Consider the following 72,089-nt stretch of genomic DNA (forward strand, 5'->3'; position numbering starts at 1 on the left):
GACAGGTGTTTGTACAAAATTACCGATAGGAAGCATACATAATTACAGATTGAGTTCCAAAAAGACACACGATGAAGAGCATTATCACGGTTATGTTTTCAATGACAGAGCATGTTGTCTGTTGGAAAAAAGTGATATATCAGATATACGAATGATAACCAGTCAGGCGATTTGTTCGGCGGTAGTAATTAATATGCTTGAAGAAACAACAAACATGTCCAATACTCCTAAAAATTTAGGTACACAGTCTTATAGAAGTAAAGTGATTGACCTTTTTTGTAGCCTAGAGCTGTTTTCAGAGGAAAAAAAGTATGTATGACAAGAAATGTGTGTCTACGAAACCACGTTATTCCACACATTTCATTAACAATACATTGAATTGTGATACCCCGGGTCTTGATCACTGCATTATTATTGACAGTCAGGAAGTATCTCCACTCCAGGGGCACTCAAATGAACAACTCGAAGCTAAAGACGCTTTAAATCGAGATTCACATTAACATGCTTTAGATAGAGAATTACAACATGTACATTTAAATCCATCAACATGTTATACTCCTGGAATTGATGGAGTTATAATTGTTGAAAGCCAACACAGGTCTCTTCTCACTCATCAAATGAACAAAAGAATCACATTTATAATCCAGAAAAGTGAGATTTGACAAACGATTGCAAAGGGTTAGCTCATGTCATCTTATTGAGATAAAGATGAATTTTAACATGAGTCCTTCAATACAAGAAAAAACTACGAAATCATGTTTAAGGAAAACCAATGAAAAAGACCTCTTGAAAACAAGGAAGTTACCAACAACAATTTGTTTACAAGAGAGTGACCACACTGCTGGCGTATTACAACATGTAACTGAAGTCACTGAACTGAGTTCAATGAACGCTTTTGATAATGGCAATACATGTGCAAGTAACAATCTGCATGAACATAATTCGTGAGACATGTTTTGCTTTTTCGACCTCGGCTTATCAGCACAAAGCATTGGCTACACTAGCTTTTTCAAAGAAAAGGGGAAATGTTAATTAAAATATTCTTCCTTGTGTAATGAAAGAAAAGTAAAAGAGAGATAGATGTGATACATTCTGTCGGCACAGAAGTAAGTAGGTGTGATTACAATGACCTTATCAGCCGATTTGTTTCGGGACAGTTTTATCGATAATCCCGATGACCTCTCTTCAAAGAAACAGCAAAATGACACTCATGATGCAAAAGTTACTGAACAAAACAGTGTTAGAATTGAGCTTCAAGTATTTAAACCTTTAATAAGTAATTTACAGACTTCTAGTAAAAGTGAGAAGTGTGCCTATTTGTCGCCAGATGTAAATTGACGATAGCCCTTTGTTGGCTAGAAAAACAGGAGACAGAGGTTTTATATTGAAACGTGACCCACATGTTGCTACAACAATATATGGCAGAAAATTGTTCATGTAAAAATAGAATAAATTTGTATAATTATTCCTAACTGCAAATCTAAGTGTGGCCTTGAAGACAACTTGATATAAATGTTTTATTTATTTCGGTGCTTTTCTTTTCTAGTCATACTTTTCACAAAACTTTGATGTCATTATTTCATATATGTTTACTGTTGGCTTTTATTCGCAATCTTATTTTTGATAAAAGTATAAATGGATGTCATTAAAAAACGCTTGGTGTTTGCCTGTATTCCACAATTCCAAATAAATTTCAGAAAAGGTTCGCAATAATCGCAATACAAAACAAAACATTAGGCCCGCGACCCCACCACGCTGTTAAAATGAATACATGTTTTCCATCTTAATAAATAACATATTATTTTGCAAATAACTGTCAAATAAATAAAGTAAATTTAAAAACCTTAATTGAAATGTGACTAAATAAATCCAGTACCGGGGTAGTTAATTAAATTTGTAGGAAAGATCATTGAACAGGTACATTCGTCTTTAAATCCTGCTCCTTTATGCAAAACAAAGTTATTTGTTATTTTTTGCACTCAATGCTTATGCACTTCACATTTGTTTTCTGCAATTTAAAGCATATTGTTTATGTAACCTTACTTGCATAATTTCAATGTGTAAAACCTAACATTTAATGCATAATATTTGCATGCCGAAACGTAAGATTCTGTGTAGACTCGGTACTGAGAGCTGCTCGTGTTTGTTACATTCACCTCTCCGTTTTTAGACTTAAGTACTTATTACATGTTTACTTTAGTATAATGAAGAATTATACACTTTGGTTCCCAAATTGCTGCTACCGATTATGTCAGTTTTAAAATGTGTTGAATAAGAATAATAATCGTATCATGAGCGTTGGGTGAAAACCATGTAAGAACGAGATTAATATAGACATCTGAGATCCGGATAGTTTTAAGACAATTCGTGGCTACATATAAACGGTATGTTCGTGAAATGTACGAAAGCTTATAAACCACTATACGTATATTAAGTGCCCATAATCAACAAATGCAGAAATTTTATTTTGAAAAATTTTGCTCGTTGATATGACATTAATTTTAGGAGTACGACGTTCGACCAACACGAACACTAACTAAAAAGACGAATGCTTCGGTTATTGTAGGAAAATATGTCTGAAATATTTTTGTCACAATCGGCTCGGGGCGCTAATTTGTCTTTGCTGCATTTTATGAAATTCGTATTCAATGTATAATTTTTCTTGCCTATTTTTTTTCAAAGCAGGTTTTGAACTCATAAATGCCTTGTGTTTGAAAGGTTGAATATGGTGGATCACTTGTATAGACATTTTCGTTATTGGATGTGCTATTTGATTGAAACGCGGAAGCGAATATCACCGTTTCAAGTCTATTGGGAATAGTTTTGGATTTAGTACAATCATTGTGTTAGGTTTATATGCTTCGGTGTAACAGCGGTTAAAAAACCTTAGATTAGCCTTTTTGTACTGCTGTATTGTTAAAATAGACAATCTGCAAGCTACAACTTGGACATAGACATGAATACAAAACATATGTTAACGTTATGGAGGCTCTCATTTGTGATGGGACTTGTATTTGCTTCGGGGTTTGGAGAAGTTAACGAATGTGACAAGCAATCGTGCTTAAGCATGGGACCTCTGGCTGTTAACTCGTCTGTGTCAGAAGTGAAGATCTATCTTCTTTGTAGAGCGTTCTTTTCTTCAACGTGTACAATGCCTTCAAGCACTACGCGTCTGACATTTGTTGGAGGCCCGAATTTTCAAGATGCTGACGTTTTGAGTCTTGGCGGAGGATGTTTTGACTGGGCTGAATCGCTTGAAGAACTTCATTTTCATGGAATACGTGCAGTGTTGTTGTCACGTAGTACATTCAGGGGGTTAACGAATCTTCGCGTCCTGAATATGAGCTTATGTTTCCGTCTATGGTATTCATACTTTTTACTAGCATTCCAAGGAGTTATCGCACCCCTTCCGAAATTAGAGGTTCTGCTATTGAGTACATCAGGCAACCTAGAACCTTCCGATCATTTTATGCTTGACAACTCGATGTGGGCGGCCTTAGCTCATACAAAGCTTAGGTATCTAGATGTTTCTAATACGGTCATAGGAAAATATAATTTTTCCGAATTATTCCACTATTTACCGTATCTGCAATTTTTTAACATGTCAGGTTTTCAGCTTGTTAATAGGACCGTAAGCGATCATCAATTTAGTGATAAGTACATATCTAGTCTAGAAATTCTCGACTTAAGTAGCATTTATGCTGATAAATCCCGTATTCAACATATAATATGGTGCCTCGTTTCATCGATACGAATTGATCAGCCAAAATCATTCAATTTAAGTACAACGCCGTTATCGAAGTCTCTAAAGACATTGCTTTTAAACAATTTGTGTGGAGATAAAAATGGCCGAAATATTGAAAATGTAAGACATATAATTCTCCGAGGACAATCTGTCTTACAGAACCTTTATTTGCGCGAAAATCATTGGCCCATTATGGATATAGAAGCCAATTTAGAAGCTTTAACTCACCTCGAACTGCTAGATCTCTCACGAGACGGAATTGAATTTTTGAACGAAAAAGCGTTTTCAAGTTTAGTTGGATTGAAAACATTTTTGCTATCCGAGAACAAGCTTGGAAAAATGGCGACAACTCATACTGAAATGTTTGCTCGGTTGTTTTCAAGCTATAATTACCTTTCATTCTTGGATCTTTCGCATAACGATATTAAAACAATTCCACATGAAATATTTATTAGCAATCCTCTCCTAGTTCACGTTGACCTTTCTCAAAACAGGCTCACTGAAATTACATTTAAGTGTAAGCACCTAACGGCACTTGAAGTCTTAAATTTACGTGGAAATATGTTGACAGTGTTAGATGCGACAACTCAAGCTACATTAGATAACTTACCATATACTACGTTCGTTCAAATTAGTGAAAACACTTTTTCATGCTCTGCATGTAAGGATTATGTTACTATTGAATGGATGATAAAACATGAACACGTTCTTGATTATGATCATCTAAACTGCCGAAATGGAAACGAGAACCTTGTAAACGTCAATCAACCTCTCTTCAAAGAAACAGCAAAATGAGACTCGTGATGCAAAAGTTACTGTACAAAACAGTGTTACAACTGAGCGTCAAGTATTTAAACCTTTAATAAGTAATTTACAGACTACAAGTAAAAGTGATAAGTGTGCCTATTTGTCGCCAGATGTAATTGACGATAGCCCTTTGTTGGCTGGAAAAAAAGGAGACTTCGGTTTTATATTGAAAAGTGTCCCACATGTTGCTACAACAATATTTGGCAGAAAATTATTCATGTAAAAATAAAATATAATTATTGCTGATTTCAAATCTAAGTGTGGCCTTGAAGACAACTTGATATAAATGTTTTATTTATATCGGTGCTTTGCTTTTTTATTCATGATGTTTGCCTGTTTTCCATAGTTCCTAATGTATTTCAAAAGAAGGATCCATCGCAATAAATTCGACCCTGCGACTCCGCCAATCTGTTTAAATATAAACATTTCAATCTTTACAAATAACATATTATTTTTCAAATATTAATTGTCAAATAAGTGAAGCACAATTAAAAACCTTAAAGGGATCTTTTCACGCTTTGGTAAATTGACAAAATTGAAAAAAGTTGTTTCAGATTCGCAAATTTTCGTTTTAGTTTTGATATTTGTGAGGAAACAGTAATACTGAACATTTACCATGGTCTAATATAGCCATTATATGCATCTTTTGACGATTTTAAAACCTAAAAATTATAAAGCGTTGCAACGCGAAACGATTGAATAATTTGGAGAGTTCTGTTTTTGTCGTTAAATTTTGTGAAACTACGAAGATTGCTTATATAAGGTATAAAATACTAATAGTATATGTACTCGGCGGAATAGCTCAGTAGGCTAGAGCGTTTTTACTTCAGGACTCTGGCAGGACTCCAGGGGTCACTGGTTCGAAACCTGGTCCGGGCAATGTTCTTTTCCTTTTTTTAATTTTATTCTTGATTTTTTACTGGAGCTTTTACGATCCAATGTTTACATTTATCGATATAAAGCATTTAATGAATAAGTTAAAAAATGCCAAAATCTGTGAAAAGGCCCCTTTAATTTTAATGTGACTATTGAGCCACATTTGTAGGAAAGGTCAATGAACTGGTCCATTCGTCTTTAAGCAAAACATGTTTCATTTTATACTCTTACTCAATGCTACGAATTTGTTTTCTGCAATTTAAAACATATTATGTAACCTTATTTGCATAATGAAAATGTGAAAAACCTAACATTTAATTGCATACTATGTGGTTGCCGAAACGGAAGATCCTGTGTAGACTCGGTACTGAGAGCTGCTCGTGTTTGTTGTGTTCACCTCTCCGTTTTTTGACTGAAGAACTAATTACACCTTTATTTTATTTTACTCAAGAAGTAAACTCTTTGGTTCCCATATTGCTGCTACCGATTATTTAATGTTAAACATGTGTTGAATAAGAAAACTAATTGTATCACAAGAATTGTGTGAAAACCATTTACGAACCAGATCAATATAGACATCTGAGATCTGAATAGTTTTAAGACAATCCGTGCATATTTACGGTATGTTCGTGATATGTACGGAAGCTTATATACCACGTTCGTATTAATTTACCCATAAACATCAAATGCAGAACGTTTATTTGGAAAAATACATTTCGTTTAATGGACATTTATTTTAGCATTAAGACTTTCGACCAACAATATTCGGTAAACACAAGCGACGGGAAAGTCTTTCATATATTTTACTGTAAGTACTGTAGTATAAAATAATAATAAATTATACAACAATACAACATACTTTGATTTACTTGCGTTACACATCACGCACATTTAGCTGAGCGTATGTGAATTTACTTAAGTGACATTTATCCTTGTAATGTATAACCGTGACTTAGTGGATATGGTGTCCGCCTAGCTACTTAATACCCGGACTGATTTTAAAAGAAACACACTGATTAACCTACCCTCCAAAACAAGTAAAAACAAACAATGCGTCTGACTTAAGTGGTGTGTACTTTTAATTTTAAATGACAAACCTGAAAATCGTGCTGTGTAAATTTGACTTTATATGACAACCCTGAAAAATTGTGTCTTCATGACACATTAGCTGCTTTTATTTAAAGCGAGTATGCACGATTTTGTCAAATATTTATGAATGTATGATGCATGCATTTCAATATAAATTAAAATAAAAGTTAAGAAGAACATGTGTCGAAAAATGCGAAATAAGCCAGATATTTAATTCTGAAATCGAAAATGTCCGTACAGTTGAATTAGCCAGCATGTATATCATGCATGTACGATGTGAATCTAAATTTAGTTTTACGGATCATTTTAACTCCGATCCTAATAAAAACATGTATGCTTCGGTTATTGTAGTACGAACTATTTTCATCACAATCGGCTCGGGCGCTAATTTGTCTTAGCTGCATTAATGAAATTCGTCTTCAATGTATACTTTTTCTTGCCAATATGTGTTATTGAAACATATTTTTATCAATATATTACAACTTCACACATCTAAAAATCGCATAGTCTCACTTTAATTCTTTTCTGTGGTTTGTTTGGAATTAACAGAGATTAAAAAGAAATAATTCACTGTTTCGAAGAGTGAAAAATATCATTGGCAATTATCGGTTACATTAAAAAAAACTTTTACCCTGAATTGAGGTGCTGAAGTCATAATCCAGGAAAGTTCTCTAATGAAACTCATTTAAATGAAAATTAACGGTGGAAAAAGCATTAAATAAAAAAGATACGTATATAAATTTGGTATTTTTAAACGGATGTAGTTATAATTTCAAATCGCCAGATACATGTATAATTTTTAATGTCATGGACAGAAATACCTACAAGCTACTTAGATACAAACTACAGTTTATACGATGAACAACCTAAATGCGGTCGTTTCAAGTCATTGAAAGGTATTTTTATTATTTCATATATCAAATATAGAAATTGAATGGATTAAAGTCTTGACACTTTTTGCAACACACCGATACCGAAAAGGTATCGAATTTGTCGCAGAACCAAAAATTGTGGCGATGTGTCATACGAACATAAATATCTGCACATAATGGTGGGACATTTCCTCATATAATGAATGCCAATTTAAAATGCACGACTTCAAGACTTTACAAACATATACAATTGCATAAACTATTATTTCGTTGATGTTCAGGTAACACATTTTCTGAACTTTCATGTTAGTTTTTTATTCATCAACGTTTAAAATGTTCGTTACGGTTAAACGGAAATATATATTTTAAGTAAATTGTTGCTTTCAATAAATAAAACAATTTTTGCGTTTAAAGAGACGTGTCACAGATTTTGGCATGCTATGAAATGTGTCATTAAAAGCTTTAACTTGATAAATGTAATCATCGGAATTAAAAAGCCCCAGTACTAAACAAGAAAAAACACTGAACAAGGTAAAGTTATTCAAACCTGGGCTCGAACCACTGACCTGTTGAGTAAATGTCTTACTTTTAACCACTCGGCCATCTGTGCTGATACACATTATGTGGAATTTTATACTTTATATATGCCATCCAGGTAGCGTCACAAAATATTGCGATAAGTGAGGAAACTCTCCAACTTATTTAATCGTTTCGCGTTTGTAATGCTTTACAATTTGCAGTTTTTTAAATCGTCAGAAGATGAAAATAATGGATATTTTAGAGCATGTTTTATGTTCAGTATACAAATACCTAAAACAAAAATTTGCAAATCGGAAACTTGTTTATTAGTTTTTGTCAATGCTTTCACGAGGCAGTTATCAATGCAGACAAATCGGTTGAGTACAAAGAACTCGTGTGATATTATGTTTTTGAACGACGCGCCTAAACCAAATTTAATATTTATTTTAACCACTCGTAAATAGGAACCATTCCCGAAATTTATAGACCAGGTTTTAGTATACTAAATAGTTTTGGTGTTCAGTGCTATACCCTCCAAACATAAACATCATTTATTTGAAGATACGATTCTCTGTAGGGTCACATGCAGTGGCTTTATTTTAGAATATTTCTTTGTGCATGTGGTACAGAAAAAATGTTGTTTACTAGATCGCTCGTAAATGTTCGGATATCGTCGCGGTAAATTCACATGGTATATATTGTTTAAAAAAAACACAATCATTTGTATCTCGTTAAATCTATGTTACTATACCACATCTAGCGTTGAAATATTGGCTATTGCTATAAAGAACGTTAATTGCTTATGGGTTAACTTTATTTTACGAATTATTTTACAAAATTTCGTGGATTTTTTGTGTTCATGGGGCTTTAAGAAATTCGTAATATATTTAGATATTCAGTGTTATGAGTCTTGCCATTCTGGTTTTAATTTAGAATTGTTCTACAAAATGGATGGAACTTTAATGCTCTTGCGTAAACAAACAGAAACTTATTTATGTGTTCGGGTTATTATGTGAAGTCACTGAACAAGTTTCATATCTTTGAAATGTAATTCAGCAGAATTATGTTCCTTTTTTTGTACGTACTAAGCATATTGGTTATGGTAAACTTGCAAGTTTTTCATATCACGGTTTCTACAACGATAGAAACTTCACACTTGTGATCGGGGTAATGGTGTGAGGTCACTTCCCAAGTTCCATTACTGATCTGCATTTTTCGAAAATAATTTCCCTTTTATGTTTAGATTTTGTTAAGGTAAACGTGCATCAAAGTTGAAAACATTTTGGTGTTTTTGATATACGCTGATGCCGTGGGGGAAGCCTTGTATAATTTATGTCTTAGTCCAAAAACGGAGTCAATGACAAGGTAAAACTGAGGTCTCATGGTGTTAAGCGCGCTGAGTGTTGAAAAGAAGTTTCAAAGCTTTACCAGACAAAGTGGGTAATTCAAATAGTATGTCAATGCAAGGTGAAAATGAGGTTAAGGTGATGTTGATGTATTGATATTAATCATGAAAACGATCCGTGCGAGTATCAAACTTTAAAAAAAGAACCATTTATATTATAAGAAACGCGTCATTTTGGGCTAAACTCGTAAGGACGGAAAAACTAACGGACGGGCCAATCAAAACATGGCGGTACGATAAAATTATAATTAGCCTGCTTTAATTACTGTTGAAATTGACAAAAACAATTAATTTCATGTATGTGTTTCGTCTTTTCATTCAATTTATAACGTTTATTACAAAACAGTTTTCAAAATTACACAAATCAGCCAACAATGGTCACTTCGCCGTGTGCGTAAAGGAGGAAGCCAGCAAAAGACGACTTGAAATAACCGTAAATTGAGTATCTAAAGTTAGTATTCTTTACTGTTACTTCGTCGCCAGATTTAAGACGAAACACCAGCGTCTGGGACGACTGTACTTTCACCATCAATTCGCTCATGGCTGCGTCATTGACATAGACATACGCATAAAGTGACCCTTCTGTATTGGATCTGCACGTTAAAGTAACATGCAATACGTACGTGCCATCTACCGGAACCTGAAAGAAACCATGTCTACTATTGTACGCGTTTCCTAGGTTATACTGCACGTTGTCAAAGACGACGATCTGATTGCTGCCAAGATGGGAAATATATTCGTTTTTCAAAGTCGCAAAGAAGGCGATTTCTTGCACTGGGGGATTTCGTTTCGTTCTGCCTGAAATACTTGAAACAATGTCCATTTTTAATACACAATGCTTGTGACATTTTAATGTCTCTGTCGAACGTGTACGTTATGATAAACATTGTCGCATAACGTTGTGACATGAAAGATAGTACAGACATGAGATGTTCACTAAAAGCAATACAGCATCTTTGTACATTTTGTTACCACGGGGATTCAAGGTATGAAAATAATTAGAAGTTAATTATTACTTAAGCAGGGTCCAGGAGTATACACATACTACGTTGCTTGTTTTCTTTCTTATAGCAAGCAGAGTATATTCTTTTTGAATAATGCTATGAAAAACAAGTATACATTGGAAAGGGTGTGTGTCTATGTTTAAATCCCATTTAGCAAGAACATAGTGTCTAAGTAATGCATAATTCAAACACATAACAAATGTCAATGTATAGTGCTGTTATACTCGGATAACTAAAGAGCAATACATGTAAGGGGGCTTAAATAATTTCACCAATGTACATAGATACATTGCTTTTGCGAAGTAAGTCACAGGGGCCTGTTACACAAACTCTTACCTATCTGGAATCGCATTATGCCTTTGGGGAGGAACAATTATTTCTCTTTGAGTATAGTTCATGTCTTAATTCTTGTCTAGAACCATAACATTTTGATCTGTTTCCCTCACGGTATCGGATTTCACGTCTGTCTGACTCATTTTTGACTCATTTTGTCATACATGTGATTTAGCAGTGTATTGTATTTTTCTTCCAGCTCCTCCATTTTGTTTTTGAGTGAGACGTTTTCCGCCTCTAAGCGTTCGATACGATTCAAAACTTGCTTCAGTACATCGTCATATAAAGCAAATGTTGGCGTGATTCCAGCTCCTAAAATCACTGCACACAAAACCGCGTTACACCACATTTTAAAAATCATTGTTAGTTTAAGTAAACGGACAGTGCCATTCAATTGTTCCATCAATAGCGACACGATATAAAGGTTGGTCGAAATGCTATCTACATTTGCCTTGTGTAGCCATATATGTACAGACGAAATTCGTCTACCAGATAACCTTTATTGACATCGTGTGTGCATGATTGCGTAATACACGATATAGGAGCAAAACTGACAACGGAGAACATTGGACATTGGAAAGTTAAACACAATCATTTAGTTGTTTCTATAGAACATACAAGAATTTCGTGAAAATGTAACTGCCAAACCCAATAAGCAGCACTGTATTTCGGGAGGCCATAGCTGGCTAGATGACTCGGACGTTTTAGTAACACAAGCAAACATAGACAGACAGGTGTTTGTACAAAATTACCGATAGGAAGCATACATAATTACAGATTGAGTTCCAAAAAGACACACGATGAAGAGCATTATCACGGTTATGTTTTCAATGACAGAGCATGTTGTCTGTTGGAAAAAAGTGATATATCAGATATACGAATGATAACCAGTCAGGCGATTTGTTCGGCGGTAGTAATTAATATGCTTGAAGAAACAACAAACATGTCCAATACTCCTAAAAATTTAGGTACACAGTCTTATAGAAGTAAAGTGATTGACCTTTTTTGTAGCCTAGAGCTGTTTTCAGAGGAAAAAAAGTATGTATGACAAGAAATGTGTGTCTACGAAACCACGTTATTCCACACATTTCATTAACAATACATTGAATTGTGATACCCCGGGTCTTGATCACTGCATTATTATTGACAGTCAGGAAGTATCTCCACTCCAGGGGCACTCAAATGAACAACTCGAAGCTAAAGACGCTTTAAATCGAGATTCACATTAACATGCTTTAGATAGAGAATTACAACATGTACATTTAAATCCATCAACATGTTATACTCCTGGAATTGATGGAGTTATAATTGTTGAAAGCCAACACAGGTCTCTTCTCACTCATCAAATGAACAAAAGAATCACATTTATAATCCAGAAAAGTGAGATTTGACAAACGATTGCAAAGGGTTAGCTCATGTCATCTTATTGAGATAAAGATGAATTTTAACATGAGTCCTTCAATACAAGAAAAAACTACGAAATCATGTTTAAGGAAAACCAATGAAAAAGACCTCTTGAAAACAAGGAAGTTACCAACAACAATTTGTTTACAAGAGAGTGACCACACTGCTGGCGTATTACAACATGTAACTGAAGTCACTGAACTGAGTTCAATGAACGCTTTTGATAATGGCAATACATGTGCAAGTAACAATCTGCATGAACATAATTCGTGAGACATGTTTTGCTTTTTCGACCTCGGCTTATCAGCACAAAGCATTGGCTACACTAGCTTTTTCAAAGAAAAGGGGAAATGTTAATTAAAATATTCTTCCTTGTGTAATGAAAGAAAAGTAAAAGAGAGATAGATGTGATACATTCTGTCGGCACAGAAGTAAGTAGGTGTGATTACAATGACCTTATCAGCCGATTTGTTTCGGGACAGTTTTATCGATAATCCCGATGACCTCTCTTCAAAGAAACAGCAAAATGACACTCATGATGCAAAAGTTACTGAACAAAACAGTGTTAGAATTGAGCTTCAAGTATTTAAACCTTTAATAAGTAATTTACAGACTTCTAGTAAAAGTGAGAAGTGTGCCTATTTGTCGCCAGATGTAAATTGACGATAGCCCTTTGTTGGCTAGAAAAACAGGAGACAGAGGTTTTATATTGAAACGTGACCCACATGTTGCTACAACAATATATGGCAGAAAATTGTTCATGTAAAAATAGAATAAATTTGTATAATTATTCCTAACTGCAAATCTAAGTGTGGCCTTGAAGACAACTTGATATAAATGTTTTATTTATTTCGGTGCTTTTCTTTTCTAGTCATACTTTTCACAAAACTTTGATGTCATTATTTCATATATGTTTACTGTTGGCTTTTATTCGCAATCTTATTTTTGATAAAAGTATAAATGGATGTCATTAAAAAACGCTTGGTGTTTGCCTGTATTCCACAATTCCAAATAAATTTCAGAAAAGGTTCGCAATAATCGCAATACAAAACAAAACATTAGGCCCGCGACCCCACCACGCTGTTAAAATGAATACATGTTTTCCATCTTAATAAATAACATATTATTTTGCAAATAACTGTCAAATAAATAAAGTAAATTTAAAAACCTTAATTGAAATGTGACTAAATAAATCCAGTACCGGGGTAGTTAATTAAATTTGTAGGAAAGATCATTGAACAGGTACATTCGTCTTTAAATCCTGCTCCTTTATGCAAAACAAAGTTATTTGTTATTTTTTGCACTCAATGCTTATGCACTTCACATTTGTTTTCTGCAATTTAAAGCATATTGTTTATGTAACCTTACTTGCATAATTTCAATGTGTAAAACCTAACATTTAATGCATAATATTTGCATGCCGAAACGTAAGATTCTGTGTAGACTCGGTACTGAGAGCTGCTCGTGTTTGTTACATTCACCTCTCCGTTTTTAGACTTAAGTACTTATTACATGTTTACTTTAGTATAATGAAGAATTATACACTTTGGTTCCCAAATTGCTGCTACCGATTATGTCAGTTTTAAAATGTGTTGAATAAGAATAATAATCGTATCATGAGCGTTGGGTGAAAACCATGTAAGAACGAGATTAATATAGACATCTGAGATCCGGATAGTTTTAAGACAATTCGTGGCTACATATAAACGGTATGTTCGTGAAATGTACGAAAGCTTATAAACCACTATACGTATATTAAGTGCCCATAATCAACAAATGCAGAAATTTTATTTTGAAAAATTTTGCTCGTTGATATGACATTAATTTTAGGAGTACGACGTTCGACCAACACGAACACTAACTAAAAAGACGAATGCTTCGGTTATTGTAGGAAAATATGTCTGAAATATTTTTGTCACAATCGGCTCGGGGCGCTAATTTGTCTTTGCTGCATTTTATGAAATTCGTATTCAATGTATAATTTTTCTTGCCTATTTTTTTTCAAAGCAGGTTTTGAACTCATAAATGCCTTGTGTTTGAAAGGTTGAATATGGTGGATCACTTGTATAGACATTTTCGTTATTGGATGTGCTATTTGATTGAAACGCGGAAGCGAATATCACCGTTTCAAGTCTATTGGGAATAGTTTTGGATTTAGTACAATCATTGTGTTAGGTTTATATGCTTCGGTGTAACAGCGGTTAAAAAACCTTAGATTAGCCTTTTTGTACTGCTGTATTGTTAAAATAGACAATCTGCAAGCTACAACTTGGACATAGACATGAATACAAAACATATGTTAACGTTATGGAGGCTCTCATTTGTGATGGGACTTGTATTTGCTTCGGGGTTTGGAGAAGTTAACGAATGTGACAAGCAATCGTGCTTAAGCATGGGACCTCTGGCTGTTAACTCGTCTGTGTCAGAAGTGAAGATCTATCTTCTTTGTAGAGCGTTCTTTTCTTCAACGTGTACAATGCCTTCAAGCACTACGCGTCTGACATTTGTTGGAGGCCCGAATTTTCAAGATGCTGACGTTTTGAGTCTTGGCGGAGGATGTTTTGACTGGGCTGAATCGCTTGAAGAACTTCATTTTCATGGAATACGTGCAGTGTTGTTGTCACGTAGTACATTCAGGGGGTTAACGAATCTTCGCGTCCTGAATATGAGCTTATGTTTCCGTCTATGGTATTCATACTTTTTACTAGCATTCCAAGGAGTTATCGCACCCCTTCCGAAATTAGAGGTTCTGCTATTGAGTACATCAGGCAACCTAGAACCTTCCGATCATTTTATGCTTGACAACTCGATGTGGGCGGCCTTAGCTCATACAAAGCTTAGGTATCTAGATGTTTCTAATACGGTCATAGGAAAATATAATTTTTCCGAATTATTCCACTATTTACCGTATCTGCAATTTTTTAACATGTCAGGTTTTCAGCTTGTTAATAGGACCGTAAGCGATCATCAATTTAGTGATAAGTACATATCTAGTCTAGAAATTCTCGACTTAAGTAGCATTTATGCTGATAAATCCCGTATTCAACATATAATATGGTGCCTCGTTTCATCGATACGAATTGATCAGCCAAAATCATTCAATTTAAGTACAACGCCGTTATCGAAGTCTCTAAAGACATTGCTTTTAAACAATTTGTGTGGAGATAAAAATGGCCGAAATATTGAAAATGTAAGACATATAATTCTCCGAGGACAATCTGTCTTACAGAACCTTTATTTGCGCGAAAATCATTGGCCCATTATGGATATAGAAGCCAATTTAGAAGCTTTAACTCACCTCGAACTGCTAGATCTCTCACGAGACGGAATTGAATTTTTGAACGAAAAAGCGTTTTCAAGTTTAGTTGGATTGAAAACATTTTTGCTATCCGAGAACAAGCTTGGAAAAATGGCGACAACTCATACTGAAATGTTTGCTCGGTTGTTTTCAAGCTATAATTACCTTTCATTCTTGGATCTTTCGCATAACGATATTAAAACAATTCCACATGAAATATTTATTAGCAATCCTCTCCTAGTTCACGTTGACCTTTCTCAAAACAGGCTCACTGAAATTACATTTAAGTGTAAGCACCTAACGGCACTTGAAGTCTTAAATTTACGTGGAAATATGTTGACAGTGTTAGATGCGACAACTCAAGCTACATTAGATAACTTACCATATACTACGTTCGTTCAAATTAGTGAAAACACTTTTTCATGCTCTGCATGTAAGGATTATGTTACTATTGAATGGATGATAAAACATGAACACGTTCTTGATTATGATCATCTAAACTGCCGAAATGGAAACGAGAACCTTGTAAACGTCAATCAAACTATTCGAAAATACTTAAAGGACGTGTGCGAAAAGCCTTTAAAAATTAAAATAACAATTTATGTGACTGTTGGTATCGCAATGCTTTTTTGTGTCACTGGTTTTGCTTCCGCCTACATCATAATAACGAGGCGAAAACACAGGAGGAAAACACGTCAGAGATTAGATACCATCACCAAAGTAGAAGACGGCCGGTTAGATTTCCTAGTTTTTCTCCAATATTCAAGTAAAGATGAAAACTTCGTGCACACCAATGTGTATCCACATCTAGACGGTCATCTGCGTAGATTGGTTCCAATAAACAAAGACGTAATTTCATTTGGCGATAAAGATTTCAGAGTCGGCAAAAGCATTTTGGAGGAGACTATTAGATGTACCAAGTCATCAGCAGCTGTAATGCTACTCTTAACGGACAATTTTGTCAAAAGCGAGTATTGCCTCAATGAATTCGACGTTGCATTTCGCGTAGGAAAGCCTGTTATTATGATGCTGAAAGGCGACGTGGATATGACACGTGCCCCGCATGTCATCAGAGATCTCTTCCACACGTACGTGCGAGTCCTGTGGAAATGTGACGAAAACGGGGAGTACATTATGACAACTAGCTTGGAGAACGTGTGCAATGCTATACTTGCATCAGGATAAAACATATATATAGTGTTTACCTGCAAGGCAACAGCATATTGGGCGTTTAACAGTTTTCAAGAATGCAGTAAATATCAGACTCAACACCATACTCTCTAATTATTATAATAGTTATGTATGTATTTTTCGACTGCGTTCTGTTCATCGCAATAAGCAAACTATGCTGTGTGTTTTGTTTAGGATGAAAAGAGTTTAAATTAATTTCATACCGTTAATTCGATGTTGCATGACTACAATTATCTTTATATATTTGATTTACACATTTAACTTCATCTTTTATCATGAACGTTCGGATAGTATTATGTCTGTTTTGCATTTAAAAATTTAATTTTTATGAAATTTTACTTTTACATATTGTTAAAACTTAATACAATTCAAAATGATTTCATATATTAAAATTAATACTCATTTCAGTGCTATATTACTGTTCAGAAGTCATAGAACTTAAAAAAACTTCTAATTCTTTATATTTATGTTTGTTTTGCTCATAGTGACCTTAACGGTGCATGATCGCCCTTCCTGGATCGTCAATCGACATTTATCGCACTTACAGTCATGGAAGTCATTGATCATAACAATTGACCAAATTTATGCTGTGATTTGCTATATTTTATGATCGACCGTGGATGAATAGGCTTTCATAACTCGCACTGATGAATGATTAACACGACTACTGTTTGGCCCGGTATCATTGTCCAATCGGTAATATATCCAATTGCAACAGTACGTTGTTGAAACAGTTAAATGTGCCGTCGTTGTTTTCTTTTGAGTTGTTTGATTGGTATGGAGCAACATTGTCAAGCGAAAACGATTTAGCATTCCTTTGTAAATTATTTCATTCAAGAAAAACAAATCGTGCAAGTATCCTCATTAGCATAAACCATAACCAATGTTTATGAAAACTCAAACATTCGAGCATCGGATATTTCATTAATCTCTGACTTTGAATCAACGAATAAATGCACGAATCTTTAAAAGAGTAAGCAGTTAATCGAATTACTTTAGGCCTTAACTCCGAAGGCGTACGTCAAGCATTAGGCCACGGAGACGGCTATACAATATTTAAAAAAAAACAACATTAGAATGGCACAAACATAACTCAATAGTACAAAAGGAACGTTCACAATAAAGAGACGGCAACCCTATATTATTAAAATGCAGACCATCAGAATAGTATGACAGAGAACAATAGTTCAAAAGGAACGTACACGATAAATGATATCGTGTTTTTTGTTAATTGTACATGCATCAGCAGAACAAGGAAGTTTAGATGTGTACCGTAGTCCGCAAATATTTTCTGATTTGGCAGATTATATTGAAAGGCTTATGCGTACCATAAGGTTCTAAAGCCTTGAAATATTCCCTATGAATAATGTTTTATTCCGGTACCGTTGAAAAACCCAGGTCACCTAAGACTTCAAATGTCACCGCAACCCAATACATAAAGATTAAACGCGCTCTTGTGCGTTTATTTTTCTTGTGTACCTTTCATATAGTATACTGAATTTATAAATAAATCAAGTTGTCTCCTTTTCATATAATATTTAAAATAATACACGATGATTTACTATATAATATATAACAACAACAACATTATCATCAGCGACAGGAATTAAATGAAACAACACAAGGTATAGGGTTAAAGTTGCGTTATTATATTCCCTCACATTGTTTTAAATATCATTTTCAAACAGAGACATAATCTCCCCTTTTAATAAACCGACGTAGCAATAATATTTAATATCGACCTTTTATACCGCTCTGTTGAAACGCACTTCCGTGTCAATCCGACTACTATGGTTTCTGTCATCTAGTTCTGTCGCGTTTGCGGCTAGAACAACACAAAGAGTCTCAATACGATATCATGACTTTTGTGACCCGTTATTATGGAACGCCATAGCTGTCTTACGTTGTTACATTTCTTTTTTTATTCTTTAGGAGGTGTCTTATTATGTCAGACAGTCGTGATATCTTGTCAATATGTGGTGTTGACTTGTCAAAATACAGTCTTAATATGTCAAACAGTCGTATTATCATGTTCAAATGTGGTGTTGACTTGTCAAAATACAGTCCTATTATATCAAACCGTCGAATTATTTTGTCAAATTATGATGTTGACTTGTTAAAATACAGTCCTTTTATGTCAAACCGTCGTATTATCTTGTCCAAATATGGTGCTGACTTGTCAAACCGTCGTGTTATCTTGTCCAAATGTGGTGTTGACTTGTCAAAACACAGTCTTATTATGTCAAACAGTCGTGTTATCTTTCGTCTCATTTCGTCAAGATAACACGACGGTTTGACCTAGTAGAACTGTGTTTTGACAAGTCAGCACCAGATTTGGACAAGATAACACGACTGTTTGACACAATAAGACTGTATTTCGACAAGTCAACATCACATTTGGACAAATACCCACAACTGTTTGACATAATAGGACTGTATTTTGACAAGTCAGCAACAGATTTGGACAAGATAACACGACTGTTTCACATAATAAGACTGTTTTTTGACAAGTCAACATCACATTTGGACAAGATAACACGACGGTTCGATATAATAGGACTGTATTTTGACAAGTCCGCACCAGATTTGGAAAATATAACACGACTGTTTGACATAATAGGACTGTGTTTTGACAAGTCAACATCACATTTGGACAAGATTACTGTTTGACATAATAAGACTATATTTTGACAAGTCAAAATCACATTTTGAAAATATAACACGCAATTTGAAATAATAAGACTGTGGTTTGCCAAGTCAACATCACATTTGAACAAAATAACACGACGGTTTGACATAATACGACTATGTTTTGACAAGTAAGCACCACATTCAGTCAAGATAACACGACGGTTTGACATAATACGACTGTGTTTTGACAAGACAACAACAAATATGGACAAGATATCACGACGGTTTGACATAATAAGATACCTTCTAACGAAGACAGAACGAAATGTAACAACGTAAGACAGCTATGGCGTTCCATAAATTATATAACAGGTTGGTTCAGACCAGGGTAGGAATTACTACTTGCTCTTGGTAATAGGACTGTGTGGAAAGTATTTTAAGTTTAATCTGAAATATTTTGAGACTTTCAGATTGTTAAGGCTTTTCTCTTGCAATGCATATACATTATAATCAGTCATGGTTTGAATAATTGAAACTTCAAAGTAGTTCATAAAGTTCCTCAAAAATTGCATTTCAGTCAGTTGTTAGTACAAAGTGTTTGTATGATAGAGAAACAATCATTGCCAAGAGTAACAGGACATATAGTAGGGTGACCCAAATCACCAGGGCCAGTGATGGGTACTTGGCAACCCTTGTCCCCAATCAAGTTCATGTGTACTCATGCTATATTTCACACTTTGTGACTAATCATACTATCGTATTAATATTTAGATCTTATACTGAATAAAAACTACTATGTAGCCTCTTTTCATGATTTCATATAATCTGCTAATAGATTTAGGGTGGAAAGACCAAGGAAAAACATGCAAAGGGCGATCTGGGGTCGTATTCCAGAAACATCTTAATTCATTTCTTAAATTATTTCACTTAAGTTCAAAATTACAATGTTTTGTATTTCTTTACTAAATAAAGACATGCATTTTTTTTTTGGTATTCCTAAAAAACATTGACATAATGATGTTATTTTGATGTAATTTTCGATGCCAAACTATAACAGTATGAAACAAGGGCTGTTTGTAAAACATGCATGCCCCCCCCCCCCCTATATGGGCTATAAGTTGTAGTAGCAGCCATTGTGTGAATACGTTTTTTGTCACTGTGAACAACGGCGGCGGTGGTGGTGGTGGTGGTGGTGGTGCAACCTTAATTTCATTTTTGCCCGATGTTTATTGATACAATGCATTACAAAAATTCAGGTAGCCTTACATTTGGTAAAATTTACATAAATTACAAGGGAGGCAAATGCTGTAACAAAAGAACATGCATAAACGGTAGTTGTTTCCCTTGTTTGAACAATGCTAAATCCTTAAAATGCCTATTTCCAGTAACTGTGACCTTCACCTGTGACCTTTGACCTAGTGACCTCAAAATCAATAGGGGTCATCTGCGAGTCATGATAAATGTACCTATGAAGTTTCATGATCCTAGGCCCAAGCGTTCTTGAGTTATCATCTGACAACCACCTGGTGGACGGACCGACAGACCGACCGACCGACATGAGCAAAGCAATATACCCCCTCTTCTTTGAAGGGGGGCATAATTTAAAACTTAAGAAAAATTCCTAATATAAGGATAAAAATAAAATTTAACTTAAGTTGCTTCTGGAATACCACCCCAGATTCTAGAAACTGTCAGGAATTATGGCGAAAGGATCTGTTGATTAGGGCTCTGTTATTGCTAATAATAGTGTTGGAATAGACTAAACAAGGCCGTCATTTTCAGAACGTACATTTAATCATCACAAACACACAGACGCTTGATAGGCTAGATGCTACTAATACTAGTGATATTATTTGAGACGAATAAACATGCCTAGAACTTCAGTGACTAGTAGTTATTTCAAATGATTTAAAAAAACATATTTTCAGTTGCAAACATCAAGCTGCCAAAACTTTTCAGACTTTGTTTTTGTTCATAGATCACTGAAACATAATGAATAAATATATTAATGCCGAATTTTCTTACTTTCGGTTATACAGGCATGTGTTAGTTCTATCAAAACAAATGAGTGTTTTGTCTACAGCAAAACTTCACTAAGACTAAAAGTAAGATGACATTTCAAAACAACAAGTTAATTGCGACTCACCTATTGAAGGTATCAGCAACCTCTTGCCAGGTTTGTTCCTTTTTTGCCACCTAGTGTGACACCTTTGAAGCGATAATATAACTCGTCGTACCGATCATTTATTAGTTGAACCACGAAGGTTTTTTTCCGACATAGACCAATTTACCTAAGCAGTCATTGTAGCTAAACTATCATTGCAGCAGACGTCAACAAAAAACAACTTCCGCTTTACCGCTTACGTCCACAACAAGTCGAAAAAATCGATGTCGTTAAAACCGATGTTGAACGACATCAATTTTTAATAGCTTCGTGAACACGAACTTTGTCATCGATGTCACTTGACAACGATTTTAAATGTCATGCAAAATTGATTTTCGATGACAGTAAAACGTTTTGTGAACACGGGGCCAGGATCGATTTCATTATATATTTTTTATTTGGATTCAACATACTGTAATAAAATTTATTTGCGAAAATGAGAAATCTTTAATTCAGAAAAGGATCGTCTTTTCGTCGCCTGCCTATTCCATGGTGAAATAACACTATTATTTAATATTTAATTACTGTATGCATATATTGAAATTATTCAATTTTATAGCGGAACAATATATATATATATATATATATATATATATATATATATATATATATATATATATATATATATATATATTGTTAATGAAGCCATTTTCGTGATTGATACGAGTTCAAATTCCAAAAGAATCGGGAATCTAATAAAACAAAATTACTTTGAAAGGAGGATGATATTTGACACGGTTACTTACCAAATACTTTTCACGAAAATTAAGGAACTTACTATCAGAAGGCTAAGTTCACTGATAAACGGGGATGTGGTATTTTAACTAGATTGATACTCTGCAGCTAGCCACTGAATCGGCGACATAGAAAACCGGTGCCTATATTTTAAGTGAGTTGAATACAATATCACACCCACCCATGAATCTCATGTAGACTCATGTTCTATGGTGGCTGTGAATTGCTGATCGATAGTGCTTTTCATTATCGATGGTATCTCCTCGTTCTGTACTTGAAGAGTGAATCTATATGTCGGTCTGCCCCCTTTTTGATGATCAGAGATCTGGACTTTCCTGCCTTGAATTTCATCCTGGCCCATGACATCTGTCAGGACAGTCAACATACATCTCGCCTGTACATGTGTTGTAGTGGTGTGAGTGAGATCGATGAAGCCTCGATTGGATAGGTGGTAGATCCCTGATTCCGTCTTTGGTCCGCGTGTCTCTCTGAGGGCTGCATTGATCAGAAGATTCATTCCCATAATGAAGAGTACTACATAGACTGTGCATCCGGTGAAAATTCCTTTCTCCAACGTCTGCCAGTCCGTCAGCTGGTCACCTACAGAGAACCGGAGTTTGATACCATTCAGGTAGCTCGTGATGATTTTCTGGGTAGTGGCTAGGACATGGTAATGTTGGAGGGCTGTGTAGATCCACTGATGAGGGATGTAACATTATGCATTGGCGAGGTCAGACCAGACGACTGTGAGGTCCTTCTTGCTTGCTTTTGCTTCAAAGAAATGTTAATAAAGTAAGATAAATTTCAATGTGATAAAAAGTATCATTTAAATACTCAGCGACTGAATGCAAACCAGGGCCATCAGAGTTGTTACTATCTGAAGAATTATGAAATGAAACTAAACAAAATCTACCGCATGTCGTCTTTTTACTAAAATACAACTTTCGAAATGTTGCCACATATAAAATTATCAGATCAGGTCATACGATTTTTTAAAACGGCGCAATAGCAATGGTAATTGCCGTGGCGTAGTGGATGTGGTGTCCGCCTAGCGATCGGGAGGTCACGGTTTCGATCGCCAATGCGGGAGCGCTAGTTGGATCTCCCCTAATAGACACCAAGTACTAGTTTTCCAAGGAAAATTGTCGATTCTGTGTATAAACTCCTTATAATTAATATCGTTCATTACTTAAAACAAATAAAAAATAGTAAAAAAACAAACACTAACTATAATGCTAGTACCAGTTATCCCGGTTACGTCTATTTTGTCAATACAGTCTTGCAGATTGATAAAAGACTCTGTTATACTGTTGGAAGGCTCTGAATTGTGTTCAAAACAGTGTTTTCACATACTTAAATGTTTTAGTTAAAAATTAAATGTATAACCTGGTTACAATCCACGAATCACATGGATTACATATATTTGTGAAGTATAATGACTTTTTTTCTTAATTCGCAAGGCTAAGTGCTTTGTTATTTTTTAACATTTTGTGTTGTTTTTTCAAAGTGTTTTTAAAATCATAACCCTGGGGTCAAAACTGGAAACGCTGTAAGGGTTACGTTTTTACTATGGACTTTATTAAAATATTTGAAAAAAAGTTCTCTCTGAAACCAAAGGGCCGAACTATATCAATTTAGGTGTGTTAGTTACATCGCATACTTTATTTGAAACAAAACATTTCTACTCTGAAAATAACATTTCAAAGTTGAGCGATCTACGGCCATCTTGTGATTCTTGTTTTAAGATAAAATTGATACAGATATAGAAAAAGTGTCTGTTTGTAAACAAGAAACTTGTGGTGGCGGTGGTTATCGAAGACTTCCAAAAGGGAAATTAACGCTGAGGACCATTGCTATATGAACATTTACATTGGTTAAAAGAACTAGGGAAGCTTCAAGAGTTAAAAAATACACGCGTGTCAAGATCTTCCGTGTTGCAGAGTATAATTGAAAACTTGATACGATATTCATAGTTTTATTTATTGAATAAAACATTATACTCTTGATATATTTTTATTACTAAGAAACAAATTATTCCGTGTTTTATACCGCGATCTTTCGTGTTTCATGCCCAACATTTAAACAAAAAATCTTATTTATTATTGTATAAAACACTTGCGGAATGCTCAACCTGTCATTTTCAGTAAAAATAATGATTGCATAAAAGCATTATGACGGGATGTTTTAATTGTTATGTTTTAATTGTTTCCGTTATTGTCATTTTGGCAAAGTCCTATTATAAGGAACTTATACAATCCCCAGATAAACAGTAAAGAATAATGCTGTAACAACATACTGGCAGTCCATTTCCGAAAATACTGTATGCCCTATGTAATGCATGTACCTCTTTGAATTAATTATATTAATCTAACAGTGTATATCAACAGCATTAACAAAAATTGATAAGTGTACAATCAGCCAGGAAGTGCGACGTTTATTGTCCCCGATAGCCCATTCCATAGGACCCATTTCTATTTTCTCGACAACATGTAGCTTTAATGCGAGTATAAACAATCTTAGAACGTTATTTTTCAAGCGGGAAATACCCGTAAATAAAGAACAACTTGAGTACAAGTTGTGGAGAAGTAGTAATAGTAGTAATGTACAGCAGAAAGGTATTCATGCACAGTTGACATGTATACTGCAAGGAAATCCCCATCAGCCACTTTAAAATAATTTCCTTATGTACATCAATCCTTCATGTACACACGATACGTACACTGTTGGGAAATCCCTATTAGTATGCGCAGATTCGTTCATACTATGATATGACATAATCAACATCTGCGCATAGATTTGATTGGAACCATCATAGCTTGGTCAAATCCCTGTCTTCATAACCAACTTTGATGATAGCCTAGCCGCGTGGTATAATAATATTACAGTCGCTATTTTTATTTTTTTAATTTAGGTATTTTTTAAATTATGAACCTAATGTTATACACTATTTTCAAAATATAAAATAACATGAGACTACTTTTCATAATACAATACTTGAAAAAAACATCTGTTAGAATTTTCGTGTGATGGTAGAGATTGTATGTGAGAGCAAGGAACGACAACTCTGCTTGGATATTGTGACACAATTTATCGGTAATTCAACAGATACGAAAAAACGAATCGCTGTAAAATGCCTTTGAATAAAACATATGACAACATATCATACACAATTTATATTTATAATCCCTTGTTCATATATTTATATGTTGGTTAACATGGGAATAACATGTTGCCAGTAAAATCATGTATAATCGATTAAAATGTGTCAGTTTTTTGTACAAGATACCAATATAAATGCATGTATTTTCACAATTAAATGCAAACAATCAATTGCAAATAAATGAAAAACATATGAATACAGTTAAATTAAATATGTCGCCTAAACATCTTCGCAAATCAATCTTCGAATGCAATACACATATTGTTTAAAAGTCGATTTAAAAAAGCTTTTGGTAAAATAAATCACATTGAAATGTGTTAATGTCTCGAAAAAGTGGGCTACATGGCAAGTTTATTTACATTTTAAAATCATTGTATAATAAAAACAATCATTTGTTAAGATTAATTTCTCAGGAAGGGGGATGGATTTCTTCTACTGCATTAACAACATAGTGTGTCCCCCGCAACTATGGTACCGGACAGGGAGACCAAACCAGTTCGACAATTTTCGATTTATTTATTGATGAATCATATGCCTTTTAAAAAGACAAATGTGGATCTTGTATTTTTAAAACCGAAATCATCGTGATTCGTACAGGTGGTGCCTTAAAAATGAAAACGTTGGCAATTTTTACGACAACAAGTTAAAATAACATCTAATTACAAGTACATGGGGCTCATGTTTACGCCTTCCTAATCATGGTCAGTAGCTCTCAATAAGTTAGCAATGCAAGCACAGAGAGCTACATTTTTAATATATGTGTTAATGTCAAAAATTACTTTACCTCAATGTATATGTTTAAAATATTCGACTCGATGATAACACCAATATTGTGTTATGTCGCTCATGTCAGAGAATATGAATTAAAGCAAAAGATAGAATATGTTCATAATCTCTTTTGTAAACAATATGTCAAGTAAAATAAAAATACTAACACCTGTATTACATTGGGAGAATGTGGAAGACTACCTATGTGTATTTTGTACTATACTAACTGTATAAAGTATTGGTGCAAATAGCTACGAATGCCCAGAAATCGGTATCCTTGAAACTGTTACTTAATGCTTGTCTCATTAAAAAAAGGGACTGACTTGTCACTAAAATAATATATATATATATATATATATATATATATATATATATATATATATATATATATATTTTAAAAACCGAGAAAGATTATACTATGTACTAATTCCTGTACTTTTACCAGAATAAATACCATCCGGGCTCTGAAACAACGGGGATAAATGCATCCGAGTTGTTGTCTGAGTTAAGCGTGTGAATTCCGTATGGTATTCTTTGTTTAAAGAAGTCTCTTCTTAGCGATAGTGTGGCAGCCTAAAATGGCTTTAGATAACGAAGTCGTAAGAAGTAAAATTGGAACAAGATTTACTACTTGTAACGAATATGATATGTTTCTTTTAAATACCTGTTTACGTAAATTATTATGCATTATTAATGCATTAAATAATAGATACATGTATGTTATACGTATGCGAATTTGATTTCGATTATTAATTGACACACACAACTCGTTTGTATTGTTTATAAAACCATAAAGTTTTTTGTGAAACTAAAGTCTAAGCGTCCGTTTCGATGTTATCAATTAAGTGTTCAGCAGACATGACTTCAACAGAAAAGCATCTTGAACGCTATCAAATCCGAGGACCCTGTGATAAACTTCCTTAACGGTCGAAAAAACGTGTTGGGATTTGTCGTGAAAGAATATATACATCGATTTATCATTTTCCTTCGCGTAAGAATGAGCACTTAATACTGGTAAACCAGCTAAACTAAAACTATTGTGTGTAGATTACCACTAATCGATGTGATATGAGTGAAATTCTTCTTAAATCACCTGAAATAGCCTAAAAACCCTGACCCTTCCCCTTATGAACCACGTATGAGAATTTGATGTCGATTATTAATTGACAATTGACACAGTTTGAGTGAAAATAAATTCTAAGTGTCAGTGTCGGTAGTTTCAATTAAGTGATCAGCAGATATGACTTGAACAGAAATGACCATGAAAGCTATCAAATCCGAGGATCATGCGATAAACTTTCTTAACCATCCACAAAACATGTTTGGGATTTGTCGTGAAATAATATATACGGCCATTTATCCCTTACCTTTGTGTAAGCATGAGCGCTAAGTACTGGTTTACCAGCTTAACTAGAAAAATTGCGTGTAGATTGACACTGTTTGATGTGATATGAGTATAATTCATCTTAAATCACATGAAAGCCTTAAAATTCTGACCACCCCTCACACCCCTTATGAACCAATACTTGTTGGTCTTTGCTTATGCTGTTTATTATTTAGATTTAAGGGAACTTTGGGTATTACCATGTATGTGTCAAAAGGAGTGAATTGAAATATCAGCCCCTCTTACACTTTTATTGTTCTGGTATACAGACATAACACGATTTTTATTCAATACAACCTTATTGTTATATTTTCTTGGAATTTTTCACAGAGTTTCGTATTTTTGAAAAAAGACATAACTATATTTTCTTACAAAACTGTAATAAAAAATGTTGAACAAAAAATCAACACAAGAAAAGTACGCTTCATAACAAAATTTGGATGCCCTGGGATTCGTCGAACCCGGGATGTCTTATAAACAATGAGAGTGCGCTTCCAATTTACCTCGCGGGCTTTTCAATTATGTTGGCACGCTATTTTGGCAATACAAGTTTGTAACGACGCGTCTCACAGTGTCCCGATTTGAATGTGATTTTACTAATATTAATTACAAGTTCCATCTATTGATGTGTGTTTAAACTTAACGTATTCGGTGTAATACACACATATTTATATTGTTCACGTTAAACACTGTCAATGATATTATCCGTGCCGAATAGATCTTGTATCTGTTTAAAAAATGAACATGTCTTAGGTGCGGAGTTAATGGAAGAAAAGCAATTTTTGTCAGATGATAACGTAATATTGTAATAGTTTGTGTTTAGACCTGGGACTATCAAAGTTAATTTAATATTGCTTAGAAGACGTGTATTTACCATATTTCCTGTTCAAGAATGCTCGTTTTATCCTGCATGAAAGTGATTATGCTTTGGTCTTTTTATTTTCTGAGCAAAGTAGCAATCTTTGTTAAGGAAGTGCGTATAATGGCAAGTAAGATTCGAAGATTTAGAATCTTTCAAACATTGAAACGCTATTTTATCTCGACCATAACGCAACTTGTACTGCGTTTGTATGATGTAATACTGCTACGTTTATGTAATTAAAATATATTGAGACATCGGCTGTAACAGAATGAGAAAATAAATATCATATTAAATGTAGGGCATTTATTAAGAATGCCCTGTTGCAAAACAGGCTGACAAAGTGCAAAAACACTAGACAAAACAACAACAACAACAACAACAACAACAACATTTATTAGCTTTTAAGCATAAAATTGCTTTTTAGCCAAATGTATAATATACACGTGTAAAGACATGGATGATAATAATTATGAGAATAAGATAATAATTATGAAAACTATGCAATGGAAGAAGTTAGCAAATATTTTACTGATTTATAACCTAAGATATGTTCCTTTAACATCGATAATGACAATTGGTAATAAAATCATGTGACACAAATATTTTACTGATTTATAACATAAGATACGACATAAATATTTTACTGATTTATAACATAAGATATGTTCCTTTAACATCGATAATGACAGTTGGTAATAAAATCATGTGACACAAATATTTTCCTGATTTATAACATAAGATATGTTCCTTTAACATCGATAATGACAGTTGGTAATAAAATCATGTGACACAGAATACATTATTTTGCGAAATTATTTTCACTTTAACATCGATACGTATCAGTGCTCATCGAATTCTGAGAGAAAAAATTAGTCTACGTAGATTAATTAATGTGTCTCTAAATTGTTCCGTAAACAATTCGCATTATATATGTATTTTGAAAGATTAATGATTTCTTTTTTATTTTGTGTTCCCATTAACATATCAAACTTATTTAATGTTGGCCATGATTGATAATATGACTTTAAATATTTTTTTCTTATATCTTTGTATAATGGACAAATTAATAAGAAATGGTATTCACTTTCTACAACATTTAGATTACAAAATTTACATTTTCTGTTATCACGTGCAATATTGTGGTATCGACCTCGTTCTATTTCTAATCTGTGTGATGATAGGCGGAATTGAGTTAGTGCTATTTTAAATTTCTTCGTTGTAATGATATCCAGGTATGGTTCGGTATTAAACGTGTTCTTCGTGCGGCAGTATGTGTTTAGTCTTGACGAATTAATGATTTCACTGTACCAGTGCTGTTTATACCGATCAAATAATCGTTGTTTAATAAGATTATAAGTGTATGTTTGTTCAGATTTTTCTGTCAGGGTTTCTTGTTCATTCCATACATAAGTTAAACCTAGCTGCTCGAGTATTGATTTGATTTGATAAGCCCAATTTCTATTGTTGTATGTTATGTTTTGTTCTGCGTCATTGAACATGAATGAGTATGTTATTTTTATGGGATTATCATTTGTACATGCTATTAATTTAAACCAATATTTAAATATGTGTAATTTACGTATCACTGATAAAGGGTATCGTCCTAATTCTCCATACAGTGCTGATAGATTTGTTGATTTGTTGACACAAAGGATTTTTCTTAAAAATTTTGTATGTATAATTTCTAATTCTTTTCCTGAATCATGTCCCCAGATTTCCGCAGAGTAATGAAGAACGGGGGTTACTAATTTATCAAAAAGGTTTAATTTTTCTTTAGTAGGGAATTCATATTGGTTTACAACAGAAAAAAGGCGATGAAGTGCTCTGTTACCGTGTTCTGATATTGATTTTATTGTTTTATACCAGTTTCCGTTTTTAAATAAAGTTACACCAAGATATTTGAATGATGCGACTATTTCCAACGGTTCACCATATAAAGTGAAGTTGAAACTTGTTTGTCGGTTACTTTTTTCAAAAATAACAACTTTTGTTTTACTTATGTTTATTTTTAATTTGTATGTATTACAATAGTTTTCAATGTCATTTAACATTAGTTGGGCTGATGTGGGTGAAGTTGAAAATAGGACTTGGTCATCAGCATACGATAATAAAAAGAATTTTATATCGTCGATCGATATGATTCCTTCAATATTAGAATTAATATTTTCGATAATGTCATTAACGGACATCATGAATAGGATGCTTGAGCAAGGGTCTCCTTGTTTAACACCAGAGTATGAATTGATATATTCGGATATTTCATTGTTTAACCGGACGGCTGATTTCACCGACGAATACATCGCTTTGAGTGCAGAAATCATTTTAGTGCTTATTTGTTCGGTGATTAACTTTTGCCATAGTAGTGAACGATTTATACTGTCATAACATTTAGCATAATCAATGAAAATGCAATATAATTTTTGACCAGAGTTTAACACTTTGTTGATTATACTGTTCAGTATAAAGATACAGTCGACTGTGCTCTTTCCCTTTTGGTAACCAAATTGACAGTCAGATATAATTTTGTTTTCATCACACCATTTAGTCATTCTGTTTAAAAGTACATGAGAATATATCTTTGATAAAATATTATTTAATGTTATTCCACGGTAATTTTTGGTATCGCTCGGATCTCCGCCTTTAAATATTGGTGTGATGTAACCCACTCCCCAGCTTTCAGGATATTGTGCAGTATCAAATATTGTATTGAATATGGTTTTGAGGTACGGTTTAATAGAATTGTATGTTGTTTTAATTATTTCAGCTGAAATATCATCAGGTCCACTAGATTTGCCATTGTTTTGTTTGAAAACTGCTTGATATATTTCCGACTCTGTAATTGGTGAATCGAGTTGTTCAATTACGGTTTGTGGTGTATTTAAATTATGTTCGTTTATTTCATTATCTATACTGTCACTTGGTTCGTTTCCGATTAAGTCATTAAAATGATTGAACATTTCGTTAATTTTAGGTTGATTTGTATTTTTATTATTAGGTTTATAGCATTTTTTGAGTGTTTTCCAAAACGTTCTTGGTTGTGTTTTTGCAATGTTATATAACCTCGTGCTTTCATTCATTTTGTATCTATATTTTGCTTTTCTTCGAATTACATTATAATTTGTTCTGTAATGTACAAATTGTTGTCTATTTGGGTTGGACTTATTCTTATTAAAGTTGTTTTTTTGCGTTACGGAAATTGCATTTTGCAGTTCTACAAGTATTATCAAACCATTCTGGCGGTTTTTGATGCGGCTTTTTATTGTTATTAATCGTAAACACTTTTCCAAATGTCTGAACGCTATTTTCGTGTAAAAATTGTGTAAGAATATTAATTTGATTATTAACATTAGTTTCAGTAAAAATTGTATTTAATACTTGTATATTTTCATCTATTAACAAGTTAAATTCTTGTGATTTGTCATTATCAAATATTATTTTTAATTCTTGTTGTTTTGTTTCCTTTTTGTTGTTTTGTAAGTTAATATTATTTACTGTTAGAAAACTAAAATAGAGCCCAGCATGATCCGAGAATTCAGTCCAATCAAGTATTTCAAATTCATGAATGACATTCCGATGGAATGTGTCGTGGTGTGTTAGTAAATAATCGGTTACGCTAAGACCACGTGTTGAGGTGAAAGTGTAATTACCTGTTCTATCTCCGGGCATACGACCGTTAGCTATGATATGGTTGGTTGATTTGCACATGGAGATTAAAGCTCGGCCTTGAAAGTCAATTATATGATCTTCATTCATTCGCTTCGGAATGTGTCCAAAATTTAGTTCACTTGAATTTGTATTAACGTTGTTATAATCATCTAAATGTTTATCGTATTTTAATATATCGGATAATAAGCCAGTTCTTGAATTTAAATCTCCTACGATAAAAGTGTATCCTAAGGTGCAATATTGTTCTATGTTATTTTCAATTTCTTCGAAAAAAAAACACAGCCCGCGACAAACACAAACCATGATTACAGCAGCGGTGAACGCTTTGGGTATTGGGTTTTTAACAGATTGTATGTAGCTCATACACTCAAATTTAGTTAAGAGTATAAACAAAAAACAACATAAGTGTAAATAAATAATAATGCCATTTTATAACAATTAAAAGAAATGGTTACAAAATAAAGTTTAATTAGATTATTTGTACTATTTAAATTTCAGTGTTTGGATCCAAACCAAAGCCAATATAATTGTTACTTTTTAAATAATTATGAAATTAAGGAAACAGCATGTCGTTTTTTATTAAAATAACAAAACAACATAATACGTAAAATATTCAAAGACATAATATTGCAGAAGTGTCCAGCGTTTAAGGAGGTGTCGTTTGAAGAAACAAAATAGAGACTTCTCATGGCGCACAATGAACAACGTGCAAAAGTTGATCTCAAAAGCTCTCCCTCTCCCAAGGCATAACACAGCTAGCAAACAAAAAAACACACAAAAAAGATACACTTTAAACAATTTTAACACAATCAGTAAAACATTGTAGTGAAAAAAACTGTAAAAACATTGTCTGAAGAGAAATTCTTACTAACACCCATTCATTTAAAGCCATTAACCAATTTCCAACACAATACAGGACTGTATATACATCTCGACAAAAACCATAAAAATAAATTATATAAAAACAATGATTAAATTAATATGGATGTTAAACATAAAAATGATGATCTGTGGCAAACTGCAGTACTGAACGTAGACAACATATAAGTAAATGCGTTGTTACTAATAACATTCGGAAACAAGATAGTCGAGGTTTTTTCTATTTGATCAATTACAATATTTGTCTGCATATGTTTTAAGCGAGAGATTAACAATAAAACCAATATGTTAGATTTAATGCTATGAATTTAATTTTTATTTAAACTAGCTGCTAGTTTCCACTTATTTCTAATTAAAAGGAAAGGTACTTAAGCCACATTTTGTTTTCGTTAATTGTGTGTACTATATTTATTTCCCACTTGATTAAAGATGCTCAAACACAAACATATTTCAAATCCTTTATTAACTGTATTTCTTTATATGTTAAATTAAATTTTGCGACTTTAACTGTCGCAAAAATGATCCCCAACTCGACTTGGAATAACAAACACAAGTTTAGGATCGGCATGTCTTATTGGAAAACACCATTTTATGTCTTCCATGTATTTTGAATAAATCTAGACATAGGGTAATCCCGCAATGATTTGCTTGGCGTTGGCAGTTCCTATGGGGTAAATTTGTTTAATTAGTGTGTGTTTCCTACGGTTGTGTCTATCGTCTTAATGTTTTGCAATTGCTTACTAGCAATAAATTAAGGGTCTCTTGCTGACGCGATTGGAGCTGCACTTTGTGGTGATCGTTAAAATATATTATATGTCAATGTATTTGTATATAAGAAGTAAGATTGTTCTTCAAGGTTTTGCAGCATAAATAAGGCATTTGTATTTAACTCAGCAAAGTACGCGTTTGTTTGACTAGATAATGATCATTCGGTAAATTGTTAATTGCTGGCTGATTTATACGTGAATGTTTCAATGCTTGTATAAATATTTAAAGCAATCAATAAAATTGAGGTTTAAAATCGTTCCAAATATTTGATGTGTTTGTTAATATTGTTCACGTTTAAACTTATGGCCACGATGCAACTTGGGTTTCACGTGGCTTTAAATTGAATGCGCGGTGTGTTTGCTTAGTAATTTAAATTTGAGCTAAAATAATACTCAAGTATACATGTATTTGACTGAATAAAAAACGCACATTTGGCTTTTGAAATGAGCTCCTCTATAAAACAGGTATCTACATTGAAAAAGCGCACACACATATACGGTAATGCCACCAATCTGGTTAAAACAAGAACTATAAAATAGACACCACACATATATCATAGTTTATATAACATGTTTTGTAAAACACTGATTGGGACATAATTCAGCTTAATAGTGGGCAGTCGTTTATGGAGTGGCTAAAGTCTCTGTAAAAAGGAAGCATTGCAATATTATGAAGAACATTTATTCATCCGCAAGCTTTCATTGCCGAAATAGAGGTAACAATGATTGCAAAAAATCCAAATATATTGGCAATTGATAAATGTCCATTCCTCTAAGATCACAAACATGACCATTGTTTATATTTAAAAACAATACTGTTTAGAATGATATTGAACGTATTAAATCGTAATAAATCAACGTACATATATTGTCGTCCTTGTTGGCAGGAATATTATTTCTTTCTTTTAAGAAATGAGTGATGTGTCTTATAGACAACAAAGCAATGTTATTGCATATTTTGAACATTGCTATGGTGGCTTTATGGAAAGTTAAGGACGATGATCCGATTATTTTATATGTTGCTTTGTCAGTTTAATAAAAAAAGACATGCAGTTATTTCATTTAAAAGATATTCAAGTTACAATTATATTGGCTCTGGTGTTAACAAACACTTAATTGTTAAATAATACTAATTATTTCATTAAAATATAGTTTATAACCATTTCTCTTGATTTATATAATATGCCATTAATATTTATAACACTTATATTTGTGTGTGAATACTCTTTAATTAAATTTGATTGTATGAGCTACATAAAATCTTTTTAAAAAATCCCAAAGCCTCTCTCCTGTAATCATGGTTTGTGTTTGTTTTGCAGGCGTGTGCTCTGTCTAGTATTGATGCAATTTTTCAGACTGTTTTACAATTGGTGACTCTTCATGAATGCCATACCTTTTATATGTGATTTTTTTTATCATTCTGCTACAGCTGAAGTCTCAATATATTTAAATTACATATTACATCATACAAACGCAGTACAAATTATGTAAGGAACAAACTTAATGGTCGAGAAAAAATAGCGTTTCAATGTTTGAAAGATTCCTAGTCTTCGAATCTTACTGGCCATCATAAAACTTCCTTTACGAAGATTGCTACTTTGCTTAGCAAATAAAAATACCAAAGCGTCTTAACTTGTTTTGTGCAGGATGAAATGCGCATTCTTAAACAGAAAATATGGTAAATACGTGTTTTCTAAGCAATATCAATTAACTATGATAGTCCTGTGCCGAAACACAAACTATCACAATATCATGTTATCATCTGACAAAACTTATAAAATTGTTTTAGCCAAGGTTAAATTCTGTCCAACAAAGACGATAGAGAAACGTAAATAATCATTTTGTTGCTTTATCACTTACGCCGAATCAAATACTGTGTACCAAGTGCCATGGATTGATAGCACAGCTGCTTTACCGCTAAGATGCATGACACTGGCTGGAATAACTTTACCGATCATGGAGTGTGGGGGTTGGGGCAAATAACCCTTGCAAAAAATTATGCCTGTTAGCAGTGGCATGATATTCTTTCATTAACTCCGCAGCAAAAACGTGTTCACTTTTTAAAACAAAAACGAGATCTATTCGGCACGAATATGTGAAGTAACAGTGTTAAACGTCAACAACAGAAATACTTGTCTATGACACATAATACGTGAACTTTAAACACACATTAATAGATCGAACTTATAATTAATATAAGTAAAATCAAATTGAAATCGGGACACTGAGAAAATCATCGTTACAAACTTGCATTACCAAAATAGCGTTATAACATAAATCAAAAGCCCGCGTAGTAAATTGGATGCGTGTTCTCATTGTTTATACGACATCCCGGGTTCGAACCCCAGGGCAGCCACCTTTTTAATTTAGCGTATTTTTTCTTTTTCTTGTTATTTAAATTGTTTGAAATTCTTCAAAATATTACAGTTATGTTAGTAAATTTATTTTATAACATCATTCAAAAATAAGAAAATCTGTGAACAACTCTCGTGAAGTAAAAATATAATTTTGTCGTTAACTAGAAAAATTGCGTTATTATTATATGCCAGCACAAGAAAAGTGTAAGAGGGGTTTATATTTGAATTTACTCCTTTTGACACATACATGGTAATACCCAAAGTTCCCTCAAATTCTATTTAATAAACAGGGTTCATTAGGGGGGGGGGGGCAGGGTAAGGCTTTCAGTTGATATAAGAAGAATTCTACTCATATCACATCGAACAGTATTAATCTACACGCAATTTTTCTAGTTTAGCTGGTAAACCAGTACTTAGTGCTCATGCTTACACAAAGATAAGAGATACATGGCCGTATATATTATTTCAAGACAAATCCCAAACACGTTTTGTGGACGGTTAAGGAAGTTTATCACATGATCCTCGGATTTCACGGTACTTTTCTGTTCAAGTCTTATCTGCTGAACACTTAATTGAAACTACTGACACTGACACTTAGAATGTATTTTCACTCAACACTTTGCGGAGTTAAAAACAGTACAAACGTGTTATATTTTTAATTGTCATTTTATAATCGACAACAAATTCGCATACGTATGAAACATATAAAGACCCGTTGCACTGGAAGTTAACAGGATTAATAATGCATAGTGATTTACGTAAAAAGATATTTAAAAAAATAGAACCATATTATTTTCCTTACTAGTAGTAAATCTTGTTACTTCTCTCTACTTGTTTATCTAAAGTCATATTGGTTACAATACACTTTCGCTAAGAAGAGACTTCCTTTAAACGAAAAATTACAATGGGGACTGCACAGGGCATCTCAGAGAACACTTGACACATGCATTAAACTCCGTAGACATAAGATTTATCGTTTTTTAAATAAATATATATGTATCCTTATCATTTCAATGAAAAGCTCTACTTAGTGTCGCTTGATACATGTATGTTTTAATATTGAATAAACCATGGTTTTAACTGTCCATATGCATTAAACATATGCACTACGCAATGCTGTAAACTATCGATATGCATTTAATATAGTCAAATGATAAACAATTTTGTAAACTGCCCATACGCATTCAACAATGCAGTGGTCGTCCTTACTAAATTGTCTTACTTCTATTTCATATTATATCTTACTTCCCATTTTCTAACTGACGAATTATTAAACAATAAAAAATGCTCATTTCTCTTATAAAAAGTCACGTTTTATACATCAGTATCACATATTTAATATAAACTAAGGTTTTCAAACAATATCTGCTGTAAATAGGGATGTGCAATGTAAATCATCTTGTGAGCACTCAAGCGGTAATGACACACTTCGTTAAGCGAAAGAGCAGTAACATTCATAACAGGAAGAAAACAGAAGACATTAATGTGTTCATCAAATTAAGAGTTGAACATTATCACATGCAATTATGCAATCTGTTTTTGAGATGCTAAAATGTTATCTAGTATGATATTTCATTCATAAGCTTTCTCCGAACATGTCATTTAATTTGCTAATACAGTCATTTGTTAACAAGTCAAATATGGAAAAAAAATTCATAGCGATCGAGTGTTTTATTTTATTTGGAATAAATGAAGCAGTGTTTGAAACTTATGTATGCGGGCCACGTAATAAATGTGAATGCTTTACGGATAATCGAAGCTCGGTGATGGATTGTGAAGGGAAACATATTTCGAGAATCGCAGAAATATGTTCTGGTCTAGGAAATATTACTATGGAGCAAAGGCTCACACTGAGAGCTGGTAGAAATAATTTTGGAAATTTTAACGCCACAGAACTTGAAGGATGTGAACATTTGTATGAACTTAACGTAAATTTCAATCAAATAAGCGAAATCAGAAAAGACACTTTTATTAATTTCACTAACTTGAAGATACTGGATTTATCCCGAAATAATCTCATGGTCTTCAAAAGTGGCTGGTCAGCGGATTTTATGCCACTGTCTCTAACTACTCTTATCCTCAATGGATGTCCTGTGGATAAAGCTGCTATACGGAACTATCCAAATCTTTCACACCTTAGAAAACTACAAATGTTAAGAATTGATGGGTTGAGAGACACTTTTGACATCGGGAAACGCACCAATAGGCTGCAAGAGCTAAGTTTGTCAGGATTGTATTCCTTCAGTCACTGTAGCATACCCCATATTTCAAACTGGACCTTTAAGAAGTTGGTATCAATCGTGAAACTGAACATTTCAGCTTGCTCCGTAAGGAGTATTTCAGCTGGGGCCTTTGAACATCTTAAACATCTGCAAATATTAGATCTGTCTTATAATCGAAAGCTTGGCTTCAGATCAATGGAAAATATATCATACGGACTTCAATTTACCGATATTCGTAGTGTATATATGTCATATATACATACCACGTTTGGCCTGGGTACAAGTCTATTAAGGTAGTGCACCTCTAATGATTTCCCGCGATTTCTTCGAAGGTTGAAGAGCCTACTATTAGGTGCCGTAGCCTAGTGGTTAAGGCGATAGACTAGAAATCTTTTGGGATATTCCCGCGCAGGTTCGAATCCTGTCGACGACGTATACTTTTTTGCGACGCGTTTTATTTATTTTCTAACGTAATTTGATTTAATATGGCATATAAGCTATATTTATTGTTAAATATGTTGCAATTTTTATGCACATTCTTCAATTATTAAAATTAAAACAACGTTATGGCGAAATTGGGTGATTTGCTGTTGAAAATACGAACCATGCATGTTGCATTTTTATTTTTATTTCAAAAAGTAAACGGTAAATCTGTCTATTTCTTGGTATTTTTGCTGTATATAGTGTTTCTATAAAAACTAAGTTTAAAATATGACTTAAATGATACTATTTTGAATTTTATGACACTGTTTTTAACCGACCCAATTTTTACTTGGCTGAAATCACTTACATTTCATGGCGCTCTTCCATAGATAAAAATTTGTAAAAAATAAATGTCTGTAAAAGAATACTTATTTCATCTTGTTTAAACTTTAAACACCTTTACAGCATCTGTACACACCAACTGCATGCCCATATTTGGAAATTTGAATGAATTATGGAACTTTTATATACCCCAGGGGTGAAAATAAACTGGACAAAAGCCGAGCGTGGGGGTGGTTTTGAAAAAATCGGTATATTTTTTTAAAAAGCATGGAAAGCCTACCTACAAATTTGCATGTAGTTCAGTGAAATGATGCTGATTAAGAAAATAATTACTTAGATTATATTTGGATATGTGCCCATTAGAGATGCGCTACCTTAAAGCAGGATCTCTGTTACATTTGGAACACGAGTATAGAAGAATTGTTTATCGCAGGCAACCGGCTGATGTCATTCGAGACAAATGCCCTAATCTTGCTTCCTGAATCGTTAACTACCATTGATGTGTCTGACAATGATCTAGTATTTACACCGTACTTGTTACAGTCCTCATGCATGATAAACGTCCGAAAAATGTTTGGCGCTTTGCAGCACTCCCCTCACTACCCGTCCAGATATATTGTTGAAGACACTGACGACGAAAGTAAAGGATGTGAGGAGAGGTCTTTTACTAGATGTCCATATATGAAGGAAGCATTTCTGATGGAATTAGCGTCGAATAAATGGCCATGTAATTATATACAACCAAATATGAGAAACATATCTCTTGAAACTAATCTTCCAAAACATCTAGAATTTGTTGATTTTCATGAAAGCAATTTCATTTACAATGAACAGATCAATTATAAGATCACACCCAATACAAATGCAATCAAGCATATTGATATTTCAAATAACGTGTTCAACATATTCACCGGTCACTATGGACCGTTTCCGAATATTGAAGTCATTAATGTATCCCGTTGTTACATAATGCAAATCGGGGAAAATTCATTGAACTATCCTTCTTTGAAAATCCTGCGACTAGACAATAACTACCTAGGGGACCAATTAGCGGACAGTGTGAGATCAAATATTTTTGAATGTTTAACATCATTAAAAACTCTTAATTTATCGGCAAACGGCATTACGATATTGCATAGATCGACCTTTGCCCCACTGACAAATTTAACAGATCTAGATCTCAGCAACAACAATATAGGAAATCTGGATATTATGCTGCCTTCTTTAACAAATTTGTTACGAATAGATCTACACGTTAATTCCCTTCACGCTCTCGCAAGAAATATTCGGACAGGTTTAGATCTGAATGCTAAGAAATTAAATTCCACGTTCGAAATTGACCTTCGAAACAACTCGCTAGATTATTCCTGTGAAAACCAAGACTTTCTAAACTGGCTATATGAACATAAGAGCAACATGAAAACGTTTGAGTTGTATGTTTTCCGATTGTCAGATGGAACGATCATGGATGCCACATGGTTCCAGAAAGAATTCAGCAATTTAGAAGGTTACTGTAGATCTTACACGCTACTGATCGTCCTTTGCTGTATCGGGATATCTTCAGCACTGGCCACAGTTGTGGGAGGCGTTATATACCGACATCGCTGGAAACTACGATATCTGCTTTTTATGTCTAGGAAGAGGTTCTTCGGTTATCGTAGATTACAAGACTATGCGCTAATAGAAAACTACAGATTTGATGCGTTTATTTCATACGCAGAAGATAATTTCAGATTTATTTTAGATGAAGTTATTCCAAGACTTGAGGTGGAAAACGTTTCTTTGTGTCTGCATCAGCGAGACTCTCTGCCAGGTAACGCAATTTCGGACAACATTATCCATGCCATCCAGAGCAGCAGAAAGACCATCGTCATATTGTCAGAGTCGTTTTTAAGGAGCAAATGGTGCATGTATGAATTCAACATGGCGCGAATGGAGAGCATATACTCAAGGGAAGACCAGGTGTGTCTAGTTATTTTTATGCTTGAACCCGTCCCTCACAACAAGATGCCTTTGGAAATGCTTCGATGGATTCAGGAAAACAGTTATATCGAATATACCCATGAACCAGACGGTAATAGAATGTTTTGGGAAAACATAGTGTTGGCAGTTAAGTAAAACTGTAAACTACCGACAATAAATATAAATGGGTAATTAGTTTAACAATACAAATACGTCAGGAAAAAGTATATAAACGCATAGAACATCATTCAAGTTGGTGTTATCCATTTCATGACATGTTATTGGGACCAATGAAATTAATCCCATCTTGCAAAATTAAAGTTTTTGATATTTTAAATTACTTTAAGTACAAGTACAATGTTGGCCTGCGCAGTTGTTTACAGCAAAATTTAAAATTAAACGAACGTGTGTATTAATAATTCATGAATGACCTTATGTGTGGATATTTGTTTTGATTGAAATTGTGATGATGTTAGACTTTATTTACATGTTTATGTTTTGTAAATAAATCTAAGTTAAGTTTAAAGTGTTGCCCCTTAAGCTGGTTTAACTCTCAACGGTATGTAATATAAAGAATTGCGTTATGATTGTACGTTTTACGTATAATATATAATGTACAATATACAAAATACATATTATCTATGTGTATATTAAGATGAATATTAAGCCTCCTGATTTTGCAGCACGAAAAGTGAATCCGTATTTTATCAAGCGAATTATGCGTTAAGGTTGTTTGGCTAGAGATTAATCAATCGATAAATTGTTAGTTTGTGGCAGATTAATCAGTGAATGTGTTTGCAATTATGTTTAAAACAAGTAATACATAGACATATGGTAAGCGTTTTAGGGCGACCCAACTCTTGTATGTGCTTGTTAGCTACTATAATTACGTTCATATACGTACAATGTTTGATAAAGAAGTTCAACGGTGTATGCATTTATACTGGTATAATATGCAAAATGAAATTTAGAATGGGTGTAATGTTGACCAAAACAAATTTTGGCATTCTATAGGTAAAATTGGAGTTGCTAATACAAATTGTAACAAGATGCCCGTGGAGATATTGCTCCCAAATGGCGATGTGTTGCAAAATTGGATAAATGATTTTAGTTTCTTGTTTCGCAATGTATTACTGAAGGATGCTCAAGCACTGAACCGCGATCCTTGTCGGTTGCGCACCGATGAATCTGGGTTTAACGGTAACATTTCTATCCTAGAGGTGAAGAATGCTATCTTTAAAGCCAAAACTGGGAAGGCGGTTGGAGTGGATGAGATTCCTGCATAAGTTTTGAAAAATGATACTGTAATATTTTTCCTTCATGTTTTATATAATTGATATTTTGACAATGGTATAGTACCTACTATTTGGGATAAATGTGTCATAAACCCTATTCCCAAATCGTCTACGTCTGATGCACGAGAACCGTTAGCTTATAGGAGTATAGCTTTGGCCTCAGCTGTATATAAAATTAACTGTCGCATTTTGAACGATAGACTATCAAGATGGGCAGAGAGTGAACATGTGTTAGTTGATGAACAGAATTGGTTCAGGAAAAAACAGAGCACCATTGAACACATTTTGTCTTTAGTCAACATTGTTGATACACGAAAAAAGCAAAAACTATCTACTTTGATATCTTTTATTGATTTCAGTTAAGCGTACGATTATATTAACAGTTCCAAATTTTGGGAACGCTTGCAATCCAATGGTATCTCAGGCAAATGTTGGTGGCGCTACGGTCCCTGTACCACTCAGTTTCATCTTGTGCGAGAATAAATAAGCACAAAACAGATTGGTTCTCTGTACATTCAGGATTAAGACAGGGCTGTATTTTATCACCTCTTCTGTTTAATATGTATATTAATGATTTAGCAATATATTTAAAGTCATTGGATATTGGTATCGAAATAGGCAATGATAAGATCTGCATCCTTTTATATGAGGACGATATACTTTTAGTAGCAGATCATGAGCAGAATTTACAAACTATTGAGTGCTCTCAATGATTGGTGTTCTCGAAATGATATGTCTGTTAATATTGACAAGAGCAATATTGTTCATTTTCGTCTACTATTTTTTGCTAGATCTAATTTTGTTTTCACTCGTGGTGACCACATTTTAAATTATACCGACAGATACAACAAGTACCTAGGTTTAGTTTTACATGAACACTTGGATTTTTCTTTAACTGCAAAAATGGTTGCTCAGAGTGCTAGCCGTGCGTTAGGTTTAGTAAATGCCAATTGCAAGCTAATTGGGGGGATGATCCCTCCAAAAATTATACAAAGGCGTATGAATCAGTAGTTTGGCCTGTTATAGCATACGGCGCTGCTGTTTTGGGTGAAAAAGTTTTGCTAGCATCGATGCTGTTCAAAACAGAGCCACGGGATTTTTCTTTGGTGTCGGAAGGTAAACGCCTGTTGCAGCTTTGTATGATGAAATGGGATAGATTCCCCCATTTGTCCGGCAATGGAAAGTAATTGCAAATGTTTGGGCGAGACTATCATGTTCCAATACATCTAGGCTTAACGAACGAATAGCACTCTGGGCAGCAGGCATACCTGACTGAAAAGCTGGTATTTCAAGGTTCGTAAACAACTGAAAGTTAACAATTAGATTGCTATTGTAGTTTAGATATACCTATTATACCTATTTCAAAGTTATTGCTTGTTAAACATTTAGAATAAAGTATGTTTTATAAGTATTAGAATGATTGGTTTTAAATATTAGTTCTGTAACTGGGCCCTCACAAAGAGGAGGTAACAAACTCCAAACATATTGTATTTTTTTAAAGAGATTTTAATGTTGAACAATATTGTACCATGATAATGCCCTTAAAGCATCGTTCAGCATTTTGTAAATTTAGATGTAGAGTCGCTCCTATAAGAATTGATACTGGTAGATATGAAGGGCTACCAACAGATCAACGTTTATGCCCTTTGTGTAATGTTTTCGAAGATGAAGAGCATGTCATGTTAAAGTGTTCATTATATGATGATATAAGATCTGATTTGATTGATAAGGCAATTTCTATGGTGCCTGAGTTTCAGAGTTTGCATCCTGTTGATAAAATGACAACTTTATTCTCTAATTTGTCACTAATAAGAAGTTGTGCCAAGACCTGCTATCTGATTTTACAAAGTTTACAAAGAAGAAATTTTTATATATGTACAAATTATCTTAATTGGTTTTATTTTACGGCGAGCGTTGGCATGGCAACGTGCCTTTACTTAACATTTGATTTTACTATCATACAATAGACCTATATAAATAAGACATTAAGTTTTAATATAGTGGAGAACGAAGACATGGCATAGTCCACATCTTTATTTGTTTGCTGTTACTTCATTAGATGTCAGTTCAAAATTATTAGAGTTGCTTATCACCTAGGTCCGTTCTTGGGTAATGCTGTTTTGAATCCCGTGTAGACCTGTTTGCCATGATCTAGTATATTATTTGCTTGGTTGAACCTGCTATGTCTTTCTTCACTGCTCAATTTGATCGAATTCACAAATAAGTATACGTATGTTACACTTTCTATGTGTGGATTGACAAAAATCATCGTTCTTCACGTAAAGAAAATGAATTAGTACTCTTAGCAATATATGTAAATATTTATTGGCAGTATTTTATAGATATATTATGATGTATTTTGTGCAAGTTGTGTCAAGCAGTTAACAGCTCTATGTGTTTGTGTGTCTAGCGTTTTTAGCGCTTGTGTCGGGGCTGCTTAGTGGATGACATAATTTGTACAACACTACCATCTCTTATAGCTCAGAATTCTGAGCGGCAATACATGTGTTTTATGATACTATTGTAATTCTCTGTATTAAGTTATATTGTGTTAATGAGATGTAAATAAACTATTTAATTTTTCGTTTTGACTGATAAACGATCTTGTATGTCGGAAACGATTTATATTCATCTGGTGGAACTGGAGTTTCACGTTGGCCATAGCTGTATGCCCAATATTGTACTTAACTATTCAATTTCGTTGACAAATATTATGTTTTATTTCAAGTTTGAACCAAAAACAGTTGAGTTAAGTAAACAACGCACTATTGACTCTTGAAACTACATTATGCAAAAAACACATAAGTCTAGGTTAAAAAGTACCTACATGTACAGCATGTATCACCCAAAACTTGTCAAACTTGGCATAGACAACACAAATAAAGTTGTTTGGAAATCACTGTTTGGGACTCACATTCTACTATCAAGCAGATTTCATTGAGCGGCCACAATCTGTTATAAAACGAGGCATTATAATAATATAAATGAGGCTTTTAAAGAATCTGCAAGTCTGCATTGACAACTAAAATACCTTACTGCTTTTTGTCATACAACCACTTATATTGGTAATGGGTGAATTTGTGTACATAAAACTTATTTCCATTATGAATGTTGCTAATAATATAATCTTTAAGTACTGTCGTTGCTGGTCAAACTATTATATTTCATTAAAGTAATCAACTATTTATCTTATAATGAATAGTTAAAAATCCAGCCAGTCCAAAAAAATCACAATATTGTCAGACTTTTAATACAACTCATTGAATTAAGTGCATTAAGTACTTACAAACGATGACTGATATAATTCATGCACTTATAAATAAGCCGTGCTCTGTGAAAAGTGGGTTTAATACATGTGAATCAGAGTGTCGTCCGAGATTAGAAGTTCGCACAGGCTAATCAGGGACGACATGTTCCGCCTAAACTTGATTTTTGCAAAGAAGAGACTTTCTTTAAACCAAATATATCATTAAAGCGGAAAGTGTCGTCCAAGATTAGCCTTTGCGGACTACTTAGGGCATGGGTGTTTTGTGCGAAAGGTTGTCTCCACATGGTAATCATTTGGGTGAAGTTAATTTGAAATCGAAAATATATCATTACCCGTCCGGAAAAAATATCGGTTGATAAGGACATGCGTTTATATGCATGTACATACAGGAGCAGTAATAAATACTTTTACATATTCAATTAACTCAGTAGGATTTTATCAATATTCACATTTGCTAAAAGGCAATACAAAAATGTGTTTTCTTTCCCACAGTATTTTTACCCAAAGAATATATTAATCACATAAGAAAATACAGACCTTTCCTACTTAAACTGATTAATTCAGACACGCATGAATCATTCCTATTTAGCTTCAAATAAACATCGATAATTTGAGTACTGTAAATTTGTGGTTATTTTATTACATGTGCCGCATTTAAAGATGCTATCGTAATTATATTGACATGCACAGCGCCTAAAAGGTAACAAAATACCTGAAAGCAAAAAATTATCAACATATTTTTTTATATTAAACATTCCCTCGTAACAAACCCATCTATTCCTAACCAATTAACATGCCATAAAGTGAATTGCTTTGCGCAATTGGTGTATTATAACCAGATATAATAACTGATTAGTGAGGTTACAGAAAATATTGTTTATATTTATTCAACTCAAAGCCGACCTTAACCGGATAAATAGGTATCCCAAATCTAGAATACTTTCAAGATGCCTGGTAAAAATGATACTCTTTTATCATATTGATTAAAATAATGTCTCTGGTAGATTAAAACTACTTGCAAAATAATGAAATATGATATATGTTTAGGTGTTTAATTTAACTACTTATTTTACCTTGGTATTTTTACCACGTTAAACTTTGAATCGTGTGTATTCGTGTATTATATTCCTCACGTAATTGTCTCACGTGAAACGTTTATTTTTCGAATATATCAAACCAAAGAAAATTTTATCGAAAGTAGGAATTGCAGATATTAGCCCCGCGTATCCAACCTCCGCGCGGAGATTTGACTGGTTCCGAATATAGCTTTACCAACCACGTGATGATAGCCGAGCCACGTGGCACAATAATTGCGTCTTACAGTATCAACAACCCACCAGTTGTTATTTTTACTTTTATTTTAATTAAGGTATTTCTTTGTAATGAATCTTAACTTGCACGCTATTTTCAAAATAAAAAAGTAAATAATTCTACTAATTTCCGCCACTTTTTCTTTCCATGATGCACTCTCTTCTCGGATTGCATGGTTCTCCGACTCTAAACGTTCGAGTCGAAAAATTATTTTCTGAAGAGCGTCTGCATATGAAGCAAGCGTTGGTGAGATATCCCCTTGCAATATTAGTTGACACACAAACACGCACCATATTTTAGGACTCATTTTCAGTCTAGGTTTCTTGGCCACAGTAAAATGCGGTAACTATCTGATCACGATTTTATATACTTCACTGATAACTGACCTTGCTACCAAATAAGAGAAGATAACGCGAAACAGCATGTGTGAAACAACAGCATGGCATAATCAACATGAAATAGAATATCTGAACACGCTATTAATTATATGAATTTATTGATCGAACTGTTATCTGTTGTATTGTTCGTTTTTTTGTTTTACTGATTTGTTGATACAATCCCGACATATACATCTTGTGTAAACATGTGCGTTAACATGATATATAAGTAATTCAGTGCTAAGAACTAATTACGAATAATCAAAGGTGAACATTGCTCTTTAATAATAATAAACTCAATTGTTCTGTCTTCTTTCAATTTAAGTGATGCTGTCTTTGTAGTGCACGCATTTCAGTCATATTGTCGATATATTTGCTTGCTTTAATATCCAAATAACGTCAGAATTTATGAGTTGATGCGAGTATGCTAGCCCGGGTTATTTTTTTGTCTTTGCGTCTGGTTATATTAAATTTTCACCAAAATATACTATCAGGAGTCGTCGGTAACATTTGTCTCATTAGCTCAAATGTCAAACTCACACATGGACTCATGAAGACAATATACATCAGCAATTTCTCTAAACCACACACGCAATCATCATTAGGAAAACGCTGATCGCGTACATTGCGTGACCGACGAACATTTTCTTGACCATTACTTCGTGACCATAAAGTAAGTGATAAATCAACATTTTTGACGATTGTTCAACTGTGAAAAAATCTAGGGGAGAGCCTCTCATTACCACGCCATAGACATATAGATTCGCATAAAGTGCTTCTAGCTTTTAAGTATTGCACGCCTATGAAACGGGCAATACGGAGGTCCCAGTGAAAATCCGTTGTTTACCATTTTGCGCTTTCCATTCCGCATCTTGTCGTGAACTAGTATCATCTGTGCGTGGTCCTGGCTTGAAATATTACGTTGTGAAACAGTGCCAAAGAAGGCGATTTCCCACCTAAAAAGCTTTCGCTTGAATGCCCTTTAATGTTTTTTAATATTAAACGTACTATTTTCAGTAAAAAGATCATCAATATCTGGAAAATTATTGTGACATTTGTAAAGACTCTTGTATTATTTAAAAACATTGTCACTATATTAAAATTGAAGAGTGGATTTTTTCTGAACTTCAAACAAATGAAGAAATAAATGCTATTGAATTCGAATAGATTGTAATCATGACGTTCAAATAGACAAAATAATTATCATGTTAAAAAAAATATCTTTAAAATCGTTTCGTTTATGGATAATCACTAACTGAAAATAATCCAATTATAAACCACTTGTAATGCTTGTGTTAGACTTTGGCTCCAAGGGTCAGTGGTTCGAGCCCTGTTGATAATTGTTTTTCCTTTTTTTATTTGTATTCTTGTTTTTTTACTGGTGAATTAAGTTCCAATGTTGACCTTTATTAATTTAAAGCATTTAAGGACAAACTTCAATACATGCCAAAATCTGTGAAAAGGTTCCTTTTATACCTTCCAAACTGTACATCTAATGTAAATGCAAAATATATCGAAATTTTATCGGAAACAAGCCCTATATAGTTACTAAACATACATAAAGTGAGCGTTGATGTAAGTAGAAATGATATGAAGATTTTGAAGGACATTAGTCAGTTGTAGACAGTTGTAAATTACAGGCAAAGGTGTGACTTACTAATTAGTGGTCTGTTACTCCTTACAAGACGGCAGTAAATTGTTAAATTAATAATTGTTTCAAATTTCATAACGCTTTTCAAATACTTCATGAATGGCCCTCCAATAACTTGTCTAGCTCACACAGGTAAAACGAACGGCTGTTTATTAAAAGCATGGAGCATGTGAAAATCGCTACCATAAACAACGTCACTGTTTATAGACGGTTCAATATTCATGTTTATTTCGTGTACTACTTTTTTAGAGCAGAGTTTATATTAAAAGTCTTCTAACAATCAATTACTTTCTTCTTGTGAGAGTGTAAATACCGGTATCTGTTTTTCACAAAATTAAAAATAACGATGCGCTTGCCATTTAGACGTCGGCTTAAATTGCTTATTCTAAATATTGCAATTTTCACCTTTATTCAGACTTGAAACGTGATAAATTCAGCAGTCAAACGGATTGACTTAGGAATGTTAACACAGCAAAACACACAAATAAGTACTTCCTAAAAAATTATATTTGATTAGCATTTACAAAGCGAAGTGAAATTTGAATTGGTGGCACAGACAACCAATAGAATTTTGTCAATTAATATTTATGAAAGAAGATATGTAAAGAAGCTTAATAACCTTAACTTTAATCGTATGCGTCATGAAAACATGTTCATGAGTAAATCAATAAATAGTAACAAGCATATGATTCATGCTTTTAACTCGTTCACAATTATGACGTTCTTATTTATTATTGGTTGGGTTTAAATAAGCAAGTACACGAAGAGGTATTTATCGTATGTAGCCAATCAGGTTTTTTGGTGATCTATTCTATACACCAGGATGTACAGGATCACAGCGCATGAATGGGGTGACATAAATAGCAATAAGTCATTTTCTTAAACAAGAATATTCTAGCCGGGTAAATTAGGCATAAAGAAACATTATACGGTTGTTTAAAAATGCGATATCATGATTTGGACACTGGTCTTGCTTTTAAGAAAACATCATTTAACTTTATTTTATTAAGATAATATAATATTACGTGTACATTTAATTTAGTTTTATATTAACACATTGTATCTAATTTTAATTTTGTAGGTAATATTCACATATGAAATCTGAGCTAAACTTAGAGAGTTTAATTTCAACAGTTTTCTATATTGCCTAAAATGATTTATTTCTTCAAATTTTCAAAATAAAGTCTTATTTTTAAGACAAAGATGTACAACATGAACAAAATATGAGTTTACCTTCACTTAGCTAATATCCTTAACGAATAATTAATGTAAGCAAGATAATAATTTTGAATAAACATTTGTGACACATACATTCGCTCGTTATTATTCAAAGCAGTGTAACTAACAAAAAGGTCGCCTTGGACACGGGTTTTGTCCATAACAGAACAAAAAACAAGAGAAATATTTCGTTACATATAAAAGATACGATGAGTACTAAACATGCTACGAACGTTTTAAAGACATATCATAAATTAACCAGCATTGTGAAAACAACGTTTGGCTACGCTCCACTAATTTTCCTTTCATCAATTTACCGGCCTAATTTAATTACATTTCCTGTGTTTATTTTCACAATACGTAAAATGCAAAATGTTGTGTGCGTTGTTTTATTTGACTTTCAAAATTATTCATCGTATGTATTCATTCATGATACACGCCAATTTTAAATAGACTTGTTTCATCTAGGAGATTAACGCGATTACTTTATGCAGCACGAACTGTATAGACGTACATACACCAAATAGCGCATCGTTACATCCTGCTTGTTAACTTACATATTGCATTAATTTGTTTTAAGTTTTACCCGACTACATAATAAAAAATGTATTCTATTCTTGGGTATTTGTTCTTCCTTTTAGAATGTCTCTTCTTTTTGATCAAACCGTAGTTAGAAATTTGTGTATCAAATACCCAGATCCATATGGAATCTCATACCTTAAAATAGACCATAGTGCCACATAAATAGACGTTATTAAAAGTCGTTAATTCAAATACAATACCACTGTTATCGCCAATCTCGCGTTCGCTCCTAAATGTTCGGATATCGTTGCGGGAAATTTAGATGGAATATATTGTCACAAAAAATAATAAAAACGAGCATTTTGTATCTCGTTAAATCTATGTATTCAGACCACATCTAGCGTTGAAATTATGGCTATTGCTATGAGGAACACTGATTTTGTATGGGTTAACTTTATTTAACGAAATATTTTACGAAATATTCGTTGACTTTGAGTGTTGATGGGGCTTTAAACGGATAATCTAAAAAATCATAAAAATGTTTTTCCTTTAAAATTATCAATAGTATTTTTTCCTCTAAGTATTAATGGAACCTTACATACCTCACGCCTTTTGTCATAAATAGTTTAAAATCGTTAATTTTTAAAGATCTATTTCCCTTCATCATACCTCGCACGCTTTTGTATTTCAAAATGAATACTATACTATGAAAACGCCCATCCAATCAGTTACACAAAACCGATGCTTAAAGGGGCCTTTTCACAGATGTATTGAAGTTTGTCATTAGATGCTTTAGATTGATAAATGTCAACATTGGATCTAAAAACCTCCAGTAAAAATACTAAAGATAGAAAAAAAAGTAAACCTCAACTGGGCAACTTAGACCACTCGGCCATCCGGGCTAATACTTATAGGTTATTAGACGTTTCACTGTACCATGCGGTGATATATTTGGACGAGCACACAGTTTGACGTCATATTGGACGAGCCGTTAGAATTTTCTACTGTTCGATTTAGTTTGCATGATGCAAAGTAAACACTACATAATTTCTTTAAGACCTTAGTTTATGTTAGTACAAAATCTCCAACGTATTGTTAAGCAAATAAGTGGACGGAGAAAACAACAAAATACAAAATGAAAGGCCACTTAGCCAGCATTTCTTGCATCAAAAGTACTTACCACTTTGTGCAAGCATCTGACTGCTTCCCCACTTGAATTTGTAGCGAAGCACGAAGGACTCTTTGAGTCAAGGATAAAAAATGACGGTTAAATTTGGCTTGTTTGATGGTTTACCCAACGACACATAGGACTCCAGATCATGGGGCTCGATAAATATTTAAAAACTGACCTTTAACAGTTATTGCTCTGAAATAAATTAATATAATTTTACATTACATGATTCACATATACTGAAATGTAGTATCTATACATAATTGATTTTTTAAGTAAATCACAAAGTCAACATTTTCTATGAATTGTAGACTTTTGTTTCCCTTGGTGTAATTTCAAAGTACTTTAAAGGTGTAAAATAGGATACAACTTATTATTTTTATAGTCTTTTTTTACATATTAATTGCTTACATGGCTATGTTTACCTGGAAACGATCAGAAAGAGATATTGTTAAATCATTTTTTTTCTTTTTATAGCACGTAATGTAAGAAAAAAGTTCGTAAATATTTCCCGGTATATCATAATGAAGCAAAAACTTTAAAGATGCTGGGGACTGTTTCATCAAAGGTCGTACGACAATTCAAGTATACAATTAAAACTAGACAATTGAACATATTAAAGCTGTTAAACAACATGCACTCAAAATTTGGAACATGGGTAGGAACATTATGACATGTATCAATAACCGAAATTAGCAATACTATGATTTCATGTTTAGTAATAATGTTTATTTGAAATATGCATCCTATTTTAAATCTGTCAAATGATGTTTGATGAAACGGCCCCCAGGACCGGTAAGTCAAAGTCAATATTTTAGGATGAAATTATTTAATTCACAATATAAAATAACAGCATCTTTAACAAATAATCATTATTAAGAATTGTTCTTTTTTTTAAAGAAAATATCCTATTGGGCACACTTAAGCGTATCCAGTCAGTAGAGAACTGCAGTACATTGTTCAAACAACTCTTAGATTTCCAAACTGCCATTCCAGTTCCAGATCAGAATTACAAACGCTGCAACAGACAATCGGTTTAACCGTTGTGTGGAATCCGAAGAAAGAATTTATTATTACACGTTTGCACATTGAATTAAAAAAAAAAATTATTTCATGTCTTTCCTCATTGCTGTTGACACCAAGTCTCCTTGGTTGAAGTACAGGATGGCCTGTGCATCTGTGCCCGTTCTTCCAGCTCGTCCAATTTCTCGGACATGTTCTGAAAAATAAGACAATTTGTAAAGTCACTAGATAAAGCACATATCATATTTTCAACAATTTATTGTAATGTAATGTAAAAAGTACTTTTGAAGAAATTGATTAGTTTTCTCTAGTCATTCATTTAACATGCTCAAATCATTTTAAATCATATGTCTGATTAAATATTTTTATTATTTTAATTTAAGTTAAGATCAGTGTTGCTGTTTTTGTGATTAGATCCATTGCAAGGTATCCTGTTATGCATGTTTTAATAACCTGAGATAATCAACATACAGGTACATGGATTTATTAAAGTATTTACCCTTTCTTGGTAAGATATATTTGAATCCGACAGTTATGATAATGATGTATACATATATTTAATTTATTTATATATACAATTTGCATTTGCTATTGTTGATCAAAAAAATATCCATCATATACATTACGTACATTGAACAGATATTCTCTTGTGCAATTGTGTACACATTAACTATCCGAAAGACGCTGTGTCCGAATTGGGTAAACATGACATAATATCATTTTTTAAATAAATCATAAGTGATTCGAAACAAAAAACAATAGACGGATCGATACCTATAACTAGACCTTAACAAAAGCTTGAATGATTTTCACTTACTCTAAACTTTAATATTTTTACGCTAATTAATACATACGTAGTGCGCTGCCATTTTCCACGGTTGCCTGAAGTACTAAAGTATTAGTACGACGGGAACCAAAATAAATTGCATATATGCTATTTTCAAGACAAGCGCCCGTGTGAATCGATTATTACAATTCGGATACTTTTTCTTGGAAACGGCTTTTATCGTTATAAAACAATTGCTTAGTGCACTTGTACTCAACTGTCCAATATGGAAAAAAATACAGACTTTTTGGATCCAATACCGGAATATATTGGACGGTCACGTGGTACATATGAAGAATGCCGATTGGATAAATTTATTGTATATAGAATAAAATGAGTGATGTATTTTATACTTAATATAAGCAATCCTCATAGTATCACAAAATATAACAACACCAACAGAATTTTCCAAATTATTCAATCTTTTTCCGTTGCAACGCTTTATAATTTTCAGTTGTTTTTTTAAATCGTCAAAAGATGCATATAATGGATATTTTAGAGCATGGTAAATGTTTCCTTACAAATATCATAACTACAACGAAAATTTGCGAATTTTAAACTTTTTTTTGTTAAATTTTGTCAATTTATCAAAACGTGAAAAGGCCCCTTTAAGGTTGGAACTTCAAGTTTTTCCACACGGACTCTAAGCTGGTGCCTCTGCTGACACGCTCTTCATTATATATCCTCGATTCTTTAACCCTTTACCACTTAGAAACGTATTTAACCCTTTACCACTTAGAAACGCATTTAACCCTTTACCACTTAGAAACGTATTTAACCCTTTACCACTAAGTAAAGTATTTTGACGAATTTGTAGTGCCTTAGAAAGTTTAATTTAATTAAAGACCGTTTTAACTGGATTGAAGTTTTTAAGGCTTCATTTCCAACCCTTAGATCTTGATGAGCAGCAAACAGCATTAAACCTGAACAGAGTTGCTCGCAGGCTGTTCTGGTTTTATGCTGTTTGCTAATAGCCATTTTCACTTTGCTTTTGAGGGGGAAAGGTTTAACTCTTGCATTACAATTTAAACAACTTGAACAACAGTCTGCTAAACTAAATTATGCTGTTTATGATATATGTGCATGAAAATTACTTCATTTTTGTAGAAACAACTTTCATCAGCTGCGTGAATGTTTAAAACGAGCATTTTTTTTATATTACCCAACTGATATTTTATTGTAAAACGTGATACTATGTTCAAATTGCAGACATTAATATAATTATATTAAAAACATCACTTCCAGATAAACAATTACATTTATTTATATGCAAGATTAACTTCAATTTAAAATTTCACAAAATAGATCGCATGACATAACATAAATCGTCATATTATTAACGTTCAAAAAGATAAAAAATCTAAATAATAAAATGCGTAAATCACATATTTCAAGCAAGAAATATTTATCTTAGGTAAATCTATAGTAATTTATTGAACAATAATGATTATTTAAGCTAATACGAACGATTTATATATAGTATTATCTCCACATGGGCAGTTTTCGCGTGTCAATTAGCCAGCGATGCCATGACTGCTGCATTCTGAATCAAAATAAAAACACACTCAGTTGAAATGTGTATTGCATACCATATTTATTATAAATACAAAATAAACAGTAACGGTATCGCAACGTGCTTCCGAGAAAATTCGTTTGTAGTTTTTCAGTTTAAATACAGAGGAATACAACACTTGCTTTTATGACTGTATTCAAAAGCAATACAGTTCAGCTCAAAGCATAACAACCCGTACGATTAATTCGTTTTGTGCATTACAAATTATCAATTTCACGGCACTTTCCTTTAAAAAAAAAAAAAAAAAAAAAAAAAAACCGGACTGTACGTAAATACACAATTACAAGCGTTGTTGTCGTCTGTCGTTTGTTTATGTAGGCAACATTTTTTTTTCAATTTCAGAAAGTGTAACAATCTTTGCCAATAGAAAAACTGCGAAGTTAAAATATTGACCGCAATGAACGAAAACGTAATCTTTGAAATTTTAACGGAATCGGTGACGAATATCATGACCTTTTCAAATGCACATCTTTTAATGAGCCACGAAACAAATATCTACTTAAAAAATATCGAACGAACGTTAACTGTGTAAAATTTGACTTATGAAATGAGGAAAATGAAACTGTTCTTTGTAATTTGTATGACAATTATCTTTAAAAGTGTTAAAAATAGCCATCTGGCAAACCCCTAAAATAAAAAATAAAATAAATATAAGTGTATATATTATGTATAATCAACGTGCATTTGTATCTGTATAATTGTTTCAAGTTGTCACACATTTTTGCACTTTCTCAAAAATCACTTGACCCACAGTTTGGGCATTTGTGTGTCTATATATCTGTAAACTCATATCACATAAGTACATGTATGTGCTGAGTAATAATAAACTGATTAAAGCTATTTAAGCAACATCACTCTGAATGGAACATTTGTGATATGCGCAATCATGTGCCTTTGAAAGAGCAGGGGCAAAATGAGGCGACTCTTTTGGCAGAATGCCCAAGGCCTCGTCGTGTTGAAGGACGATAACGACACGATTTGACACGTTGACGATTGTCTAGCTCATAAACTGAGACCATGGCGATACAATGAACATCGTTTCGGTTGACGAATGCGCCTGAGTTAGAAGGATGGGTTTCGTAGATACGATTACCATTTCATGGCGGTAGTTCATGACGCTCGACTGGTCATTGTCGGCTCGGGTACTACTTAAATGTACCCGGCTACTCTTAAGTATACTTAAATGAACACCGGGTACGGAAAATATACTAACACGTACCCGGCCAATTAAGACTGATCCCGAGTTTTATTCCCGCCAAAAATCCGATGTCGTAATACGCGCTACGGAATACAAAACAAATTCTCTTTGAACAAAACCTGCCTCGACATGCTTTTTGAGTAGGAGATTAAATAATATAGAGGCCACTTTGCAGACTATTTACGTAACTATGAACATATAATTAATTTGAAAAAAACCGAGCCGACAATGACCAATCGAGTGTTAATGACTGTTTAGTTGTAGATTTATTTCTCTACTCAGTTTAGGGACTTTGCCGGAGCCTCAGATGCACCCCAGAAAGCGTAGTAATTTCACTTGTGATGTAGTTAATTTTCACCTATGTGTTAATAGCCATTTTGTGGTCAGGTCCTCCCATAAACCAATTATCTCTGACAGCTTGACAGTGGTCAGTGGCTTATCAGTTCTAAAACTCAGAACTAAAGAGTGTTATCAGATAATATGAAAATGAGGCATTGTTACTGTATTGCTACAGTTTTGTGCTGAATGCTTTACACACCGGATTCTTAACTGCAAAATGTGCTGTGGTCAGTAGCTGGTGAAGAGAGATACTTGGCAAATTTTGTTACTGTGCAATGCTTAACTTACAAGATGATAATATATTTTACAATTGCTTCTTAATTAGTACTTATTCAAATTCGTTTGCTAATAAGTGATTTTGCCAGTCTATTTTTTTCATTGAGAATGGGATTCTTTTTCAATGATAATTATATACAAGCAAGTATATAGCTCAAACTTGCTTGAATATTCTTAATTGCTTATGGGGAAAAATTTTCATGTAGATCAATCCATGAAAAATAATTCCCCCCATAGACCATTATTTGCCGAAGGTAGGCAAAGTTTAAAATTATCTGTTATCATCTGTTTTGTCCTATAACGAATTTTTACTGAAATAAATATCAGGGCAAGTTTGAGCTAGATTAAACCAATATCATGGAAAATAACCCCCAATATTTTAGGTTAAATCAAATGTCATATACAGGAGGTGTCCTGGTAATAGGGACTGGTTAAGTATTTGGCTAACAGATATATTCCAGATCAAACTCGGAGCTATTTGCAGAATAAATTTTAACTTATGCATTAAAATAAGAAAAAACAACAACACAGATTTGAGACATTAAGGAGACACTGATTGTACACTTGGTTATCATCAGAGGCTTAGCTTAAGCTTCTGACTATAGATTTATTCTGTTTGCTATCAAAATGGACATTATTTTGACATTAAACATATATTCCATTTACACATGATATCAGTCCGCAACATATATTCCATTTACACATGATATCAGTCCGCTGAGACATTATAAAATAACATATCTACATGGATGTTCAAAACACATGTTTTATTTGAGAAATAGCAACATGTACTGTTACAATTAATTTCAAAACATTACATGTATGTAAAACTATTTAATGTTGACAAACGTTATGAGAAACACAAATATTATACCAAAACGTTATTTGCAGACACCGTAAATCAAAGAAATCAATAAAATTATAATACAATCAGTCTACTATTAATATCTCGAACTCTGTTATCTCGAGTTCCATGGATATTTATGATGTTTTATCTGAATAAAATACCTATTATTTTACATTTTTTACTTGTAGGGATTTTAGGGATAACTAATAATACGTGTCCGAATCACCAGAAATGCCAATACATTTGCAGCTAAAGTAATTCGATAATTATGTGAAACCTTGTCCAATACAACTCCGAAATATTGAGAGTAGACTGCACATATATTATACATACAATTATACAATTACTATTGTAACATGAAATCAGACAAGATTTTGTGATGTGTCTTACATAAATTATTCAACTGATTAAGCCCTAAACTTTCACAACAAAAAATCTGATGCCTACACATAGAAAAACAATAGTTTAAATTATTTCTTCTCCAACATGGTCCATGTTGCATGGCTCATCTGTTGTTGAACTGCAAGAAGAAAAGGAAAGGGGATATAAGACTAAATCACATGATTTATATACCCATGGATTAACTTCTATATCTTATAAAGATTAACTTAACATAGACATATATCTGCTTTGTTAGCGTATGATAGTCGATTGAACTAAATAAATAAATAATTCCACCAATTTATGCTAATTTAATTGCACAATACCTCTAAAGGCATAATTAGGGCTAGATGGGTTGGAATAATAATAAAAATAATAATAATAAATTAATAACAATAATAATAATAAAAACAATAATAATAATAATAAAAACAAATGCTTACCTTTTATTCTCAACATCTCAGTACTTTGATTCTTTGTAAATTCCGGTCTTACTGCTAAACAGACACAAATACCAAGACCAGAGACTCATGACTTGTGTAATATTGATGCCTTATCTCTGTGTGTTGAAGAAACAGGGGCAGGAGATTTATTGCTCTGTTAATGTGTCATGTGGTAGAAGGGACCCCAGTGGTCAGCTCTGGCTGATATCCCTAATCAGCAGCCATGAAGGTGTGAAAGTAGAAAGTACTCAGGTCCAGGGGTAAAGTCTCTAGACTGTACTGCAATATTGATTGATTTTCCAAAGATTTAAGAATAGTAAACTATATCGTCTTCATTGGCGTTTACATATAGTTTCAACTGCATGTTAAATCGTGTATCAAAATAGGTGATTTGGTGCAAACATTGATATATGTATGACCGGACTTAAACTATTGAAAGTGGTGGCTATGATGATAGTATCCGGAAACGACTTTGTATATACTGCATCAACAGTTGTAGATGTGATGTGCAGTTCATTTAAGTCTTACTGCATCAACAGTTGTAGATGTGATGTGCAGTTCATTTAAGTCCTACTGCATCAAGAGTTGTAGATGTGATGTGCAGTTCATTTAAGTCCTACTGCGTCAAGAGTTGTAGATGTGATGTGCAGTTCATTTAAGTCCTACTGCGTCAAGAGTTGTAGATGTGATGTGCAGTTCATTTAAGTCCTACTTCATCAAGAGTTGTAGATGTGATGTGCAGTTCATTTAAGTCCTACTGCATCAAGAGTTGTAGATGTGATGTGCAGTTCATTTAAGTCCTACTGCATCACGAGTTGTAGATGTGATCTGCAGTTCACTTAAGTCCTACTGCATCAACAGTTGTAGATGTGATGTGCAGTTCATTTAAGTCCTACTGCATCAAGAGTTGTAGATGTGAAGTGCAGTTCATTTAAGTCCTACTGCGTCAAGAGTTGTAAATGTGATGTGCAGTTCATTTAAGTCCTACTGCATCAAGAGTTGTAGATGTGATGTGCAGTTCATTTAAGTCCTACTGCATCACGAGTTGTAGATGTGATCTGCAGTTCACTTAAGTCCTACTGCATCAAGAGTTGTAGATGTGATGTGCAGTTCATTTAAGTCCTACTGCATCAAGAGTTGTAGATGTGATGTGCAGTTCATTTAAGTCCTACTGCATCACGAGTTGTAGATGTGATGTGCAGTTCACTTAAGTCCTACTGCATCAAGAGTTGTAGATGTGATGTGCAGTTCATTTAAGTCTTACTGCATCAACAGTTGTAGATGTGATGTGCAGTTCATGTAAGTCCTACTGCGTCAAGAGTTTTAGATGTGATGTGCAGTTCATTTAAGTCCTACTGCATCAAGAGTTGTAGATGTGATGTGCAGTTCATTTAAGTCCTACTGCATCAAGAGTTGTAGATGTGATGTGCAGTTCATTTAAGTCCTACTGCATCAAGAGTTGTAGTTGTGATGTGCAGTTCATTTAAGTCCTACTGCATCAACAGTTGTAGATGTGATGTGCAGTTCATTTAAGTCCTACTGCATCAACAGTTGTAGATGTGATGTGCAGTTCATTTAAGTCCTACTGCATCAACAGTTGTAGATGTGATGTGCAGTTCATTTAAGTCCTACTGCATCAACAGTTGTAGATGTGATCTGCAGTTCATTAAAGTCCTACTGCATCAACAGTTGTAGATGTGATGTGCAGTTCATTTAAGTTCTACTGCATCAACCGTTGTAGATGTGATGTGCAGTTCATTTAAGTCCGACTGCTTCAACAGTTGTACATGTGATGTGCAGTTCATTTAAGTCCTACTGCATCAACAGTTGTAGATGTGATGTGCAGTTTATTTACGTCCTACTGCATCAACAGTTGTAGATGTGATGTGCAGTTCATTTAAGTCCTATTGCATCAACAGTTGTAGATGTGATGTGCAGTTCATTTAAGTCCTACTGCATCAACAGTTGTAGATGGGATGTGCAGTTCATTTAGTTCATTTAAGTCCTACTGCATCAACAGTTGTAGATGTGATGTGCAGTTCATCTTAGTCCTACTGCATCAACAGTTGTTGATTTGATGCGCAGTTCATTTAAGTCCTACTGCATCAAGAGTTGTAGATGTGATGTGCAGTTCATTTAAGTCCTACTGCGTCAAGAGTTGTAGATGTGATGTGCAGTTCATTTAAGTCCTACTGCATCAAGAGTTGTAGATGTGATGATGCGCAATTTATTAAGTCATACTGCATCAACAGTTGTAGATGTGATGTGCAGTTCATTTAAGTCCTACTGCATCAAGAGTTGTAGATGTGATGTGCAGTTCATTTAAGTCCTACTGCATCAAGAGTTGTAGATGTGATGTGCAGTTCATTTAAGTCCTACTGCATCAAGAGTTGTAGATGTGATGTGCAGTTCATTTAAGTCCTACTGCGTCAAGAGTTGTAGATGTGATGTGCAGTTCATTAAGTCCTACTGCTTCAAGTGTTGTAGATGTGATGTGCAGTTCATTTAAGTCCGACTGCGTCAAGAGTTGTAGATGTGATGTGCAGTTCATTTAAGTCCTACTGCATCAAGAGTTGTAGATGTGATGTGCAGTTCATTTATTCCTACTGCATCAACAGTTGTGATGTGCAGTTCATTTAAGTCCTACTGCATCAAGAGTTGTAGATGTGATGTGCAGTTCATTTAAGTCCTACTGCGTCAAGAGTTGTACATGTGATGTGCAGTTCATTTAGTCCTACTGCGTCAAGTGTTGTAGATGTGATGTGCAGTTCATTTAAGTCCTCCTGCATCAACAGTTGTAGATGTGATGTGCGGTTCATTTAAGTCCTACTGCGTCAACAGTTGTAGATGTGATGTGCAGTTCATTTAAGTCCTACTGCATCAACAGTTGTAGATGTGATGTGCAGTTCATTTAAGTCCTACTGCATCAAGAGTTGTAGATGTGATGTGCAGTTCATTTAAGTCCTACTGCATCAAGAGTTGTAGATGTGATGTGCAGTTCATTCAAGTCCTACCTACTGCTGAACGGAAGTACTCGTTTAACTTTGTGTGCGTGCTCGTTACATCTCGATTTAACTTGTAGCAGTGGTCTGCGAATACTTGATCGCGATGACCACAATATCTGGTGATGGTGAAGAGTACAATTAGATTGTTATTTTAAATATGCTTTGTTTGTGTAATTGAATAATTTTACCGCTCACAATTCTGGTATTCAAATTAAAGTAGTCTGTTTGTCTTAACAAACCATTGGCATTACTTTAGTAAAATACCTGAATAATAAGCCAACACAATACAAACTCATTTACGATTTATAATGCGTATTGGCGTGCTTTTAACTGATTTCCCCTTAGTAATGAGCTTTCTGTATATGCATGTAAGTGCATCTACAATACAGAGTTATTATACTACACACATCTTGCTATATTTGTTACTTGATGCAGAACGAGATTTATTATAATTTACATAGAAACTAACATATAAGTAATGCATTTAAAAGTAATGCCCACATACTATTGTTTAAAAAGCAGATTAATATGTAAAACCGCCGTTTATATGTTTTATTTAATATGTTGAACTGCGTTTGTAAACATCACCGTAAAGACAAATGTTCAATCCAACCGATAGGGGGTATATAACCTGGTATCGATATAATATGTCTTAGTTGTTGTTCAAACTGTCTACATTTTTTTCAATTTTCTTCGTATATGATATATATTGGGATACGTTTTCCAGCAGATTGTATGTGAGGATTAGGTGGCATTTTTCTATAATATGGAGATTGAGTGGAATCATTTGATGCGTGTTCTTATACAGCAATATGTAAACATGTATACCATTAATGTATTTAATGACTTAATTCTAAATACACCATACGTTTTGAGGCCTTGAAGAAATACAAAAAACAACGTTTACATGTTTGAACGTGACTGTTATTTATTGTTCAACTACAGGTTCGTAAAAGTGGAAAAGTATTTCTATTTTGGAAGTTTAAACCTGAAGAAAGACAATCGTACGATCGTATCGTTTTTAAATGCGCTTTAGATTAAATTTTATTACAATAAAGTATTTGTTATTGGTTACAAATTCAACTTGTAAAATTAATGCAATTCTGTTTCTTACACATGTTACGCACACAATCACAACATACTATTTAAAGCGAAGTTTTATCTCATTGGTAACTCCGGCAACCAATGGATTGTAGTTTGTATATGTTATGAATCTAAATTAAAGCTTTCCACGCGCATGAGCAATATAATAATAGTAAATATTAAATATTGACATATTTAGATATTTTGATTAGATATATCGATTCAAATCTGTCAGTTATTCGATTTAAGCATGATATACGGATACACCGTTTAATCGAGTGAGAAAAAATATTAAATCACGGATTTAAATCGGAGTATTCAAGCTGGCTAATCAGGAACACAAAAACATCCGGTTTTGTAAACTTGCAAGCTCATGAGCAAGTTACCGTATTTGCTTTTCAACAGACGTCGTTTAACCGAGTTCAAATAAACATTATTTCAATGGTTGGCTTTTTGCGCGCAAAACTAAACACAAAACCCAGTAAATATACTTTGTTAACAGTTTAATCAAAATGTAAGTTCAAAACATTCATGGCACAATAAGGATTTACCATTCAGCTGTCAGCCTCTGAAAAGTGACAATATGGCAACATTAAATTCACATAATACTCAAAATCAAAATATTTCGTAAAATATTTCTTTAAAAAAATTAACCCATAAAAATCAGCGTTCCTTATTGCAATAGCCAAAATTTCAATGCTAGATGAGGTATGGTAACATAGATACAAAATGTTCGTGTTTATTTATCGACGACGATATCTAGAGATATACGAGAAAACGCGAGATTTGCTTCGTGCAGCGTCGGGAGCGTCGGAAAAACGACGTAGTTGAAATGAGTTATCCGAAGCCAATCGCGCGTTCGCTCGTAAATGTTTGGACATCGTCATTCTAGGGCTTAAATAAATTGTATTATATATAAACAAAGCGGAATTTCGGCTGCTGAAGCTTTCTATCAGATTCTAGATAAGAGGTTTTCAAACAATACTGTTAAATGTCTTTTTATTAAGTATATCTCGTACAAAAAGAAAAAGCAATTAATACATGCTATGCATTCCAAGCACAAATTGTGATTTCGAAGTTTATAATATCCGTCCTCAATGAGACTGCATTATGCGAGGGCCCAGATTGTGTTCCAGCACAGCACGCCTGCCTGATAAATGTATAAGAATCATTATGGTTGGGTCAAATTTTGAAATATGGCTGCAATTTCCAGCTATTCTTTTTTTATTAAAATAATTTTAATTAATGTGTGGTATTGAATTATGGAGAAGGTGAGCCGAAGTACCCGGAGAAAACTACACCAGTCCGGTTTCGTGACCGCCAACCAAGCTCACATGCTCTCGGGAATTAAGCCCGGGTCGCTGAAGTGAGACTTGCGTGAACCAACTACTCCTCTTAGTGGAGAGCCATTCAGCATACATTTTCAAAATTTACTTAAATGATTCAGATCCTTGTACATGTGCATGTATATCCAGTGTCGCATTTATTGAAATTCTGATTGGTCGTACACATTTACATTGGTGAGTCAGCTTACATTCACGTAAATGATTGGTTATTGTATTACCACTGCTTCACTATAAGAAGCTATGGACGAAAATATTTTTCATCAGTTTAAGACAAGGTCTTACTCTAAAAGTAAGTGAAAAATAAGTGCATTTATTATAGCTGGACTTTGCAAATTCGTTTGAGTGTGATTAGTGTTGTAAAAAGTTTATGTTTCAATCTACATATAAAAACATTATGTTTAATGAAGTTTAATCGGGTTGGAAGTAAAGACGCATGGCAGCATTATCACGGCAATGCTGGAATAAAGCTATGTAATCTCAACATGCTTTAAAATCGTAAATCCATACTTAAAGACGGACTTTAATTTTAAAGGACCGTTACAATTATTAAAGTATCTTCGTGTACACATTTTTTCAAATTCGTTGGTTTAATTTCATGTCGATTGTAATTACAGATGCTGCCGTTTGTGGTTGTGTTGTGTTTCGTAGCGGGAGGCTTTGGGCAAAAGTTGCCGGTATGTTCGCTGTTTTGTATTTTAAAATGTGAAATAAAATGCTTTGGTTAACAGTCATACATTGATTTATAAATGCTTTATAAAATTTAATATGTTATATTTTGCTATAAATGTTATTTATTTTTATTAATCTGTATTTCTTTATCTTTTTATACGTACATCGTGTTTGTTAATAATGCTACGTATTAAGCAGTGTTTGGTAACTTACTGCATATCCATGGCATTAAGCTGCTGCATTAGATAATTATCAGCTTTGTTTATATTTAATGAATAACAAACTTACAAAAACAGTTTTTTCTATGAGTTTTTTTTTTCTCTCTCTAGCAGTTAAGCCCCCCCCAGACAAATGTCCTTGTTTTGACATAACTCGGTCCTATTATGTTTATGCAACTATTCAACTTAATTTGTTTTACAAGAATTACACACATTTTATTTGTATGGAATGGCTTCATAACTAATCACTTGCGTGTTAAGTGCATTGATAATGAACATACAATTACATTTATCAAATCTATAATGCCGTATAAGTCGTATTGGGTCATGAACACGGTCAATTAATTTACTTACAAAAACCAAGTTGAAACTACATGTATTGTGATTGAAGAGTTGTATAAGTGACAATAGTTCAAACCTTAAAACAAAACGAGTGTGCTTTCAGCCGATTACAGTTCCAACTCCTTCAACGCGACCAACACCACCACCACCGCCACCAGGCAACTTAACGGATGACGAAGGCAATGTGTACAATGTCAAAGTGACTCGAGCAGGCATGAATCTGTATAACAGCACTGGGTCTCTGCTATCGACCATTCTCAACCAGGACGTACGTATAATTTAACCCATGTATGCCTAATGGATTCTCCCATCCTTCTGAATTGGATCACCTTATTTCCAAAATTGGGGATTTCTAGTATATTTATTTCTATATTAAAAATATTTTTTACAAAAATTCCTTTAAGCAAACAGCGCAGACCCTAATGAGACGCCGCATCATGCGGCGTCTCATCTGGGTCTACGCTGTTTGCCAAGGCCTTTTTTCAAGACGCTAGGCATATAGAGAATACTAGGTTAGCGTTGAATACAGAGAAGTTTATGTTGCGAGGCTTAGAACGCCGGAAGCGCGAGCCTTGGCGAGCGCTTTCGGTGTTCGAGCCGAGCAACATAAACTTCTCTGTATTCAACGCTAATCCTAGTATTCTATTTATCCCATTTGATTTTTTCAACGTGACATTTAACATAAATAGATCTAATAACCTTAACAATAATTTTAATTCAGTCATAAAAGCGCTTAAAATCTAACAAATGTAACCATGCGTAGTGATATACATGTATTTGTTCTGGTACGCAAAATAGTCTTTAAAAAATTCACACACAAACTGTAAAACAAGTAAAAAATATCACCATATGCCTACATTCAATTTTACGCAGTATGCGAATTTTAACACATTACGACCGCGAAAAGAAGATTTTACTTTACTATAATTCATTTTATTTTCGAAAGAAAATGATCAAATCCAATATGGCGGCGATTGCTCCTGACAAAATGCTGTCGATGTCAACATACATGTACACCATCGACGACCTAGTTCTGGCTACCATTACTTTATGTCGCTTTTTATGATTTTTGACTGGCGCGACTTTGTACAGGTCTTTCAATACTAAATAAACTGTACGCTGAAGTTTCTTTAGCTATCGAAGACCTTGACAATTTTGACGAGTAAACAGACAATTGCAGCGACTGACACTTTATTTGACAAAATATACAGGGCAATACGTTTTCCGACTTCGGACGAATTTAAGGACGCGCAGAACGTGTTTTTTATAAAATGTTATGGGTATGCCGTGTGTGATCCGATGCATCAATGGCGCCCATGTTAAAATCATTTCCCCGAGAACAGGGAACGACAAAAGTACAATCAAAAATCAAAACACGTAAGAACTAGTATCTTACCTTTAATTATCCTTTAAAATCCATCTAATAATCCATTTAACTCAATAATTGACGATTTTGCATCTAGGGTCTTTAATAATTATTTTAGCATAGTTAAATAAAGACCCTTATGCCATTCTATCACTTTATTCAAATGAGTTTATGAACGCGATAAACTTTCTTCTTCGTCACACGCTACGTCATGTACTCTACATTACTGCTGTTCAAATGAACCGGAGCAGTTTATCTAATAATAGCCGTTGGTAAACTCGGTTGCATTTGCAGATTTCTGCATACAAACATAATTATGTTTAAACTTGCACAATGTTTTATTTATCTATGGTAAATGCCCTTATTGTACGAGAAAATAATTTAATATATAAATACACAAAGAATGGAAAACATTCCAGTACACAACAGATAAATAAGTAGAAAATACCCGTGTACAAAATGGGACGTTCCCAATTCCAGTGTGGTGCTATTTTTACCATCTTATACTTTACACAGCTCTATGCCTAACGTGAATTAAATAGGAAAGCAAACATAGCAGATTATTCATGAACTGTGCGATATGTGTATGGCTTGTTGTACATTCTTAATATTTAAGTTAAATGTCAAAAGTATATGCTTTGGTTATAAGCAATGCACATTACACGAAATAAGGAAAATGTGATCAATTGACAATTCAGATATGTCGACATACAGTACATGTAGAAAAAATGTGAAATAAGTCGCGTTTATAATAAATCGTCAAAAAAATGAGGAAAATGACGCAACAAGTATGCCATTTTATGACGCCATCAATCAGCTGATTCATTATACGGATGGCGAAAAATTATGTCATATGACTAGTTTTAAAGGTTGAAGGTCGTATAATTTTGAAGCTTAAGTTTTGTCGACTTTGTTATAAATAAAAAAATAACAAAACAAAAATCGTGTAATTTCATATTTTATTTCAACATTTCTTTTGGTGAATATGTCAGATATATGTTTTTCTGCAAAATGTGCACATTTTCTTCTAATGGGTGACCTTAAAATTCGATCAATGAACCAAACAATATCGACCTAATTTTAGCGCATATCGCATGACGTCATTTAAAAAGTAGTCCGTGCACGCGACAGGTATATTCCACAGTGTTGAATACAAGCAAGTATATCCCACAACGTGTTATACCGTCAATGTCGCTGTGAAAATGGGATAAAAATGGGTTATTATTCTTCTCTGTATGTTAATTTTATTTGATTTATGCCGTTTATTTACATTATATTGTAGGTTGGGTACTGTGGTTTACATGAAATAGAATTTTCGAACATTTCGTTCATTATATTTAAAACAATCAATGTAAAATTGAAATCTTGTTTAACATACATATACATTTACCGTTTTAGTATTACATTAGTACGTGCGTTTCACATTGGTTTCACTGCCGGCTGTTATTCCTAATATTCTCACACAAGAAATACCATGCAAGTAAATGCCAAGACTCGATTTCTCCATGTATGCATATATTTGTATCATGGCTTCGCATTATCAAGGCCGTTTCTTTTTAAGGGTTGGCTAATAGTGCGCGACCCTATCAGCGGTGACTGTGTGATCGGGGTGGTAAGTATTTTTTTTAGCATTTTTAATTTAGTTTACTTGCAACTAAGGCATATACAGCTTATCGTCGAAAAAAACACAAACACAATAAAACAACAAAAAAAACAACATTACACATGCGTCAAAATAACAACAAGAACACGTTTATATATTTTTAACAAATGTATGCATTTGTGTGCAAATGTAGGATGTAAGAGAATGATCATTTAGTTTAAAAAAAGTTTAATGAATGCTTGACAACCGTAATTGATTTGAGAAAAAATAGGCTTATTATATTATATACAAATTTCAGTTGTCTGAAAAATTAAAACTACCTTTAGTTCCAACATATAAGTATAATATAATTGTTATTACTGGACATTTAACTATAAGGTAGTTAAAAGTCATTTATGCAGATGGCACATGAGGTTTTGTTTACATTTAATAACCCATTAGATTGTTTCATGTAATGTTGTTTCATAAATTATTTGTCCTTTCAAGTGATTTTATAGCGGGTTTGGAAGCTCATATTATGACCTCCTCCAATTACAGCCCGACGTAGAGGGCGACAACGCCTGTTACGTGGAGAGTGCGTACAGTGGCGTCGTACCGGCCAACACACTCTGCAAGGGGAAGATCGTGCAGCATGTGAAAGTGCCCTGCGAGGTAGAGGAACCTCAGGAACCAGAGGAACCAAAGGAACTCTCGAAGAGGCGTGCGTAAATAGTATCCTCCTTATCTCACATTAACCATGTTTCTATTGCTTTTGCTCGTACAAGCTTTATATTTATAAACTTTGGATAACCTAGATATTTTCAATCTTTTCGAGAACATGTATGTTTTGTGTTCATTGAAGCTCTAATGATTTATAGAAATATACATTGATGCAATATCAGTTAAGCAGCAGCAATTTTGTTATTATCAATAAAAATAAATACACCCAAAGGTAAATACGGAAACTTTGTAATCTAATGTGAGAATTGATGACAACCATACGCTCATAAGCGCTAATAACAAATAATTTGAATTTCCTTTTATCCCAAACAATATTGAGCTTATAATGTATTATTACTTCCATTTTCTGCCCCAGCAGAAATATGGCCAGCACCGATTTGGCATAGACGGCCCCGTTGGTCCCGCTGTTGCCGTTGGAGACGCGTCGCGTGGTGGCCCTGTAGTAGATCCGTGTGCCTCGCCTACAACAACCTTCGCCGCTGCGTGTCATGGGGTTGCGGATTGTGGGGCTGGCGCTGGCGCTGGGTTCGGATCTGCGTCGAAGGCTACGAGAGGCCATGGTGGGGTTGGTGGGGTTAATGATGACCTTACAACAGCAATTTTGCGCTTACCTGATTCCAGTTTTACTTCCTAACAGCGCACATATGCAATAGAAAACACGAAACAACAAGTTTAAGCAACACTATTTAAATTTCTGTATTAACTGAATAAAACTTAATAACATTGTTTGTGTTGTGTTGTTGATATTGTTAATACATTATCTAATTCTCTCTGTATATTTCACAATCGTATTACTAGTATAAGGTATGTTCATGTATATACGTTATTTCCGAAGGATCTGTCATTTTTAATATCAGATTTAGCCTTTTTAAACTACATGTAGACGATGCAGAGAGGAGCTTCGAACAACAGCGAAGCAAAGCAAATAAATGTTTCAATTAAAATGTACAAATAGCGTGATATGAGTAAGCATCGAAATATATGTAGTGGGATCGTTATTTACTAACGTCCTCGTGGTTTGATACACACGCATTTACACTCCAAATCCTTTTTTTATTTGAAGATTAACGAACGCAAACATTTCAGAGACGGACACTTCCACAAATGCCCGTCTTATGCACATGAAAAGTATATGGTTCAAAGACTAAGTTTACTAATGAACACAAAGCTAACATTTGGTTGATTTAACAGTAATGGGCCGTATCGTTCATGAATATCATATAAACATATTTTCCCAAGTATCACACTGTTGCTCTGTTGCATTTTTAACCCTTATTAACTGCAAAACATTTACTGAGAGTTAATTTCCCAGACATTTGTATGAGGATGTACTCCACACGGACGCTACGTTCGGCCCACTGGATAAACGCCTTTCAATCTATTCACGATACCACCGCATTGAGATCTACCTGATATAACGTTGCCTGATATATATTTTTATATAATGGTCAACAGGAGGTTCTTATATCAGTCCTGTGCGGAGGATGGTCATATTACTCGGAATATATACTCGTCGATATAAGCTTAACATCAAATGATGTTAAACCACGTGTACATAAACATTCGACCGACACGGTTAGGTAATATGCTTTAGATATTACACGCTGGCAATGCTTTGATAACAGATGGCACCTTGACAACAGAGAGCAACAAATGCAACGTGCGAGAAAAGAGTTATTCAGCCTTTTATTTACATTTATCTTCTGTTCATTCGGTTTTCAGTCACGGGACATTGTTTGGTCGATAAATGGTATAGCACTTTGTATTACGAAGAGATAAATTCGCAGAAAAACGGTGGATAATATAAAAAGCACGATACAATTCCATCGATAATCGGCATGAAATGGAAATTCAGTACATATTTCAACATAATAAAAATACTTGAAAACAAACCAAGATCGTGCTTACTTTTCGAAATAAAAGTTCAATATATCCATTAATGTTGCAACATCTTACATTTTAGTTTACAAACGTATTTGATAAAATTCAAAAGTTTAAAGAGACGGGTGCCAAATTTTCACTTATTTAACCGATCATCTCAATGACAATGACACTTCGATTCCCGATTAGTCAACACTTTTTACCAGATAAACCACATTCTGTTTATTGAATCAGAAATGCAGAATTCGCTGTGGAATACTGTTATAGAAAGCAGGCAATGCATACAAATTTATGAACTGAAGTAAATTAAAAACGAATTACCGAATCATTGTCTTATCCATTTGGAATATGATTATGCTTCTGTAAACTTGTGAAAGATAAATGTGAAACTAGTTCCATATGTCTGATAAGTACAGTCTATATGACCATATATTTTCCAGTTTTCGAGTCACCCAACCGCCGGATCTGTGCTTAGTACACGAGCGTAAACAATTTTAACTAACGGTCCTTGTAGCGAAACTGATACTTAAAGATAAATATCAGCCGCGATGCGGGTCCGAACTTTTTTTTTAACTCAAACAATACAGTGATATAGGGTCAGGTCAATTGCACTTCGAGCTAGCGTTATGGTTGTGTAAAAGGAAGTGCTCCCTAAGAGCAGAGCTCAAGATAAAGGAAGTTTTCCATTCTCTTATTAATTGTGTGGCTTCGCATTAGTATCGTCTTGTTGATGCAATTCTAATGAGCACCAACGGCATAAGATTTTATGAAGAATAAATGTGTATTTTGCCTCTTAAAGACCCCTTCGCTCCCGTTATTTAGAGCCCTGCTATAAGTAAAATTAAACACGATCGTGTTGATCCACATAATCCGTTGTATTTTCATCTCTCTGAATCTCAAGTTACCAATAAGAAATAAACATTTTAATCTTATTTAAAAATGCAATTATAATATTAATAGTATTAATTAATAGTTTATATTTCACATGTGTTTGTAATTAAGTTATGCATTGATTCCCAACCTGTCGCGTTTGACTATGCACGTTGATTCGTACTTCAAAATGTTTGGTAAGAATAGCCATAATGTACATAAATGCATTTCAGGTAGAAGGTAAAACTCGGCATCAGATTGCTCAATTTGTTGGAAGTCTCTGTTATCCGAAGTATTTTATCGGGAATCAAAGTGTCTGCAACTTCACGAATACAACCTATTGAAAATACTTCGTTTACATTTCATTGAATACTATCAAAATTTTAGTATTTGAAGCACAGT

The 72,089-nt window shown here is 33.7% G+C and overlaps 4 protein-coding genes across 4 annotated transcripts; all 4 read left to right on the forward strand.

Annotated features, from left to right (window-relative positions):
* Nucleotides 1-14,428: 14,428 nt before the first annotated feature.
* Nucleotides 14,429-16,758, forward strand: LOC127877204 (toll-like receptor 5). The gene has a single exon (XM_052422878.1). It carries the CDS (start codon nt 14,447-14,449, stop codon nt 16,535-16,537), a length of 2,091 nt encoding a protein of 696 aa, XP_052278838.1. The 5' UTR covers nt 14,429-14,446; the 3' UTR covers nt 16,538-16,758.
* Nucleotides 16,759-37,400: 20,642 nt separating this feature from the next.
* LOC127877210 (toll-like receptor 4) lies at nt 37,401-39,131 on the forward strand. The gene has a single exon (XM_052422889.1). The coding sequence runs from the start codon at nt 37,512-37,514 to the stop codon at nt 38,433-38,435; it is 924 nt and encodes a 307-aa protein (XP_052278849.1). The 5' UTR covers nt 37,401-37,511; the 3' UTR covers nt 38,436-39,131.
* A 142-nt stretch (nt 39,132-39,273) lies between these two features.
* Nucleotides 39,274-44,713, forward strand: LOC127877206 (toll-like receptor 4). Its single transcript, XM_052422879.1, has one exon. It carries the CDS (start codon nt 39,348-39,350, stop codon nt 41,019-41,021), a length of 1,674 nt encoding a protein of 557 aa, XP_052278839.1. The 5' UTR covers nt 39,274-39,347; the 3' UTR covers nt 41,022-44,713.
* A 19,569-nt stretch (nt 44,714-64,282) lies between these two features.
* On the forward strand, nt 64,283-69,661 carry LOC127877212 (uncharacterized). The gene is made up of 6 exons (XM_052422891.1): nt 64,283-64,307; nt 64,633-64,692; nt 65,351-65,515; nt 68,175-68,225; nt 68,754-68,916; nt 69,295-69,661. Exons 2-6 carry the CDS (start codon nt 64,633-64,635, stop codon nt 69,513-69,515), a joined length of 660 nt encoding a protein of 219 aa, XP_052278851.1. The 5' UTR covers nt 64,283-64,307; the 3' UTR covers nt 69,516-69,661.
* Nucleotides 69,662-72,089: the final 2,428 nt, after the last annotated feature.

This window comes from Dreissena polymorpha, chromosome 4, assembly GCF_020536995.1.
Source record: "Dreissena polymorpha isolate Duluth1 chromosome 4, UMN_Dpol_1.0, whole genome shotgun sequence".
Taxonomy (NCBI): domain Eukaryota; kingdom Metazoa; phylum Mollusca; class Bivalvia; order Myida; family Dreissenidae; genus Dreissena; species Dreissena polymorpha.

Bases quoted from the DNA above. Each gene is read 5' to 3' on its own strand.
- LOC127877212 (XM_052422891.1), top strand. From the start codon at position 64,633: ATGCTGCCGTTTGTGGTTGTGTTGTGTTTCGTAGCGGGAGGCTTTGGG. The intron at 64,693-65,350 runs GTATGTTCGCTG...GTGTGCTTTCAG, and splicing joins GCTTTGGGCAAAAGTTGCCG to CCGATTACAGTTCCAACTCC. The intron at 68,226-68,753 runs GTAAGTATTTTT...CTCCAATTACAG, and splicing joins GTGACTGTGTGATCGGGGTG to CCCGACGTAGAGGGCGACAA.
- LOC127877206 (XM_052422879.1), top strand. From the start codon at position 39,348: ATGTCATTCGAGACAAATGCCCTAATCTTGCTTCCTGAATCGTTAACT.
- LOC127877210 (XM_052422889.1), top strand. From the start codon at position 37,512: ATGTCATTTAATTTGCTAATACAGTCATTTGTTAACAAGTCAAATATG.
- LOC127877204 (XM_052422878.1), top strand. From the start codon at position 14,447: ATGGGACCTCTGGCTGTTAACTCGTCTGTGTCAGAAGTGAAGATCTAT.